The sequence below is a fragment of the Amphiprion ocellaris genome, chromosome 4 (genome assembly GCF_022539595.1).
Source record: "Amphiprion ocellaris isolate individual 3 ecotype Okinawa chromosome 4, ASM2253959v1, whole genome shotgun sequence".
Taxonomy (NCBI): Eukaryota; Metazoa; Chordata; class Actinopteri; family Pomacentridae; genus Amphiprion; species Amphiprion ocellaris.
Genome location: NC_072769.1, coordinates 7,149,088 through 7,201,236, shown reverse-complemented (window position 1 = coordinate 7,201,236; position 52,149 = coordinate 7,149,088). Strand labels below are relative to the sequence as shown.

The 52,149-nt window shown below is 40.2% G+C and overlaps 7 protein-coding genes across 8 annotated transcripts in view; 4 read left to right on the top strand and 3 right to left on the bottom strand.

Annotated features, from left to right (window-relative positions):
- Nucleotides 1-554, top strand: part of LOC111571892 (GTPase IMAP family member 4-like) — a 790-nt gene extending 236 nt beyond the window's left edge. The window contains 2 exon segments of the mRNA XM_023275290.3: nt 1-316; nt 318-554. The exon segment at nt 1-316 is cut by the window's left edge and continues 43 nt beyond it. Of these exon segments, the coding sequence (XP_023131058.2) occupies nt 1-316; nt 318-413 (412 nt within the window). The 3' untranslated portion in view covers nt 414-554.
- A 1,952-nt stretch (nt 555-2,506) lies between these two features.
- On the bottom strand, nt 2,507-5,699 carry LOC111571875 (GTPase IMAP family member 4-like). Its single transcript, XM_023275263.3, has 3 exons — nt 5,363-5,699; nt 5,101-5,172; nt 2,507-3,826 (listed from the first exon to the last, which is right to left on the bottom strand). The coding sequence occupies exons 1-3, from the start codon at nt 5,370-5,372 to the stop codon at nt 2,895-2,897; spliced, it is 1,014 nt and encodes a 337-aa protein (XP_023131031.2). The 5' UTR covers nt 5,373-5,699; the 3' UTR covers nt 2,507-2,894.
- A 2,900-nt stretch (nt 5,700-8,599) lies between these two features.
- Nucleotides 8,600-11,525, bottom strand: LOC118470666 (GTPase IMAP family member 9-like). The gene is made up of 2 exons (XM_035950528.2): nt 11,387-11,525; nt 8,600-9,743 (listed from the first exon to the last, which is right to left on the bottom strand). The coding sequence occupies exons 1-2, from the start codon at nt 11,493-11,495 to the stop codon at nt 8,974-8,976; spliced, it is 879 nt and encodes a 292-aa protein (XP_035806421.2). The 5' UTR covers nt 11,496-11,525; the 3' UTR covers nt 8,600-8,973.
- A 2,790-nt stretch (nt 11,526-14,315) lies between these two features.
- Nucleotides 14,316-19,458, bottom strand: rasd2b (RASD family member 2b). The gene is made up of 2 exons (XM_023275277.3): nt 18,685-19,458; nt 14,316-18,503 (listed from the first exon to the last, which is right to left on the bottom strand). The coding sequence occupies exons 1-2, from the start codon at nt 19,298-19,300 to the stop codon at nt 17,959-17,961; spliced, it is 1,161 nt and encodes a 386-aa protein (XP_023131045.2). The 5' UTR covers nt 19,301-19,458; the 3' UTR covers nt 14,316-17,958.
- Nucleotides 19,459-20,410: 952 nt separating this feature from the next.
- Nucleotides 20,411-28,622, top strand: mycbpap (mycbp associated protein). Its single transcript, XM_055010083.1, has 10 exons — nt 20,411-20,558; nt 22,152-22,300; nt 22,446-22,552; nt 22,677-22,854; nt 23,000-23,115; nt 23,204-23,354; nt 23,721-23,833; nt 26,546-26,667; nt 27,279-27,384; nt 28,104-28,622. The coding sequence occupies exons 1-10, from the start codon at nt 20,512-20,514 to the stop codon at nt 28,332-28,334; spliced, it is 1,320 nt and encodes a 439-aa protein (XP_054866058.1). The 5' UTR covers nt 20,411-20,511; the 3' UTR covers nt 28,335-28,622.
- LOC111571899 (mycbp associated protein) lies at nt 28,420-34,551 on the top strand. Its single transcript, XM_023275297.3, has 8 exons — nt 28,420-28,622; nt 28,744-28,890; nt 29,857-29,955; nt 30,851-30,993; nt 31,081-31,208; nt 31,297-31,436; nt 32,753-32,917; nt 34,429-34,551. Exons 1-8 carry the CDS (start codon nt 28,554-28,556, stop codon nt 34,510-34,512), a joined length of 975 nt encoding a protein of 324 aa, XP_023131065.2. The 5' UTR covers nt 28,420-28,553; the 3' UTR covers nt 34,513-34,551.
- Nucleotides 34,552-34,679: 128 nt separating this feature from the next.
- On the top strand, nt 34,680-50,900 carry epn3b (epsin 3b). 2 transcript variants are annotated; one of them, XM_055010082.1, is made up of 12 exons: nt 34,680-35,113; nt 38,984-39,060; nt 39,327-39,485; nt 39,723-39,806; nt 41,297-41,606; nt 42,588-42,706; nt 43,380-43,466; nt 47,441-47,564; nt 47,690-47,854; nt 48,003-48,098; nt 48,840-49,133; nt 49,226-50,900. In XM_055010082.1, the coding sequence occupies exons 1-12, from the start codon at nt 35,098-35,100 to the stop codon at nt 49,522-49,524; spliced, it is 1,830 nt and encodes a 609-aa protein (XP_054866057.1). In that variant the 5' UTR covers nt 34,680-35,097; the 3' UTR covers nt 49,525-50,900. The 2 variants fall into 2 exon arrangements, with proteins under 2 accessions (XP_054866057.1, XP_023131025.2); XM_023275257.3 differs by having other exon boundaries at nt 38,822-39,060.
- The last annotated feature ends 1,249 nt before the right edge of the window (nt 50,901-52,149 follow it).

The window sequence follows — 52,149 nt, the reverse complement described above, 5'->3', positions numbered from 1 at the left end:
GGGAAAGACTGGATCAGGAAAGAGCGCCACAGGGAACACCATCCTGAGAAAGAATGCTTTTGCCACAAGCAAGTTTTCATCCTCCGAGACAAAGATCTGTAAGAAAGAAATCAGCCACTTTGATGAAAGAACCGTGACTGTCATTGACACTCCTGGGATCTTTGACACATCAATTGAGGAAAAGGATTTGAAAAGTGAAATCGAGAAATGTATCGTGCTGTCTCTCCCAGGACCCCATATATTCCTGCTGGTGATCAGACTGGGTGTACGCTTCACAAATGAGGAGAAGAATGCTGTAAAGTGGATCAAGAAAAACTTTGGTGAAGAAGCCTCCCAGTACACAGCAGTGCTTTTCACTCGAGGTGACGAGCTCAAAGAAACTTCTATTGAGGACTATTTACACCAGAGTCTAGAGCTGAGAAAGCTCATCAATGAGTGTAAAGCTGGGTACGCTGTGTTTGACAACACATGTAAGAATGATCGCACACAGGTAGCTGATCTGTTTGAAAAGATAGACAACACTGTGCAGTTAAATGAGGGCTGTTATACCAGCAGTAAATACGAAGAGTTCCAGAAACAAATGAGTCGGAATCAATTTTGGCAAAAGTGTGGCGACACCCTGAACTCTACAAGTTCTTTCTTGATGGGGGCAGCTTTGTATGCTGCTGCTCCTGCTGCAGCTGGTGCTGCTGCAACCATGGAGGGAGCAGCAGCTGCAGCTGCACGGTCAGTGGTGATGGTTGCGGCTGCAGGGGTCACTGGAGTTGTTGGCAGGTGGCTCAAACCAAAAACAAACACTGACTAAGTCGGGTCATGACCCTTATGAAGTCAGCCATGTTTTCTCTGTCATAATTGTACATGAGCACAAATTCATGTTTGGCTTTTAATGTTTTTGCATTTATTATTTCATTAGTGAATGATCATATGTATAAGTTGCACCTTGCCTGCTTTGACAAATCTTTCAAACGTTAATCCTGTATATGATGATTTGCTGAAAGTCTAATGTAATTTTATCTCTGAGAATAAAATAACACGTGTTAAATGTGTTGTTGTTGAAAATGAAATCAAATATTCACACAAAATCTGCCAGGGCACCATGTAAGAATAATACTCATTTGGCAAAACGACAAAATGCAAAACTCATGTGGGACAATGTGGGGCCTAGTAGTGCTGCCACACCATGACAACTTGAAACTGCTGTCACTGTTTGGTTAATTTCTAGTCTTTTAGTCAGTCTGGCTTTTCCTTGTTTCTCTTCTTTCCCCCACCAGAAGCCCTCAGTAACTGTCTGTGTGAACTTGCTCATAGTTTGTGGAATTATTTCCTCATCCGTTGTCTCTTTTTGGACCCTCATCATACCTCACTGTTGGCAACCACAGAATTATTTAAAATACTTAATTAATTAGGACAGATATTTAAAGAGAGATGCAGTAAAAGAGACAAACTGGACAATGGAAACCTAGTTAAAAAGCCCTTATTTAGATATTACATGTTTAATTAAGAGAGCTTTTCCACATTCAGCTGTCGGATAGCACTGGGGGTGATAGATTGCTTGAGACCAGAGTGGTGCTGGCAGGTGCAGAGAGGTGGCTGCATCAGAACCAAAGTAGTCCATTTGAAAAATTGATTCATTTTATCAAGCATTGAACAAAGCTGAGTGTTAGCTTTAATAATCAGTTGGCCCCTAAACAATCTCATAAGTCCTTGTGCATTGCATTGCAGGTTCTAACTATTTTTCATTATTTATATAAAGTAGAGTATATAAGTAATTTTACATTATAAATAAATGTACATGATCTATATACTCTACCTTTTTTTTATTCGTATATAGATAGATATATATCCTGTCATCACTGCATTTTAAATGCTACACTCACATCTCGCTTTACAGTCTTTTGACATGAACCAGCTGATGGAAGTCTGATTTTTTTATTGCACTGTTTTGCGCTGACAACACTCAGGATGTTTTAAACATTGCTACTAAAGTTCCTGAACCTTGTACGGACATACGGGTTCCCTATTAGAAGCAGGCTTCTCTGTGCTTCTTCCTTTAAAATCCAGATGAAACAGGTGCTTCTCAGCTCCTCACAACAAATTTTCAAAAAGGGAGGCTGGAGCACACGGCTTAATTTGCAGTGTTTGGTTGTTCAAATGGATGATGTGTCCTTCTCTGAGTCAAAAAGGGAGATGCATGTAGTCAACCTAAACCTAGTTCATTGGAGATTTGATTGTACAGGGATTTTAAAACTCTTGGATGGCAGATCCAAAGGTGGGAGTTGTACGTGTTACCATTTTCAGCCCTTACTTGGTCATTTTGTCAGAGATGGTATGTGCTGACAATGTCACAGTGGCAGGAGAGTTAAGGGGTTGCTCTGTTTCCGCAAATGTCATCAGTCAATGGATGTTTCCCATTGTTTCTCATTTCCTTTAGGGAAATGAGCCTGTAATGTTACTAATAATAAACAAAAGGAAATGGTGACATTATGGTTTGAATAAGGAGCAGTAATTCATCGGCGTAGTTGTTTTATTTGAGAAATTATCACATAAGTTAATAAAGTATAAACTGTTGGGGAAAAAATTTATTTACAAATTTTATGCTCTAAATATTATTTATTAGGACTCAATTCAAAATATCTGTTCAAGTATAACTCATATCCATATATAGGTTTCACACAAAAAGCGAGTGAAAAGAAAACAAAAAGAACACTGAATTTCATACCGTTTACTATTAATTTCACATACTTCTGTTATGGCAATGTTGGGTCAAAATTTCAGAAGCAGAATGCAAAAAATAAAGGCCAAAACACGTCATTCACTGATTTGTTCTAAACAGTATAGTAACATGTTGTGTTAATGCTGTATTTGGAATATTTCTACTGTACATTCGGTTATAGTTATACAGGAACACTAGCTTTGGGTTTGCATTTTATGCCTTTCCATATCAAAATGGCAGCTAAGCCACATAACACTCCCAGGAGGAGTGCAGGAGCTCCTAGAGCCAAAGCCACTGTGGTTTCAGCTCCGACCGCTATAATGGCCCCAGCTAACACCAGCACAACAGCAGCAGCCGAGGCCACACGTATGTTCTTCCTTCTGACCTTTTTCACCTTTTCTCGCTCTTTCTCTTGCTTTTCCCTCTCTGCATCCCATATTTTCCTCTCCTCCTCTTTCTTCTCTTCCTCCTCCTGCTTCTTCCTCTCCTCCTCCTCCCTCAGCTTCCTCTGGGCCTTCTCATACATCTCGTTCGTGTAGTGCTTGCCCCCGTTATCCTGTACCATTTCTTTGATCATGGTGATCAGCTCCGTGACCTGCACGCGGTCATCGGCGTCGTTGTTGTTGAAGGCGTGGTATCTGCGTCCGAATGTGATCGAGAGTCTCCGCAACTCCTTGCACTCTTTCAAAGCGTTGTCAGCTTTGGCTTGATCCTTACACGTAAACAGCATGATAGTGTACATGGAGGCGTCGTCTCCAAAGTTATCCTGGATCCACTTCACAGCGTTTCTTTCCTCCTCCGTGAACCTCACGCCGAGTCTGATCACCAGTAGGAAGGCGTGAGGGCCGGGCACTGACATCTTGACGCACTCCTCTATTCTGGTTTTTAATTCTTCCTCTGAGATGGCTGTATCAAACAGACCTGGAGTGTCAATCACCTGGACCTCAGTCCCATCCACCTCCCCACGTTCTGTCTCACAGTGCTTGGTAACAGATACGGGGCTCGGGTCTTCTTTGAAGGCAGCTCTGCCAAGGATTGTGTTTCCTGTCGCGCTCTTTCCTGATCCAGTCTTGCCCACCAGGACTATCCTCAAACCTCCAGACAAGTCCAGAGCTGTGGGAGACACATTTTAGTTTGCAGTGAGTGTTTTAATTAGTGTTTGTGGATCATGGTCTCCTGAAAAATCTCTTTTGGATGGTGTATAACTTCACTACCAATGTTTTCCTTTATCTTTTTAGCAATGAATTTAGCAGCATCCTGTCACCATTGCCCCTGTCATGCACAGATGAGCTAGCAAATATCTTAACAAATCTGAGATCAGAGCAGCTACTCAGCTTTAATCCAACCAGGATAAAGAAAAACATCACAGAGGAAGATGGCAAAACTGTTTAGAGGGAAGACAAGGTAAATTATTATTAATTCGTGTTTTTACACCATCTAGTTTTAATATTTGCAAAACCTTCCCAAAGCCTAGAAAATGTATTTTTACAGTTGTGACATTAGCCTGCAACTTTTTGGCATGTACCTGAGACTATTTCTCATTCAAATGAATAGATGCCACTCCGTTATTACAAATATCTGCGTTGGGAATGTACTAAATAACTAAGTATATTCAGCTTGTCTGCTACACCCTTAAATTATTATTTTTTAAAATTTTTTTTTTGGTGAGAAACATAACTTAGGAAGGCTGCACAGTGGCGTAGTGGTTAGCACTTTCGCCTTGCAGCAAGAAGGTCCCTGGTTCGCGTCCCGGCTTTCCTGGGATCTTTCTGCATGGAGTTTGCATGTTCTCCCTGTGCATGCGTGGGTTTTCTCCGGGTACTCCGGCTTCCTCCCACAGTCCAAAAATATGCTGAGGTTAATTGATTATTCTAAATTGCCCGTAGGTGTGAATGTGAGAGTGCTTGTTTGTCTTTGTATGTGGCCCTGTGACAGACTGGCGACCTGTCCAGGGTGTCCCCTGCCTTCGCCCGAGTCAGCTGGGATAGACTCCAGCACCCCCATGACCCTAGTGAGGATTAAGCGATGTATAGATAATGGATGGACATAACTTAGGAAGAACATTCATCCATCTGGAAGAAGGTTTCAGAGCAACTGAAGCCAAAATCCAAGTTTACAAACCTGGCATGAACATTTAGAACCACAGATTCTTATGTGTTTTTCTGTTTTTTCGCTACAAAGACAGAATTACTAGAGAAGAGTTAACACCAGAGAAAGAGATGTTTCACAACCATGCAACCCAAAAGTTAGCACTATTCCTAAAGCAATAATATACCATATATTTTACAATAACAATGAACACAGTTTCGCGTGTATTCATATCAGACAGTGTCAACTATTATGTCTAATTACTGAGATTTCTTGAGAAATGAGAAAATGGAGCCTACCGTCAAAGTTATTCAGACCACACCCATCAGACCGAGGTAGAGTTCTCTGCTTCTTCTCTCGGAGTGGTATTGCTGTGACAATAAAATAATACCATTGAGACACACAAAAAATAGACTATTAGTCACTGACATCATTAACAAGGTCTACATATTTCCTATTTCCTTCTCTTTTCAATGTCATCGCATCACATGAACATCTCACAGTGATCAAAGGCTCAGCCCAGTTTTTGCATTCAACATTAAGTCAGATAGATTATCTTACCTTCAGCCATTACTTAAGATTTTTCCAGGTCCCAGGTGACCAAATCTCTTCTTTCAGACCTGAGCTGTGAGCTCTGTCGCTCAACTTTCACATGAGTTTTCTGGGAAACTTCTGGACGCCTGTGCTATGAACAGGGGGCTTCCTATTTCCTTGTATTGTCTCTGTTTACATCTGAAAATGTGAATCCCTACAGGCTGTCCACGGCTCTCAAGTTTTCTGAACAGATCTGTATATGGCCGGTATGCTTTAGAAAGGGTGACGAAAACATAAGATCAACAATAAAGCTCTTTAACCGATCACTTTAGGTATTCTTATCATTACTTTGTTTTGTTTGTTTTTAAGGGGGGGTATGAGAAAACTGCTGGAGCCACATCACGTCCTTCCATTGTTGAAGTCTCCTCCCATTAAAGTCAAGTAACTTTACATATGAAAAACAAAGACAGGCCCATCTGACAGCAGTATGGATGACGATGGTTCTACTTTTGGTTGAGATTTAATGTACTGAGAGGTAAAAATATGAATGTAAAATCAAATTCCTAGGACCTGGTTTCTCTCACATGTTGAAGGCATTGAAAAAAAGAAAAATCTATAGAGGTTGCAGCACAAACAGGTAGATTCAAATAAAGAGAAGCCAGGAGAAGTAAACTGCACTTCAGACTGAACAGATTTTAAAACTGTATCTATTTTTTTGTATGTACCAATTAACATAGGGAAACTGATGCATCAAGCCCATTCCTAATCCCCAACAACAAAATAAACATGTACAATCATTTTAAAAAAAAAAAAAAAAGATTAGGGTTACAGGCTTCTTATTACAAACTATTGAAAGCTATTATTTGTCTCATTCTTTGCGATTTATCGTCGCCGTCGCTCTTTTCTTCATGTCACAGATCCCAGTCCTCCTCAAACCTTTATTTCACACAACTCTGTCCTGATCCATTTTTTTCCGACCAGAATGAGTCTCAGCTCTTTTGAGCCTGTGAAAAAATGAAAAACAAAACATTGTTTTCAGTCGTGATAAACTCTTCAGTCTGTTGGTTGTCGGGGTGGGGAGGAAGGGACTGAGATGTTATTTTGCATAGAAAATCCATCACATTAATTATTAATTATGCAGAGGACTGCCTGTTCCACTTCAGAGATGGTTCTTCACCTACATAAATAGAGGCATTTGAGGGTATTTGATAGGAAAAAGCTTCTTATTTGACTTCTAATGCTTACTACCTACTGACGGGCAACGCTTTAATCTAGATGTTACTGTTTATTGATATGCACAAAAACACATAGTCAAAGTCCTTGTAAGTGAAAACAACTTGGCAATAACACTTTCTGCTTCTAAAAAATGGTAAACTGACCTTTTAAATAGATCAGTAGGAGGAGGCCCAAAGTTCACCCTATAACTCCAGTGCCACAACACAACAGAAGAACTGATATTTATTTGTGTATAAATATTAACACTTAAGCAATCAATATAAATTAAAATCAGAATATATCAAATTTCTAGATTAATTTAGTTACATGTGTGTGAAGTTCTGCTACACTGTTTGTTTGCTCTTCTCACAAGACAAACCAGCTGTGCCAGTGACGTTACTTAACCCCTTCTTAATCAAACACTTTTGCTCCGATTTTGCCAGTCAGTGCATGAAGTGACCAGCAGAGAAAGGATGCAGCCACACATCCAAACTTTCCCTTGCAACATCTCTGTAACTGCTGTTGTTGTCAAAAACTTTAAAAACAAAAAAGAGAAAGTCTTTCATAGCAGATAGTAATAAACATCATAGGTGGGAGAAGTAGATGCTTTATTTAAAAGTTCCAATACAGCAATGTAGAAATACAACTCTGCACGTGAAGGTCCCACATGAAAAATCTACTTAAGTAAATGTACATGTTTATTGAGCACTGGGGTAAATGTAAAGGTTTGGTCTCTCTGATTGGTATATTATTATGTATGACATCATTAATAAAACACATTTAAACTCATCTCTATGTTTTAAAGATACACATTTAGAAGTCTTTTTTTCCATGAACATAATCCCTTCATACCTTAACACAGCTTAGATGTAACTGCATAGATCTATGAAGTCTCGTTCTCCACCCACCCCTCTTCATTTGCTGCAGCTCAGCACACCAGCTCACCTATGACTCTGCTCAGACACTGTAAAACTGCTTTATGCTGCAACATGACAAATTGTAATATTGGAGTAATTCAGCCAAACATGTTCAAACCATATTGGCTCCTTAGGTGGTTAGGTTACATATAATTGTTATGCTGGCTTCTGACTCTAAGGCTAAAACAGTTTATTCAGCTTCCTAAATAATGAAATATGATTGGAAAAACTCTGTTTACACCAAACACAACACTGCAGTAGAAGACAGGATCAGTCAGGATCTGTTGGTAAATGTCACTGTACTTTATTTCATTACACAAACACAGTCAGTTCAGCAGCAGGTAAATCATTAGTTACACGATTAAACCCTGAGTTCTGTCACAGCTGGATGTTTTGTTACTGTAAAAGTCTGATCCGTTTCCAAAGGCGAAAAATATTTTTCAAAAGATGTTTTCATTTCACAGCAGGAACATTATTATATGCGTGGATGTGTTACAGAACATCCATCTATTATCTGTACACCACTTTATCCTCTGTACCGTCGTGGTGAGGCTGGAGTCTATCCCAGCTGACTTAGGGCTAAGGCAGGGTTTATCATGGACAGCTCACCAGTCTGTCACAATGCTACACATAGAGACAAACAATCACTCTCACATTCACACCTACGGACAATTTAGAGTTATCAATTAACCTCAGCATGTTTTTGGACTGTGGGAGGAAGTACCAGGTTGGAACCTATGCAAGCACAGGAGAAAATGCAAACCCCACACAGTAAGACTTCAGGCCGAGATTCAAACCCAGAACCTTCTATGAGGCGATGGTGCTAACCACTACACTATAACAGGTAGCCCAGTAACAATGAAAAAACATTGTACTGTACCATCATCAGCTGTAGTTAGATAAATTATTATCACATGGGCAAAATTTCTCCTGTCAAAATCATATAAACTATGAATGTCTTGCCTAAGGAGAACTTTTTCTTTCTCCTGGGCTGTTTTGAATCATGGTTGCCCTAATATCTTATTAGGACAAGCAGCATTCAAGAGCACATCAGGTTTTCTTAATGAGGCCTGTTTGTTTAAAAAGACATAGATGAACTCCTCTTATTAAAATCAAGTAATTTTACATATAAAATATAAAAACCTGTCAGACAGCAGTATAAATGAGGATGGTTCTATGTTGGTTGATATTTAATGTCCTGAATCTGCAGCATAAACATGCAGACAAATAGGTAGATACATAAAATTGGAAATAAAAGTCAGAAGAATGAATCTGCATTTCAGACTTTGTTGTGAAAAATATTTTTTATTGTCAGCCAATACCACACAGAGAAAATGATGCATGAAGCACATGTCTAATAAACGGAAAGCATGCATAATCATTTTTTTTATTATTTTAAGATGAAACTGACAGGCCTTTTATTATAGACTAATTAAATCTATTATTTGGCTTATTCGTAGACATTATTTATAGCTTCTTCCACCTTTCTCTTTTCGTCACAAGGTTTTAACAAAAAGCTAATTCAGCAGCTTTGACTGCTCCTGCCATTATGAATCCTACAGGTGGCATAAACCACGTTGTTCCAACAGCAGCTATTGTGGAAACAATATTTGATACTTTACACCAAGGAATCTTTCTGTGTGCGCCTTCTTCCTCCCATAATTTCCTCTGGGCCTCCTCATACATCTCGTTAGTGTAGTGACTTCCTCCATTGTCTTTCACCATTTTGTCTATCTTATCTAAAAGTTCTCTGACTTGGCATCTGCTTGCTCTCTGGTCGTTGATGAGCGAATGGTATCTTCCTCCACACTGGTTTTTCAGTCGTTTTAGATGGAGACTCTCTGCCACGTAGTCGTCCACAGATTTGCTTCCCAGTAAGTCAGCATGAGTAAACAGGACTATGGTGTACATTAAAGCATCTGAGCCGAAATTATCCTGGATCCACTTCACGGTGTCCCTCTCCTCTTGTGTGAATCTTGATTTCAGACTGAGCACTAACAGAAAAGCGTGGGGGCCAGGAACTGACTGTCTAACACACTTCTCAATGTGACCTTTCACTTCTGTTTGTGTTTTGCTTGTGTCAAACAGCCCTGGTGTGTCGATCACGACAATCTTTCTGTCACCATCTTCTACCTCTTGTCTGTGACAGCTACCAGTCACAGATTCAGGTGATGCATCGACTTTAAAGGCGTCTGTACGTCCCAGGATGGTGTTTCCAGTGGCACTCTTTCCTGATCCAGTTTTTCCGACCACAATGAGTCTCAGCTCTTTCAAGCCTGTAGAAAATGAGCAAAGCATTGTTTTTATTAACTGAAACAGTCCATTTTGTGGAGTCATTAGGATCACCAGCACTTGGCTTTTAGCAAAACACAGTGAGCACCAGCCTTTTCAGTTAACAATCAAACTGAAACAGATTCAGACTAAGCAGTATGAATTTAATCAAATTGACATTTTCCAAACATAGTTTTATATTTTATTCTCAACCAACCTCATATTTTGCAGAGTAATACAGTAATATTTACACATTATAATGTCTATCATTATGTTTTTAGATTACAGACTTTCATTTTAAGTATCGGAAGAGTACAAATATATTCAAAAACAAAAAGTAACATCAGATTCTTGCTTTAAGTCTTCAATATTAACATTACTGTGATTAGTTTAGGGTCACACTGGCTTATATAATGATGGACCAAAAAATAAATCTGTTTAATTAGTCAGTTGAACCTTGATCCATTTCTGGTGGGATCTTTTTGGACGGTTTGGGCTTTCAGGCCAGTTGCAAGGCTATTGTCAGAGGAGGAGATGACAATTTTAAGTGATCTATTGTTTGCTTTGGCCAATGAGAAGGACAAATGCCCTTTATGGTGACCTGGATAGCATTCTCAGCATTTCTCTGCAAACCAATCAGTGTCAGATGTAAGAAATCAGGCCAACGTAGGTGACGATGACGGGTATTTTATGTAAAATTCTTAAGTGAGCGTAATCGCAATGTGAAACCAAAGCTAATGAACTGTAACAAAAATATGAACCTTCATGATTTTCAGGTGTGAAAAGACCTTCACAGTGAGATGGCACTCGAGGTTAAACACAGTTTGTTGTCTGTGTTCGCTGTAAGAGTATTTTTGCAAAAACATTTTATTAGATAGTGCAAATGTTTTAGTTTGATTTGTTGTTTTTATGACAAATTCTTCACACAGCAAGAATTTGACATTGTGTACAACCCTATGGCGACCATAAGTGCAATTGCGTCTTCATGGTTTCAAGTGTATGTTGTTTTGTTTTGTTTTAATCAGCAACTGCCTAAAAATCCAAAAAAAAAAAAAAGAAAAAAGAAAATTGTACTTATTATATAGAAATAGTTTAATTTTTTGGTCTTTTTCCCCCATTACAAACAAGTGACATCATGTAAGCAAACTGGCATCTAAAGGGTTAAAATCCTGGAACTGAATACATATTTTGTGGTTATGATAAGGACGGATGTAGATTTACAAAATAAATAAATAAATAAGTCATTGAATGTGGAACATAATATGTAAAATTTTCATTGCATTATTTTTTGACATGGACAGGTTTGTCTTCAAGGGCCTTGCCAATAGCCAACTGAATAGACTAATTGAATAGAAAAAAAACATTAATAACAGTTATTGTAGTTAAATCTAAAAGCAGGATCTCGCTTCTCAATTAATAATTTTTACTTCAGAACTATTTGCATGACTGTTGGTGGGAAAATAGATGGACAAAGAACAAAAACCTGCAGGTAGTTCACTAAAACAATGAAAATGTAACCAAAACTAACTGTAAAACTAATTTTGTGTGTGGAAAATCTTTTGTGTTGTTCTTTTAAGGGCTCTTTTTTTTTTCTTCTACTCTCAGGACAAATCTGCTCTTCCAGTGACATTTTTTCTATATCACATACCTTGGTTTTGATTCTGGCAGTCAGCAGTTCGCCCACAAAATGTGACCAGCACAACCAGGATGCAACCTGCGATCCAAGCTTTTCCACGTACCATCTTCATACCCATCATCTCTGTAAAAAAAAAAAAAAAAAAAAAAAAAAAGGGATTTAGCTAGCAAGTAAACATTACCATTGAAACAGAAATTATAAATAACTGCCTATTTTTGGTTGTTATATAAAAAGGGCATTAATTTTGAACTTACCTGTACAAATGTTTCTTCAGGTGTACAGTATTCTGGAAGGTGCACGGATTCTTTTATAGCATAACAAACAGAACACGCCCACTTTCTTATGACACTAAACTATGAACTACTAAACCAGGTTCCGGTGTCTGATTAACCCCTTCCTCCCTGGAGATCACTGCACTGGGACCATGCTGCTTCTAAACACAGCTGGTCCATTTTTCAAAGGTTGGTAAACGTGGCACGTTCACTGAAGAGGCCGTCTGGCACTGCTATGATCACAATGGATGTAGCGTTCATTGTGCTTCATTTCTGTTGCATAAGATTTGTCAACAAAATCAATGTCGCTGGTTGATTATTATAGGGCTATTATTATTGGTCTAATGTGCATTATCGTATCTTAAAATTCTCCTCAGTGTTTCTCATCCATTTTGGCTTTGTTTTTGTTTTTTGTTTTTGCTTGAAATTTTGTTAAATAGCAAAAAGTGGTTAAGTCAAGTGGTTTATACTTCACTTTCATTACCCTGGAAAGCAATTCTTAAAGGAAAGAAACTATGAGCAGGAATGAGGAAGCAAAGTCACTTGTGGCAGGTAGAAAGGTATGAGGATCTAGCATGTGGCAAACCTTTAGGGCTGAAAAATGAAGCTAATGCGGAAGTTTTTAAAAACTAGAGTTCCTCAACTAGCCACTCTGAGACTGGATCTAGAAGTGAGTCAGTCCCCATAGACGCCCATGTTAAAATGTCCAACTTTACAGAAGAAATAAGCATGTTTACAGGCTTGTAATAAATGAAATAAAACAAAAATGAGAAAAACAAAAACATTTTGGTCTCTATTTATGTCACCCTTTTAAATTCTAGAAAGACTTGGATTAAAAAAAGACAAACCATACACACACACACACACACACACACACACACACACACACACACACACACACACACACAAACACACACACACACACTTAATGGGAATAAATAAAACCTTCAAACAAACCTTCGCATTCAATGCTTTTTATTTATTTGTCTTATTTTCTACATTGTAGATTAATACTGAAGATTAACATTTCTTTTGTTCGTAACATAATTCTATATATATTCTTTTATAGTATTGATGTCTTCAGTGTTATTCTACAATGTTTAAATAAAAACCATTGAATGAGAAGGTGTGTCCAAACTTTTGACTGGTAGTGTAAGTACAATACATTACAAAAATTAAGTAAAAATAAGAACACTAAAATAAGACTAGAGTAGAAAAATAACAAATAATACTGTCTTAGTGTGTTTAACAAAGAAAATGTTCTATATACCGACTTCAGTATCTAGAATTTCAGTCGATCTCTGTGTGCACAGTCTGCCCTCTAGTGGCTGCTAGACACCACTGCATATCAATTTACCACAGACACCATGTATATATATATATATATATATATATATATATATATATATATATATATATATATATATATATATATATATATATATATATATATATATATATATATATATATATATATATATATATATATATATTGTGCGCGCTTGTGTATACACACGTATACACACAAACATCTGAAGCAAATTATGCTGTAGCTTCTTTTCTGCTTAAAAGATAAACATTTAGCTGGCAAAAACAATGAAATACTTTCAATAAACATTACAATTGAAAAAGAAATTCAGAAATAAAAATGTGCTCTAAATTGTGCAGTAATGTAGGTAAGGCATTCCTCTCACAATCTCTTCTTGGGAGTAACTATTAGACCTCTGTGACCACCGTTTTCTATTTCTTTCTTTGTGGTTCTTGGTGGAACTTTATTGTGTTTCCATCTTAACGTTTCAGTGAAAAGGTTTTTGTTGATTCCAAACCATTCAACAAAGCCTCTCTCACTGTTTCCCTCTTCATGTTCGTGTTTTAAGCACAGTTTAGTTTGAAATATCTGCTGACTTTACATATACAGCTTATGTACAAAGTAATGGTGATTCACGAACTGTTTTCAGCCACATAGTCTGAATTTTGAAGCATAATTGATTGCTTGTATTACGGTATTGTAGGATTTTCAATGTCTTTTAGAAGAAGCTGTAATGATTTAACCACTATGATGTTGACAGAATGTTAGTTTTGTCAAGAAAACAGCAAGTCGTACAGCATATGCATTTATCCAACCTGATTGGGTCAGTTATGGCAAACGCCCACTGAGCAGCCAAATCAGAGACTAATCAGAAAGAAAAGGGAGCTATCCACTAGCAACAGGTGCCTGGGTGTGTGTTTGTGCTTGTTCCATTGCTCTTCTTTGATTTCTCTGTCATGTAATTGCGTGACAGCCTACCAGCCTCCTCCATCCTTATCTCTGGGACATGATCTCATCCACAGCGGCTTTGAAGTGGTAACTGATTGGACTGTCGACATACACTGGGTTTGAAGTCAGAGAAAGTCAAGAAATGATATGATGACAACAGTTGTGGATATGGCATGTGCTGAAAACATTATAGAGGAGGTGGCAAGGTTGAAAATTAGCAAGAGAAGTTAGATTTTATTTTTATGTTCAAATTTAAATGTAGGTTTTATGGGCTGCTTGTTTTCTACCCCAGGCTAAGGCCTCACAAGAACAAAGAAAGCTCTGTGGGATGGAGAGACACCTTTTATTAAAATTACAAAAATTGCATAGAAAACAGTTGCAGTATCATTTTATCTTCCACCTGACCTGCAAATGATCCAAACTCCAGCTATAGATCAGCTCAAACAGCCCCTATACCAATACAACATCTCCTCAATGTTGAGTTGAATCCTCCTCATTTCTATGTTCAGTTTTGTGTCTTAAACATCCCAGAAAATGAGAGAATAACAGAGTACAAAGCAATGCATCATGTTTGTAAAAATGTAATGATTGTAAGCCACTTCAGCAGAATCTCGATTCTTCCAGTGAAGGACGAGGCTGAGCTGAAAAACAGCATCACGTTTCAGGCTTGGGAGCAAGTCTTTTATGTTCTGTGTATGTGCTTGTATGTGTGTGCCTTAGAAACAGAGGGAACAATGGGAACATATGTGAATCCTCCTCACGTGCAAACAGAGACAGCAGCATCTGTTCTGACAAGTGTTTGGCTGTGCGTGTGTGTTTGTGTGTGAGCAACGATTGCTCTGACAAAGTAAAGTGTTACTGCACGTGCGGTAAAGTTGCTGGGGTCACACAGGAGAAAAAATGGTGGCAGTTTCCTGCAATGTGAAGTCGCCAGCACGCGACAGCATGTACAAAAGGTTCAGACTGCAGTTCGGCATCATATTAATAACAGCAACAACCATAATCACAATCATAATTGACTGTTAAGTTGACCAAATTCGAATGAAACATATTTCCATTTGCAAAATAGACTTTTAGGATTAATACTTTGATGGTGTTTAGTTAACATGTTATTTGAATAAAAATTAAATCTGCTTAATTGTTATGAATCATTTCAAATTTTGCTTGAAGACCAACAATATACAACTACATTGATATCTATATGTCTGTATCTATATCTATCTATCTTTTTTTTTAACACAGTATCTACTGCACTGTGTCTGGCAGGGACATAATTATCAAGAAATAGTACAAATAAACAGTAATTAATAAGAACAATGAGGCTTCTACATACAATAGGTGTCTATTGACCTTAATTATCTGTTTACCTCTTCCATAAAAACAATGATTGTCCAGTCATGTCTTTGCAAACTTAAGGGGCCCAGTTGGTTGTAAATACTTACGAGAAGAAACTTGTCTATCTTTGGATTTGTCTGTAGCTTTTGTACTAGAAATTTGAAGGCTGGTGTCTTTCTATAGTCAAAAACACAAATAAACAGATAGGCTATGTGTATTTGCTATTTTCATGTTTGACTAACAGTTTTTCTTTCCAGCCAAATCATCCAACTTCCAAATGTGAAATTCCATTCGCTTCCTGACACTGTGCAATATTTCCCCGTATGAAAGCTGCTCCAGGATGAAGGTCTGTCAGCTCTGTCTTTTCTTCTCTTTATTGGATTAGGGGACATTTATACTTAAGAAATTGCAGTCATGTTACACATTCTCAAAATGCTTCACCACATCCTCATAAAATCCATTTCTCCAGTGACCTAATGTTAGAAACAAGCAGTTATTGTTTGAAAAATATGTGTGCAGCCATGCAGGCAGGGCTGTCTTAGAATGAAATATTTAATCATAGACTTCTCTTAAACTTATACAGGTGACTGGTTCCACAGTTCAGTATAGCTTTTGGCCTTTAACATCACAAGTACTTGATTAACCTCAGCAGGGACATTGCTTTGTAACAGTTGCTCAAATGTGTAGTAGCTGAAACTCTATACATGAAATACTACAAAATACAAGAATAAAAAATGTAGCTCAAGGCTCAGACTTTTAGCATACTCTACACCTATTTACAAGTTTTCTCATTTTAAAACAAGAATTTTGAGGCACTAAAAAATGTTGGCATTTTTCCACCAGATCGTGGAGCTGTCACCAGTGTGTCTGCCAGTTATAGCTGTCAGTGGAGCTGCAGAGGTGTAAGGTTCCATCGACCTCAGTGAGAGGGAGAAGCCTCTGCCTGAAATCAAGAACCCATTTTTTTCAAAACATACTAAGAATTTCAAGTGGCAAACCTGCTCCTGTTACAACTGGAAGCTGCACAAGATTTATAGAAGGACAGAAAATGTGTCTTAAGTATTGACAGCAGCTAAATAATACTGCTATTAATGTAACAATAGCTGGGAATATATACTTTTCTTGGGGCTTAATAAGCTCTTTGTTCAGGCAGGCAAACCTGTGTTTAAAGACTAAGAACCAATTTCACTGATTATCCCTTGAATGGCACAAAAAAAGGTATCTTTAGGTGACTGTGCATTTTATTATCTCACTGAATATTAAACTTGAATGGATAATAGACTGATTCTTTCCCATGTGCATTATTAGGAGCAGTTCTTTTTGTAAAAAGAATTGGAATTGTATGAGGCCCCCCAAATCTTTCAGAGGGTCTGTCTGACCTTGGATCAGACATTGTTCTGAGGCTTTCAGGTATCGTGACTCACAGCACACACCTTCAACAGAATCCAATTTTCTTTTCAGAGAAACCCACACACGGGACCTTAGTAGTGATGGTAGTGTGATTATCAAGTTTAAAAGAGGCCTCAGAGTTCACACTTTTATCATTATTTTTAGGTGGGAAGAGTGTTAATAATCCCTCTGTTGAGGCATATGAAAAGCAGATGTTTTTTTCCTTTTTGCGAATGATCATGTAGGGGGAAAGGCTAAAAGGTCAGGATCACCTTTGGTCTGTTGTAAATGTGAAGCCTGAGTGGTCTGTTATTTGCTGCTAGGTGAACTTAAAAGCAGTGACCACGGAAACAGAGCAGCAGTAGCTCCAGTATGAGAAGCGAACAGTGAATGCAGCACAAACAGAAAAACACCCAGCTTATTCACAACCAAAAAAAAGAGACAAGTCTGTCCTTTAGAAATGTATCATGGCAACAACTCCCACAGTACAACCTTCTGACTTTTGTTCGTCACTCAGTCTTTTCTCTTGCCTGGTGGAAAGAGTCACATCCTGCTGATTGTGTCTTGGTGTTACCCTGCATCCCTCACATCCCCACAGCCCTCGTGACCTCATCCAACGCCTCTTACAGAGGCTGCTTTAGCTGCACAGGATGAAGGATGACCATGAATTCACAGAGAGGCAGGTCTATCTGAGCGGTCATTTATAGAGCAGTGTAGGATGTGGAAGGTATATGCCAACTGGAAGCCTCGATTTTTTTATCTGGTTGTTTAGGATGTGTGGGATTCAGGCTGTAGACTTGTTGCAATCACGACTCCAGTGTTACACACACACACACACACACACACACACACACACACAATCTCACTCACATTTGCACACAGGAAGAGAAAACAAGAGTGGGCGAGGGAAAAGGAGTTGCCATCTAATAGATTTCTGAATATTAGTTATGCAATAGTCATACAGAAATCAAACAACCAAGTTCCTGACTCAACATCCTCCCACTATCTCCTTCACAGTTGTTTGAATGGGTGGCAAACACACACTCAGACATACACACACACATAAATAGATAGATAGATAGATAGATAGATAGATAGATAGATAGATAGATAGATAGATAGATAGATAGATAGATAGATAGATAGATAGATAGATAGATAGATAGATATTAATGAGATTTTTTTATTTAAAAAATGTATTTCAAAAACATATTCTCAAGTAATCATGTAATTAAACAACCTAGTACATTACTTTTTTAAAATCAATATCAGTGCTTTATGTATTGTTTTATTCGCTCTGTGACGCTTTCTGTCAAAAGTCTGTTTGTATCTCACTGAATATGACATTTCTCCAGTCCTTTGCCGGGCTTTCTTGCTGTGTGTGGCCCAATAACGTGACGGAGATCCGTGCTAAAACTCGGCCGACGGGCCAGTGGGTACAGCGTGCCGCAGGGATCATCTCTCCCCGGTACCTGACCGCCCCGCCCGGCCACGCGGCCCGGCCGCATCGCCTGGTACGACCGGAGCGAAACTTTGCGGTGCTGTGACGGGCCAGTTTCAGTCGGGAGCCCGCCTCGCTTTGCCAAAGTCTCGAAGACTTTTTCGAGGTTGGTGCTGTCCTTTGCAGACGTTTCAAAATAGGCACAGTCATCACCGAGGGCTTGGAGCACCTCTGCCTTCGATATCGCTCGCTCAGATTCCAGCAGGTCCACCTTGTTTGCGCAGACCACCACGGGAACCCGTGGCTGTGCGCAATACTCTGGCACAGAGGATCTGGTGAGCTTGGATTTAGCAGCGAGAATCTCCGTCCGCAGGGCGCATACCTCTTCAAAGGAGCTCCGGTCATCTAGACTGAATACTAGAAGGAAAATGTCTCCTGCAGAAAAAAACATTTTTTTTCTCTGTTAGTTGTATTTCATGCGCTCAAGAGAGACTCTAAAGAATTACGCATGCACTTAACACCCCCAAAAGCGATTCCTTTATCATGAGCAAATAAACATCTGGCAAACACTTTTAAATTTTTGCAGGACGGAGGTTATAATTAAGGCAACACTCACCAGTCAGGATGGACAGTCGCCGCTTGGCTGGGAAGTCCCTCTCCCTCGACGCATCCAGGATGTCAATTTGGTAGGTCTCTCCGCGGATACGAAAGAGTTTCCTGAGGAAATCCTCGGACGTGGGACTGTAGTCCTCCACAAACCCGTCCCGAAGGTATCTTCTGAGGATAGATGTCTTTCCAACCCGTGGGGCACCAAGAACCACGATGCGTTTACAGTTCTGCGGTTTAGTGGAGTGAAGGGGGTCTGGTCGGTGTCCTTGGCCAATCGGTTGGTGCCGGGTTTGACCGTGGAGAACCAGAGCTGCCAGCTGATCCAGTGGGGACCTCTTGCAGGGATGGCTGCTGTTGGTGCTAGCCTGCTGCTTCACAGCCGCCCCAGAGCGCGTCTTCTTCTCCTGTTTCCATTGAGACGTGGCCACTTTAAGTATCCCCAAGCCCGCTTTAATCCCCGAAGAATTCAGGTGCTGCGAGGCGTTCTTGTATGCCAGCAAGACTTTGGAGGACCCGGCGCACTGCGCATCCATAAACTGGGCACCATCCATGGAACATGTGTGCTGGTGCGTAACGGGGATGGTGGTGGTCGGTGCGCCAGTGGAGAGGCTGTCCATTTCCATCCTTTTAAGACGGTTCTGGCCCGCGATTCCACGCAAATGGGAAGTGGGCACAGTCAGCTATCTGACGTTTTATAGGATTGTTCGAACTGGTGTTTAGCGAGCTGGCTGATGTCAGTTGTCTTTATATAGCCTCGACTATCCTCAACCCCGTGGTTTGTCCGCGTCATGCTGATTGACAGAGGAGCTTGATGTCCTTCAGGAGAACACTGTGCTGAGGAAACATAATGCAGGACAGAGCTGAGCAGAATGTTTTACTTGCTGCATGATTTCACTTCAGTCCCTTGATGATATTATTATTAGGCTATTTTTATTATCAATCCATAGGTTATGCTGATATTTTTAAAAGTAAGCTTGAAACCTGGATTGTTAGTCTGTCTTTTTATTGGTTTTATATATTTCATTTGTTATCACGATTATTATTAATTTGTCATTTAAATTTACTTCTATGTATTTGTACTTCTTAGTCAATTTTATCGACCTTCGTTTTCCTTGGAGTTTTAGTATAAAATCAACTGGGCTTCTCTTTTTTACTCTTTTCACTGAAGCTCCTCAGATTACCACGACCTGGATGAGTGAAAATCTGCACAGACACTTTACATTATTATATTAAATTCTTATTCTGTTATTCTGATATTTGACTTACCCTGCCTCTAGTGTTTCCTCATTGATGAATTTATTTGGTCATGGCAGTGTTTCCTCAGTTCCGCAGTCCTTGTTTGTTTATTATTGTAGCATCACGTTCTGGTATAATAACGCCTATTGGTTTTAGATAAAACGCGCCATGCAAATGAAGTCTGACTGACTGATAATTATCAGAAAGAAAGAAAGAAAGTTTTTAAACAGTCACTTAGTCAGATACAGTTGTTCTACATTCACAATAGATTACAACAGCCAAACACTACATGGAACAAAAAGCAAATAAATTATTTCGTATTTAAAAATAGTTTTCCCTTTCAGGAAAAACATTCCCTTCATAATCTCACACCTTTAGAAAAGTCCAAATTCTCAATTTGAACATAGTGCTTATGTTCTACAAGAAAGAAAGAAAGAAAGAAAGAAAGAAAGCTTCTTCCTCCTCAGCCGAGTTGTTCGTTGCCATGGTTACGATTAGAGGGGAAAACAGTTTAGCCACGTTAGCTTAGCTCCATTAACGGTGCTAACGCTACATCAGCGATTGAACTACCGAATTAACGGCAGTCTGGTCGGAACAAATGAATCCGGATGAAACACCGAAGAATGAGTTAAGACTTCGAAGTGCCTCAGGCCAGTTACAGCCCTCTGTGTCTCTTTTTCCTCTGTGTAGCTTCAACTGTTTTGACTGCTGCTAATGGCAATGGATAGTTTGCCTCTGCCTGTAGCTGTAAGAAACTTTATCTCTTTCTATCAGATGGGAAAAGAGGTACTCAGACTTCTTACTTTGGTTAAAAAACAAAACAACCTACTCTACCAATACACAGGATAGAAATACTGTGTTGCAAAAGTCCTGTATTGCTGTAGTTCAGTCCTTAAGGCACCATAAAACCACAAAAATATTAGCTGGTATCACACTATAGCTGCTTAAAGAAGCACGGGTAAAAGTAGTAGTCTAGAATACTATACATTTATACGTTGTGATTACTGATGCCTGAATGTAAGCTATACCACAATTTCTTCATATACTCCTGGATAGGTGGTAAATTATGACAGGGGAACCGTAAAGTTTTATCAGATGGTAACCTATTAAAATACATCTCAGTGTATTTCAGTATTTTGATTAGCTAAATTCAGACAGAAAAAAGTCAGATACATGATTCAAATGCCAAGAAAAATCAGTTATAAATTCAATGATTTTTAAAATTCTAAATATAAGAAGTCTGATTTACTTCCAAAATTTCTTTGTTATTTATTGTGTCTGTATATTTATTCATAATCAATAATTTGTACATATGTTGCACATAAGTTATCTTTTAAATGTAGTGGAGCAAAAATGTCAAGATTTATATGTGAGATGCAGGGAATTTGGAGAAAATGGAAATACTCAAGTAAAGTCCAGGTGCTTCAGAAGTGTTTTTACTGTCAGTGTAAGTCTACATTTGCTTATATAGAGACTCTGAGTGGGAAGCAATGTATCTGTGCGGATGTGATGCCTTAAATGGGAAGAAAAAACGCAGAACATCACAGCAAGAAAATGGGTCACTATCAATGGTTTTTTTGAGAAATCAATTTGCAAACATATAATAAAGTGCTGCAGCGGTTTCTTTGCTCAAAGGCCAAGTCTTGCCTCAGGTAAATTGGAGCGCTTTTGTAACAAATTGGACTGAATCCTTGATGGGAAACATACAGGAAAAGAAGAGAAAAATGCTTATAAAAGCCAAGGACTAATTATTGCTGTTGTGACCATGGAAACTATAATCACGCACAGTTGGATAAAGAGAAATTAACAGAATTGCATTACCATACTGTTCAAGGGTAATCTCTTTGTTTCTCTTTGCATGTGTGTGTGAGCTTTGATGCACATTGTGTGAAATGTAGTACAGTCTCTCTTTCACTTTAAAAACATTCAGATCATTAGACCTCCAACAAAAGCAATGCATCATGACTCATATCCAATGTGTGTACAAAGAGAGAAAAAAAAAAACAGTTACTCTTTTGCAGCATCCACTTTCTCTCTTCTGCTTCAGTGACCCCTCTCAGAATGGCATTCTTAAAAATCTCCAGGCTTGGGCAGTTCACCTACAGGCCCTCAAGACAGCAAACTCACCTAATCCATATACAGTATTTGTTAGAAAAACACTTTGGTACAAAAATACAAGTTGCTTGTGTGGCACTTGCATTTTAGAACAGTTAAATGTTTAACTATGTATATTATGACTACAGCTCTATATACCAAAGACACCATAGCATCAAACACCAGAGCTCATGGCATGTGTGCACCAGCTGATGAAGGTAGAAAAGCTGTGCAAGTGACCATGACTCATCCATTGGATCTGGACTCTGACTCTCAGCTTCTGGACTACACAGGTTGGTTGCATCAATTTGCCCACACAAACAGAATCCAACTGAAAATGTGGTCCTGCAGCCTAAAAGAGATATTTTTCTTTTCATAATATGCTTCCCCTGGGGTTTAAAGTTTCGTCACTTTCTGTCACCGTATTTCTCCTTTCAGGACCAAAGGGGCTTCGGTTCGATGACCAAGGGATGGTTCTTCCACACAGTATCCTGGGTAGCTTGGGGGATTTCAGAAGTTATCTGGAGGCCAAAGGGGAGACAGACGTAAATTCATTCCATATTCCTCAAATGCAATCCGTAAAATTAACAAATGCAGCAGAAATGCTTTGCAGCATTAGTAACTTTCTGTTTTGTTTTTGTTTTTTTTATTGCTCTCTCCCTCAACCAGTTGGTGAAGCGAATACCCAGGTCTTTCAGAGATCCCCCATCTATGGCCACCGAGAAGCATCACTCAGATGCTGTGGAAAAGAGAATCCCTTCAGGTGACAGAAACATCCAGAGCAATGCCCTGCAGCACTGGGATGCACATATGAGACTTCGCAGACGGCAGCAGGACGTCTTATCTGGTGAGCTTCGTAGAGAGCACAGCTGCCTGCGCCAGGAATTAGCATCATTATTATTTATCTGTACACAACTGCAGATTTTTTCAAAGAATGACAATGATTTTCTGTGTCTACATTAATGTGTTATCTCTGTCTATTTTATGCCAAGACTTGCTCGACAGGCCAGTCGAAAACTTACTGATGAACCAAGCCAACCATTTCAGAGAAACTCAAGAGCAGAGAGAATTTCTAAACCATGTCCTGCCGCTCATCCACTCTGGATATGTAATGGCTTTCTCTGGTCTTTATTTGTCAGAGTATCTCATATTTCTTGTAGTTTTTCTGAAGGCTCATCACTCATGTGTGTCTTTAGGGTTATCGTGTGGGCAGTGAGTTTTGGAGCCTCCCACAGCGTTATGGAGATGAAATGAGTGGCATCACAGCCACTCTGACTCAGTCTGAACAGGGCAGATGGGAACCTGTCACACATGTAGGACTACCCAACAGCATACGCCAGGAAACAGGTTCACACAGACATCTGCACATACATTATCCCAATTATTCCCCTTTTTACCCTTGTTCTTGACCCCGTCCCTTTGGATTGTGCATTCACCTGAAATGTCATGTTACAAACAATTGCTCCATGAAGTAACAAACTCGTCAAAGAACGTGAATTGTAAAAAGAGATAATGAAACATAAACTGGATGTGACTAGTTGTATCACAGTGAATTAGAAGATGGCACAGTGGCACTCTTTCTATAGGACTGCTCTAAATATAGTTTAATGGGGAGAAATGTGAGCCCTAAATGCACATTCATATACATATACACATGCAGTCTCTCTGTAAGACTAACTATATTCTTTCTTTTGGAAATTTCTCATCTTTTAGGAATAGTTTGTCCTGAGACTCTGCGTCCAGCTTCTCAGACTTGGGACCAGAGTGTATACCTGCAACACCAGTTGCAGGAGCTCGCAGGGGTTTTACCGAGCATCAAAAAGCCGGTAACACTCCTTTTGTTCATTTTTTTTGAAACCTCCAAATATCGACATCAGTATCGCCTCAAAAGTCCAGTACCTATGACTTTATTTTTAGGTAACACCTACATTTATTGCTTGGATGTGTCATGTATTATACAATAGACAACACATTTTTATGACTAAGCTTTCTGACAGAAAGTTAAAGCTTTTACAGCCAAACAGCTAGCATGCCAAAGTTAGAAATGTTCATTGCTTTTGGATCATTGTCTGATGCAACACTAACCTATCTTTTTGGGGTAATTATCAAATCCAGCTGGGCCACTATTGACACATAATCAGACATATGATTAGACATATAATAGTTTTTGAGCAAACTTATCAGTTTTTTGTTGGCAATGGGCATCAATATTATCCCCAGAATCTAAATATAATCTAATATCTAATATGCATCTAAGACATACATCAGCATAGCATTAAAACCACCTGCCTAATATGGTGTAGGTTCGCCTCATGTTGCCAAAACAGATCAGGGATACGGGACCTCTGGAGTTGTCCTGTTGTGCCCAGCAATGGAACAAACAATGTTTAGGTTTGTGGCGCATGTCAAAGTAACATTCATATGAATTCCAGGACCCAAGGTTTTCCAGCAGAACATTGCACTGGTTTTCAGGTTGTGGCTGATCATATATGTGCTCAGTTTTAAGTCCTAATTCAAAGAGGGAGTTCTGCTTCTGACTCCAGTTGTGTAATTCGGCTACAGAGGGATTTTATGTAGTTCAAACGATCACTGTGTAGCTTTTAGTGCCATCTAGTCATGAGCTTGCAGATTGCAACCAAGCAGAACCTATGGTGGCTGTCAGGGTAACGTAAAAACACAAAAGGACCTCACTAGAGCTAGTGTTTGGTTTGTTCATTCCAGGCTGCTGTACAAACATGACAATGCAACATTGCGGGCTCTATGGAAGAGAACCCGCCCCCTCTGTAGATATGAAGGGTCTCATTCCTATCTAATGACACCACAAAAATTACAGGTGATTATGCAATACAATATTCCATTTGTGCTAATTGATTACTCTAAATCCTTCACCTGCTTCGCTGACCTTGTGTGTCATTTCTAATGCTGCAACTTCCATTACTAAAAAAAACTCTGGATTGTTCTGAAAAATGCAAAACCGCAGTCCAAGTCACCGTATTCCCTTCACACAGTGTACAGGATACTTGATACTTGTGTAATATGTACAACACAGATCTACCGTGTATGTGCATATTGTTTTAACAGAAACGGCTTCGTTATTGGACCACTCAGCCCACTGAAGCTGCTCTCACTCCCAGGACACTCTGTCTCACGGTGCTGAACCTGCAAACTGTTCATAATCAGTCTGTATCTTCAAAAACAGCCTGTGATCAAGCAGTCTTGGGCACACTGTTCTGGGTTTTCTGTGAAGAGAACACACCACAGTACATGGGCAAGGCACATGTGCACGTACATCCATGCAAGGACACATCTGCTTGCAGGCTCACGAGCGTAAACACACACCTACACACACACACATACGCACACAAAACTGTTCACGTACTGTTATGCCAAATGTGATTACACATGATATGTTATTGCCTGTAAAATGTACATTCTGTACACGCATGTCTGATGAGATTAATTAAGCGGTGCAGCTGTCCTATAAACACCAATGGCCTCTAGCATGCATGCAAATACAGGAAAAGGTACAGTTATGAAATCTGGAGCGTGTCCAGTCATAGAGAAACACTGCAGACATATGTGGGGTAACAGAGCCCGAGAAAAGAAGCAGAACCGTCGTTACTGCTCGGTCTGCATTACAATGACTCCATCAGCAGGGGCAGCAGGTTGTGGGGTAAACACTCAAACAGAAATGTACTTCTTTCACAGCCAGTTCCCATCATTTAATCTTATTAACACCCAAAGCAACAGGTGCTGATTATGAGAGTCTATTCAAATTGCATCTTGTTTTTTTGTGGCCTCAGCTGGTATCTTCCACCCTTGTTTTCCTTTCGTATTCTGTCTGTCACACACACACATTTGTGCAACAGCGAAATTAGAGAAAATGGTCGTGGTGTGTGTTCTGCTGTGCTGGTGGCTAATGTGATGCTGAGGCGATTCTGGGTCTGAAGTACGTCCTGACAAATGGAGACAGAGACAGATTGTCCTGTCAGCGGCTGAATTGTCCATGGCTTCGTGACATACGTGCAAAGAGAGTGAGAGATGTTGAGGACAGTGAGGGATTGTTAGGCGGAAAAAGAAAGAGAAAAAAGCAGAGTAAGTTGGAACAGAAGAAGAAGAAACTGACAGAAACTTTTGGTCGGAATTTTAAAAATGTGGAAATTTAAATAACAGGAGGAGGAGAAGAGTAAATAGGTTTTGCATTTTTTCACTCTGCCTATCGCATGTGGAGTGGAGAGCAAAAAAATTACAGAACAGTATTACTGTATATGTTCGCTCAAACAGTTGAGCTGGAACAGGCTGAAGGGCAGCATTTGTACATCTTGATAAACTTTCATTTTGCCATTGATAACTGGACAGTGTGTTCCTCCTCCTATTCTCATACTGCAGGTTTTATTACCACCTAATCTAGTCCTCTCTGGCTGATGGAACAGTCTCATCCATTGATGTTACTTTCAGTAATAAGACCCAAAATGTTAAATGGACATATTAGGCTCAGTTCATCCTTCAAAACCACCATTCTTTGTTACTGATTACAGGACATCAGTGGACTGGAGGTGATTGGCTCTGGTAAACCGTTCAATGTTGTCACAGTGTGTTGTAGTCCCCTACTGGAGAAGGAAGACAAAGAGAGGGAGCACAAAGCGATGAAGAAGGACATGTAAGAAATTCTGATTTACTGATTCATCAAATATTCGTCATAAACTTACAGAGCTCCAACTTTTTCTCAATTGAATGTCAAAATCTAGCTGACAATGCTGTCCCAGTTTCAAAAGCGTCAAGAAATGCATTCTGCACATCTTAGTCATTAATTCAGTGGTGCATTCAAAGTCCTAACTGAGTCAGATAGTTGGTTAAGGTGGTCCTCAGTCACTGTCAAACCTTTACAACAGCTCAAAGGGTGACCAAAGTGCTTCACAGTAAAAAGCAAGAAAATAACTTAAAAGCAATACAGTAACTTGTCACCTCTATCCGTCTCTGTGGTAACTTATTTAAAATGTGAACATAGCAGACCATATGGAACAGCTGTTCTCAATCTGGATTTATGCTGACCACATCGCAACCATAAAATAATGGTTTGGGTCCCAAATGTTGGCTGTGATGTACTTTTGTCTTTTATCAGCTGATAAAACAAAGAAGAGATCTAGTTTGAAGGGGAAAAAACTGCTAGAGTGGAAGTGAGCTATTTTCACACAAAATAATGTTTTAGAAATGTTATGGCTTAGTGTAGATATGGTCTGAGTGATATTTCGGTCTCATTGTCCTCCACAGTGATCCACTGGCACAGTATGATGATGTTCAAGTCGATGTTCTCATTCCCTGCTTGAGGTTCTGTGGTCAGCTTGCTAGCTGGACTGGAAACTCAAACAAGAACCAGGTACAGAGAAGCTTTACACCTTTCCACTAGGTTTGTCAGCAAGTATAAATGCTTTTATTGTGATGAGCATTTCTCATTTCTCCTGCTCTCCAGATTACGCAAACTAAACACTTCATCCTTCGTCTTGATAAATTCAGCACCTCTGAAGCACAAACTCCATCAGTAGCGCATTAAAGTATTGTCATTCATTTCAGTTTGCCTTTTTACCATAATAATGTTACCATGGAACTCAACATTTCCTCCAGAATATTGACATTTAAAGTAACCTTCTTCATGCAGGTTGTCTTTTCATGAGGAAAATCATTAGGATCATTGATCAGGAGTATGTCAAAGAAAAAAACTACTGCGTTTAAATTAGGAAAACAGTTTTTGTGAAGCTAAAAGCCACAAAATGCTGATGATATTACTCTACTGGTGTACTGATGGAAATACTGCTGTGCAAATGAACATTATGCTAAGGTTACATTGTGATTCACATCTTTTTGTACTCAGCTTTTGTTGCTGTTGTGGGCTCTTTTTGTGACCTCAAAATACATTGAAAAATAGCTTTTACATGAGGATTCATGGTGAACATGTAGCCAAACGAAGACATAGAATCTGTGTTTTAAAGGTGACATTTGACCTGATTTGTGAGTGTATCTTCAGGACAGGCACCATATCTTATTTTTTATGTGCTGCACTTGACTACTGCTTCTCATTCTCCAACCCTCCTGTATCAGGGAGAAGTAGGAATCAGTGCCACTATACTCTTTGAGGCCCTGACTGGAGAAATAGCCTCATCCAGCCTGGAAATACACAATGAGGGCAGCGCAGCCATCTTCTACAGCTGGCAGCAGCTTTGTGTGCCACACAGCTTCCCTCACCTGCGTTCGCAAACAAATAAGCCGCACTTCTACTTCAATTCCTCCTCTGGTACACACACACAAACACAATCAAGCACCTGCTGCTAAACATTTGTACGTCACACTCTGTTTGGCCATGTGTCACCACGTCGTATCATTCGACCAGTCGGCCTTTTTTGCTCTCCATTTTGTTTCCCCTCCCATCTAGGTGTGATCCGTCCCAGTGAAACCCAGCAGGTTGAGTTTTTGTTTAAATCAGATGAGCCAGGTATCATCACTGAACTTTGGCAGCTCAACACTCATCCTGTGCTGCTGCAAGGAGCCTCCATGCGGGTCACGCTGAGGGGGGTTTCTCTGTACCAAGACAAAACTGCAGACCAGAGGCTTTACATAGCGGTAGTTTGAACATTTAAACTGTGTGTCTGAAAGTGAGACAGAAACACCAATGGACTGCGAACATTTTCATTAACAGGAATCCATATTTTTTTTCTTTTCTCCTCTTTGTGCCTGCGAGCAGACAAAACTGGAAAAGATCGTGTCAGTAAAAATATGTCGATCGATCGTGTATGAGGTGCTGCAGGCGTTGCACACCCCAGAAAGACCCAGCTCCCCCCCAGAGCTCTACATCACTAAAGAGCAACAGTTTCTGCGCAAAAACCCCCAGGTAAATACCAACTGATGGCAGCAAAAATTTTCTCAAAGAATCTTACTTAAACTTTTCTTGGTGATAAGTTTATGCTGTTGTTCAAATCCTGCTGAGGACCCGAGCAGCACCCACAAAGAAAGGTCCTTTGAAATTTGTTTCATGTCTTGTTTGAAATGCATCACTCATCATGCATCACTGAGTAGCCCAGTTTCATGCAGCACTGATTTATCATACCTTTTTTTTCGAGAGTGTTAATGTTTATTCCAGTCAGAATCTTAGTCACATCTCCTGCTACAGAGAGAGAGATAGCCCGTTAATGGACCCATTCATCGTGTTATTCTTCTTGACATTTTACTGGCTGTAAACAAAAGTGTGATCAGCCTCTTCTAGCTTTCCTCTCCAAACCTGGATTTCATATTAGTCCAATTACATTTAGCACTCTACTGTTGTAGTGTTGCAATCACAATCCATTGTAACAAAGAAACTAGTAAGACATAACTGCTATTATCTGCAATCGGAGGCACTATACAGTAAAGGTATAGAAGAGGATAGCAGTGCAAGAGGAACATGGCTTTAACTGGGTTAATTGGGTTATTGGGAGGCTGTCTAGAAAAAAAATCCTGAGCTAACTGAATAGATGTGGCAGAGTATAATTATCTGTTATAAGGGGTCATCTAAGCTGTAATTTGAAAAATGCAACACTTTTCCTTCTAATTTCACAGTTGTCGTGACCAGATATTAGGATGATTACAGCTTTCTAGGCCTCCCACATGGTCACATTTTACTATCACAAAGAGGGGCACTCTTATTTCTTCACTTCTCTGTACAAGTGAAGAAAAAATGATGACATGCATGAACTGAGGATAACTGTCAATGGCAATGGGATGATAGTAATTTCTGCTCGTGAGTCTTGTGTTCACATGGTCATACACCTCACAAAAACTGCTACTTCTGTATACTGTCAAACTCTATCCGTGGTTGTAGTTGCAGTATCTTGATCAGCCAGTGGAGGAACTAAAGAGTCTGTGGCAAGAAGTGAATCGAGGACACCCCTGGGACTTCTCTGTTGATACGCTCCGACAGGTAGAGGGATTATTTAGCAGTTTTATAGCACTTGGTTTTTGCAAGCAAACTACATATAACGGACAATTTAGCAAGGTTAGTCAAAGTTATACTCTCAAAAAGCTTATATACATACACTCACTGGTCCCTCTCTTTTGGTACACCTGTGAATTATGAATTATTTTTCACTACAGCACTTTCAGTGTTTGTTGTCTTAAAGTTGATAATTCTATTTAAAGTGTATTATCAAGGTAATTTTGTGAATTACATTTAAAAGAGTCATTACATCTCAGATCATAAGGGACTGCTCGACAGTCACTGAATTGCTTGAAACTTTTTGATCACAAAGTATGGCTCTTTAAAATAATATCTGGGGAATTTTAGACCTATATATGAAGTACTTTCCCAGATTTTTTTTTCCTTTTTATTGCCAATCGACCCAATTTCATCACATTTTTTCCACACTCTAAAATTTAAGGCTATGTTTGGATCACAATATTTCAGGAGGTAATGATCAGCTATCAGTGGTTTTGTAAGTGTGTGCTTGAAGACGGGACCCAGAAAATGTGTTCACAGACAATTTTAAAAGCAATGTTATCCTGGAAAATGTTTGATATATTAAGTCTAACTTTCAGACATATCTTTATAAATATGCATATGTTTTGCTATGAAGGTTTTAGGCAATTCAAAAATGGTCATGCAAAAACTGTTCTAAAAATTTGACAGTTTGAGATGGAATGACCCGAAAGTGTGATATTTTTTGCACTCCAGTAACATACATGAGAGGGGTAGAATTTAGAATAGCCGTTGTATTGGATTGAATAAGATGCACGTGTGACCAGTTAATGTATGTACAACTTTATAAAGTGATGACTGATGTAATGTATTTGTGCACTCCTTTTTCCCTATACCTAAGGTTCTGTTGTCGCTGCCTGATGAAGAGCCAACTCAAGACTCTCTTAGCAAAGAAGAGAAGCTGGCTCAGCTCAACTCTGCGTTTCTGCAGCTTTCTGAACCTACTGATCTGAAACACAACCATCTAACAGCTGCCACTATAGGGTGAGGCATGAACACGAGTCACTCAGTTACAGTATGTTCTACACCTGCTCACTCCTGTCTTATGGTGGTGTGTGGCGCCCTCTGCAGGCAGCAGCTGTGGGTGAAACTGCTGGATGAGATGACTGGGGAGGCGCACTGGCTCAGGAGCCTGCTAGGCCTCCCAGAGAGAGAAATGTGTGTTATAAAAGACGATGAATCCATAGTATCTGATGCTGGTGAGACTTACACAGTTTGGCTCAGACTTACCTGTAGTTTTGTGACAGTATTGAACTTGTGCTACTTATTACTTCTTTGTATACACAGATTTGGCTGATAGCAAATCCAAAAATGAGAAAAAGGAAGGACTAGTGGCTGAAGTGGAGAATAATGGGGGGAGATCCACACCTAAAGATGACAACAAAAGAGAGTCCAAGTCACCAGCACTAACTGAAAAATCAGCCAAGGTGAGAAGAAAATGTGCTTGAGTGGGAGAGAGAAAAAGTGAGGAAGACAATAAATGTGAGTGTGGCTGACTAACCTTCATCAGCACTGAGATGAAGAATTATACAAATGTTTTGTTGCAGGGAGGCAATCAAGGATATTTTAATCATGAACATGAATAAACTATCATGTTTGGTAAGACATGACTCATCACTTCAGCTGACGTTCAACTGGTCCAAACATGAGTCACCTTCACCTCTTCCAACAAGCTGTCAGTTCATTACTCATTTTTGTGCCATTCAACAGGCTCCTGTCTTGTTACTACTGACTGCCTTCACACAACTTGGCCACGTACTGGCTTGCAAACACCTGGAATATTATCTCCTAAATGCCAGTTTCCCAAAAAATGGTCTTATACATATCACAGTGTGTTTTTGCTTCATTGTGAATCTTACTTTGGCTAACGTTTTAACCATCTATGTGATTGTCTAATTCAAGCCTCTGTTTGTGGGATCTGTGTGTTTACATGATGCATTAATCGTCCATAGTATTAAAACAGCCATTTTACATTGAGTTTTCTCAATAAATGCGGAAAGCTAATGGTCTATATTTGGTGTTTTGTCCTCCAGAGAGATTATTATTATTGTAGTTAAGCAAGACAATGACAGTGGTGGCTATTTATTTTTTGGTGAAAAGTGACTGGTTGGGTGCGATAATGAGCAAAAAAGTGTCGCTCTGTACCCATTTATTTTAATGCGCATGATTGCTTTCCTGTTCCCATCCACCATGCACCCATTCTCATTGTACCAAATCCTATTCACAGATGGGAATTTAAGGGATTGACTGAAAGCTGATGAGCTGCTGTGGTGTTCTGTGTGTGAATGCAGCCTGGGACCTGTTACATCTCCATCCTAATGGTCCTCCACTCTGTTATCCACCATCACATGCACTTAGAATTAGACCAGAGGCCCAGTTTTGTGTGCATGACTACATATTTTGCTGAGTGATTTTCTCCCCTGTGTGATGGTTGAGTCATAGGTAAGGTACAGCCTATTACTCACAGGGTACCATGGCAACAGAACACTGTGTGAAAATGTGCACCTGCTCTCCGACTGTGTGCCCAAAGTGTGAATTAATAGCACCTGGACCGGTCCAAGCCATCTGTGGCAGATGCACACACGGCTATATGTTAACTCAGCCAGTACGGGACATCCAATATATCGCATACCGTGAAATTACAATGCAGCACTGTGCTGTCGTCCTGCATGCTCAGTAAATCATATTTACGTGTCTCGCAATAATTACAACTTTGTCTTTCTGTTATGTATGCAAAAAAAAGGGAAAAAGACGGGATGAAGTAGAGAAGGCCTCTCGGGGAAAGCTAGGGAAGAAGTCTTCCTCGCTGACTGACACCCAACCACAGAGAATCATTCAACAACCACCTGATGCCCAAAGTGAAGATCCAGAAGTGATGCTCATTTACACAAGACTTCTGCACAAAAAGGCAAGTTGTTTAGTTATCTTTTAAATGCAATGCATTGATGTGAAATTCCGTTTATTTGTCATACAACCATGACCCTGGAGGAGCTTTCCAAGGTTTAATAAAATGACCCTGATGGTGTCATTGGGGTCATCTCAGATCATTGTAGAGACTTTACATTTTAGCAGAAAGCCTCCATTACAACACGGAGGTGTTTGAGAGAAGTTGACATTTTAGGAGACAGTGTTTTATGCACTGAAGACTCAATGCAGCTATGAAAAAAAAAGTAGCATTGTGTATTTTTAAATAGTTTTTGACTGATAACAAGGTAGTAAAACTTATATTTTAACCATAGTGCAGCTCAAGGTGCAGTATTGAATCAATGTGTTCATCTAAATCTTGTTGTATATACTGACAAAAAAAATACAAACGCACAATATAATATTGTGTAAAGTGTTGTGTTGATATTTTTAAAAGCAAATGTAAGACCTACATTTTTTGTCAGGATTTTGATTAATTTCTTACATGTATTAATTACTCTTCTCAGGACCAAGTTCATTTATTTATTTCTCTATTGATTTACTTTGAAACATTTTCTAGCCTATTTAATGTACAGTTTATAACTTTATTTTATCAGTTCTAATTCTGTTTTATCATTTTGCTTCTGTCTCAATTTCTGTTTTAATTTATCTTATTTTATTTCATTTCATGTCATTTAGTATTTCCTCATTGCATGTTTTATATAGAATAGCGTGTCCTCAGTTCCGCAATCGCTATGTTTTAGAGTCCTTTATTGATAACTTGACTGTGGATGTGGACTGTTGGATGGTTGTTTGTACTGTTTTGTGGCTTTTTTTTGTTGCTGGGAAGCACTGCTATGTAAATAAAATCTGACTGATTGGTTGATAAAACTCAAAACAACCAAGTATATATTATGTTTGAAGTGATAATACCCAGATTGAAAGTGGGGCCATGGACCAGAAATCACAAGTCAGTTACAAGTCACACATCAGCGAGTTCATGAGGTTATCTATGGTGCTTGTGGAATGTGGTCCGGCTCTTCCTGAAGGACTCGATGAAGTTGACAGACACCTTATCATGCTGTCGACATCATACCATGCTGTCTGAAATGATTTCTTAGATGACAAATGGTGGAGTTGTGGACATTCAGGTGTCAAGCTCCAGCCCTATCTGACATGCCAGCATCCAGCATGACATCAGTCTGTTCACATCTCTCTCTTGTCATTTGTGGCATCAGCTTTATTTGAATAAAGCTGCATTTTAAGGTCCACTTTCATAGTCACTGATCAGAGTTTGTGAACTGGTCATACTGTCTGATTATTGTCCTTTGAAGCCACACCTGACTGGAATGTGGATCACTTGCAGTTGAACAGCTCAAACACTTGGCTAATTTTAACCCTTTTCTAATCACAACAAGAGAAATAAGATGTTTAACTTTTTCTTTAGGTCAGACAACACCACTTCCATGCTGGGTTTGTACTTCTGCTCAGCGTTTTTCTTTATCTGTCTGGCAGGTTTATGCTCTGATGGAGGATCTAGTGGACAACCTGTGTGACCTGATGGATGAGCTCAGTGTGGGAGATGAACAACACAAATGAGTCAGGCACATATAACGCAATAAAACTTGTCAAATTGGATTCATGCCTTGTTTTCCTGTCAAACTTTTTTTTTTTTAGTATTTTTTCTGTCACAGTGGATCTGGAGAGATATTTGCTCTGTGTCATGCACATGGATGATAGTAGGTCCCGCTGACTAGGTGCCGAGGACGCGCCCCCGTCCACGCCTCCCCTTTACGCGCCCCGCTGTGATTGCTGTGTGCGCTCTGCGTGCCTGGCCTGCCGGTGCTGCATGCGTGTGTGGACGGAGAGAGAGAGAGAGGAGGTGAGGGAGCCGTGTTCGGTGGCTTATCCTCGTCCTATGCGGATTTCAGCGCAGACTGTCGGCCCGAGCGGCTCGCATCATCCGGGGCAGGCCGAGGATGTAAGACATCCCCGTTTAGAGGATTCCTAAAAGCGGCACTCTTCAAGTCACGCTTGCCGGAGGAAGAGGAGGAGAAGGAGGAGGAAGAGGAGGAGGGGATAATTGTGGTTGCCCTGCTTAGCACATCCCAGCGGACTGGATATTATCGACGCTGGAGAGGGAAAGAGCAGAGAGGCGAGGATGGTCCGTGGACAAGGCGAGAGATGAGCAGTGGGCATGGTAAGGACGAAGGGATGGAGTTCCTGTATTTTGAAATATAATTTCCCTTTTTTATTATTTTGGAGGAGGGGGTTTATTCCCTGCTTAGAAAGCCTATATATTAAAGCAATGGCAGCTGTGTTGCAAATGTGTAAGACAACTCCAGCATTACTTGGCCTTGCACAGGAATCTGCTACACATGGCAGCCCGCACAGGGAATCCACCGCAGGAGGGGGCGTGTGTGTGTGTGTGTGTGTGTGTGTGTGTGTGTGTGTGTGTGTGTGTGTGCTGGGTGAGGAGGGGGGATGCATTATGCAGACCCACTACGGGCGCCCTCCCCCTCTCCACCTCCATCCCTCCACCTGATCGTGCTATCAGATTCCAGACTTCAGTGTCCCTTTTCTGTACGTTTGAATCAAACGTTTCCGTAATCCAAACCAATGCAGCTTAATCTGACTCCAGTTCTAGCCTGATTTTTAATTTTTTTTTTTTGCTACTCCTTAACCATAGAATCTGATATCTACCCTGAAAAGACACTTTCCACCTGCTTCCGCAGCACGCATGCGTGTGAAAACCAACGTGGACGACGGAGTGACGTAAATTCGGTGCAATTTGACGCATCAGACCTTCAAACTCAAACATCCTCTGTGATGGTGTGTTTTTAATGTAGCTCATTCAAACTGATTCACATCCAACACACAGCTGTCTCCCTGGAGAGCTGAGCGTGGCAACTTGAGCTGATGAATAGAGCAGGTGATTCTGCTTGGAATAAATTTAGTCACTGTGGCTTCGAGGTTTTATTTGAGCAATTACACTCAGATGAGTCATTTAGATGTAATGTATATGGCTGTGAATCATACAATAGGCCCAGTCACATCTCAGTGGGGATGTCGGAGTTGTTCTTGTATTCACAGAGCGCCTCCTCAATTTGTCCCTGTGCTGGTTTATCAAATACAGTCCAGATGATCTGAATGAGCTGTCGTTTTAATTATAGTTTGGGGTGAATTTTACATAGAGTTTCTGGATTCATGTGTAGCTATAATCATTCACATTCACCATAATGTTTTTGTGTTTGATGGAATGGGTCCTGCACTGTCTGGATTTCTACGAGCAACAACAGATAGCACATGTGGTCCTTTAATCACAACAATGCACAAATTCATTTGTACAAAAAAAAAGGCTTGCATCTGGGATTTCTAAAGCCACACACTTCTCTTTCAGCTCATCTCATTGCCTTGGATTCCTGCCCTCCCGTCTTCTCGGCTTTTGGGAATCGTTGTGCACACAGAGAGATCATATTTCTTCCACAATGTGAAATATCTGTTGTGGTGTGAGGCTCAGCTGAAGCGATACAAAGAGCAGTAGAGCAGACAACACCGGCCTGTAATAACCTCTGTGCGGTGGGGAATATGCATGTGTGTCCGAGCTGAAGATGATGGTGCAGAAAGGTGATCCTGGTCGAAGCTGCTGAGCGTTACTTTCTTCTTGGTGCCCTTCGCTCTCCCTCACTGTCTCTCTTGCCCATACACAGACTCTCTCAGACTCGCCGTCCTCGCAGAGTTTTCTGTCTGTGTCCCTGCTGGGTGCATGTCTGTGCTTCTGCTGATGTTTGCTTTTCGCCAGGACGAGGCATCCTGCGACTTGTTTAAGTGTGGTGGAGCAGCAGCAGAAAATCAACACTGTTAGACAGGATGAATGGAGGATTTTAAAAAGACATGAATTTGGCAACAGCAGTCAGTTATGAGCACATATTAAGGGGTGAATGCATGGATGGATTACTGCATTGTCCTACCAGGTGCAGGCTTTGGGGTCCAATGGATCAGGGGCCCTTAGGCATCTTTATCCTAGACCGATTTTGCTATAATTATATGCTTAATGCCTAATTAGTAAAGCTGTTTAATTATGTTTGACAGAAGTATTGCTGTGCTAACGCTCTGCTATAAAATCTACATCATAGACTTCCATTCATGATTTTCTACAGTTTCACATTTTGTAATGTGTGCTGTATTTTCAGGATGTAGGAAAATAGAAAAATAAACCTGTAAGAAAAGTGAGGGACATCTCCAGGGGGCCTTTTGTCTCATAATCTGAATAAACAAATATGTAAATAAAGTGCAATAAATCTGTGAAAAGGGACTTTAGTGCAAATGTAGTTAGTCCTACAATGTGTTACTTTCCTAGTTTTATTTTATTTATTCTGGTGCTGCTCTTAGCTAGTCTGTTTATTTGTAAACCTTCTGTTGCTTTGGTTATGTTGTTTTTTCTTCTACTAATTGTTAATTTGAATTTCCAGAGATGATCCAAACAGAGTTTCATTGTAACTGAGTGTAAAATTACTTCAAGTGCAGTTTATTTTTGTTTCGTTCAGATCAGGCTGTTGCATTATTGCATTTCCATTACTCCACAATTATAATTCTACATAATTCGACTTGTGCATCTTTATTAATATTATTACATCCTCAGTCTGCAGCATTCTGTATGAATTATTGATTTACATAACAAAGCTTGATGTTATTATACTGTCCAGCAGTTTGCTGTAAAAATGAGTTTCCTCACAGTTTCAACTACTTTAATGATATTTCTTAGCCTTTGTCTGGTAGATGGTATAGGTCAAAAGATGCTGTTTTTTTTTCCCACTATTTTACATAAGTAATCATACAAATATTAACATGTGAGGCTTTAATAACTATGACAGCATTGATTGTTATGAATCCTGAATTTGACTCTAGTAATTGTTTAGTTTAAACATGTGTCTACATATGATTAGCCCGAATCGAAAAATATGCAATATAATACATAATGTCCCTTTTTGGCATTAAAAAATATAATTTCCTTTAATGTAGCCACATATTTGTTCAAGTAAAGCCAGGTGAACTTTGGTTTTCTGCTATATTTCATTCAGAAATTGGTCATAAACACAGAAATAGGTGAGACTGTGTGCGATTTACAGATAAAGCAAGAGACCTCAGCTTTCCCTCAAGCTTTCTTTAAAAAAGGACAAGAACAAGACCAGAGGGATAGCTGATTTGAAAAGCGTCAGTATGTTTTAATCATCTGCCAGCTTAGTGAGCCGATGACTGACGACAGAAGGTTTAGTTTGGTGGGGTCACCCTAGTTCAGCTTCGGTTTAGTGGGTTAATTACGTTCTGTGTCGGTGAGGGTTTATAGTCGCGGGCAGAGTGAGACGCATCACAGGAACCCTTAATGATCAATTCCCTTGTGTCCTCTCTGAAATATGAATTTGGAGGACAAAAATGGTTGCACGTGTACGTCTGTGCACACACAAGCACGCTGGCCTGAATTAAATAAGCTACCAAGAAGCTTCATCAGACACCTGAGTGCCAGAGCCTTTGAACGACCTACTTCTGTGCGATTGGGCACCCATTATGAGCCGCTCAGTCATTCGCTATCATCAGTCATTGTTCATAACGCTCAGAGTGTTCTTTTGCAAGGAAATAAATCAAAATTTGCAGCCTTTATGACATGTAGCACGTTGTTTTTAGCCTTGCTGGCTTTGAGAGATGGCAGCATCAGTCCGCCACTTGGGTCCAGATCGAAATGTTTCAGTAACTACTGGATGAAATCTTAATAACTCCAAGTAATCCCCAAGGATTTCTGGTTTCTGGGTAATTGGAACAACAAATGCAGATTTAGATAGATAAAGAGCTACCTCTAGAGGCTTTTCATACCCATTTATGGTCATTCACAATCTTTATCTCTTTCTCACAGGGGCATCCTGTAACTCCTGACAGAGAAGAGGAGCCGTCACTGGCATAGCTACCTCTCCTCTGTCCATCCACGTTTCATCTTTTCTCCTCCCCCTTTTCTTAATCTGTTGAGCGTTTGTTTTTGTTTTTGTGCTCTCTCTCTCCCCTCCACATCCTCCATCAGCTGTCACCATGACAACCTCAGCGCTGCGCCGGCAGGTGAAGAATATTGTGCACAACTATTCAGAAGCGGAGATCAAGGTATTGTAAATAAACTGCATTCTGCTCAAGTTTCGTGAATGTGCAGCAGCTCTCACTTTGAGAAAGAGTAAACTCCTTTAAATGAATGCAGAGTCACATCACAACAAAGCACGTCGCCACTACCTCTGTTTGTGTCGATGCTCTCTATTATAAATGCTTTGATACTTGAACGCGTTCACTTTTTTATGATACTAATACTCCTGAATAGAGAGCATGACTGTCCGTGCATTAAATATAAATGGGCATCATGGTTGCTCTTGTTTTAGGTTCGTGAGGCCACCTCCAATGATCCATGGGGTCCTTCGTCGTCTCTCATGTCAGAGATCGCTGACTTGACCTTCAACGTGGTGGCATTTGCTGAGGTGATGGGCATGGTGTGGAAACGCCTCAATGATAGCGGCAAGAACTGGAGACATGTCTACAAGGTGACCTCACCAAAGACACAAGCTGGCTAACTTCACATTTAACTGAGTTAACTTCAGCTTCCCTCTGACTGCTGGCCAACCACTACGTCAACAGTTCCATTTATTTATGTGTTTCTTGTTTTGTTCCTCACAGAAGCCCTGAATAGAAGTGTCAGTTGTGATGTGTAGAATAGAGATGTGGCAAAATGCTCAGCTGGGAGCATCAGTGTGATCATCACAGTAATGGTTTGTTTCCAGGCCCTGACTCTGCTGGATTACCTGCTGAAGACGGGATCAGAGAGAGTAGCCCAGCAGTGCCGTGAGAACGCCTTCACCATTCAGGTACTGAAATGTAAAGTACGATTCAGCAATCTGAATGGTTAGAGTTTATTGTTTAATGGGATCATCATTTGATGTTACCTTGGCAACCGCTCATGTTGCTTTTACACCATGTATCACTACATTTAGTAAAACAAAAAATCACTTTGCAAACAACATAACAAAATTACATTCAAACTCTGTCTAGAATAATTAACCAGTAACAACTTGCCAATTTAAACTGATTTATTTTTGCAAGTATGCCCTAATTTTGACTTGATGTTTTCAGATTAAATTGCACAGTCAAGTTAAAATAGCCGGGGCGGCTGTGGCTCAGGTGGTAGAGCGGGTCGTCCAATGATCGAAGGGTCGGCGGTTCGATTCCCGCTCTGTCCTAGTCATGTGCTGTTGTGTCCTTGGGCAAGACACTTTACCCACCTTGCCTCCAGTGCTGCTACTCACACTGGAGTATGAATGCGTGTGAATGTTGGTGGTGGTCGGAGGGGCCGTAGGCGCAGATTGTCAGCCACGCTTCCGTCAGTCTGCCCCAGGGCAGCTGTGGCTACAAATGTAGTTTACTACCACCGAGTGAGAATATATGAGTGAATGAATAATGGATTCATTGTGAAGCGCTTTGAATGCCTTGAAAAGCGCTATATAAATCTAATCCATTATTATTATTAAAATAGTTTTTTATGAAGTCTGAGAATAGGGATAGGCAGATTGTCAGCCTGGTCAATTATCGCGGCTGATAGTTGGCATTTTTCCGTCATTATTGTTATTGACTGATTATCAATAAATTAAAAGCATTACTTCTAGTCTGACACAGCCGTCTCTCTCTGTCTGTAGTAACTCAGAAACGTCTCAAGAAGAGACACTACCAGCAAAAACTGAACAAAGAACACAAGCCATTACCACAAATCAGGAAACTAGCTATTAACATAGTGGCTAAGGCTATGGTAACAGCTAGCGACTAAGTTAGAAGGCAGTTTAGCCTGAAACAGAGTTTAGAAAACTATAACTAATGATCTAAGATGCGGGCCTTGGATGGCAATACAAGTGATTGAACAGAGAATGGTTAAAGAAACAAAGAAGAACAGGCAAAACTGCAGTAGACAAACTGGTCAATCTCAATCAATCGACACATAATGCTTTGATTTTATCACCCCTGTTTTGATTGTACATATTCAATTACAGTAATCCTTATAAATGAAGAAGCCTAGTTACGAATGACATGCTCCCTGCTATCACATGCTGTGAACATATGTATAATTTTATGTATATCAGTCCCAAATATCAGTTATAGGTCTTTCTCAATTACCAATAATCATCACCGGTATCAGTCGATTCCTTGCTGAGAAACATAAAAATGACCCAACATGTACTCAGAATTTCTGTTGGAGCCTCACGTTATTGAGGTTTTCCTGCATCTTCTTTGCCACAACTTCAATTGCACATCATTTTAAAACCTCGTGTTGATCTCCAAAAGATGCTGCCTGTGCGTGTGGTTTCAGACGCTCCGCGACTTCCAGTACGTGGACCGCGACGGCCGAGACCAGGGGGCGAACGTGAGGGAAAAAGCTCGCCAGCTGGTGTGTCTCCTCCGGGACGAGGAGCGACTCCGCCAGGAGAGGAGTCAGGCCCTGAAGACCAAGGAGCGAATGGCTGGTGGAGGCAGCGGAGGTGGCAGCGGTGGAGGCGGAGGAGTGTACGGAGGCATACCGCCATCTTACCACCCGGGTAGACGGACGAGTCAGCCGAGCATGGCGGTGCTGTACGGGGAGGAATTCAGCCGCTCCAGAGGCTCCCCGTCCTCCTTCAACTGTGAGTATTGCGGGTATTTAAACTTCCATTAAACTGCTTACTGTTTTTACCGTACTTGAACTACTGTGCAGAAGTCCTGCGTGACAGATAATACTACATCATATCCAGTAAAAATATTACAAAAGCATCAATTATGATATCATAGATGTGGGACATAACACCAATATATTGTTTTCTTAAACAAATACTTTGAAATACATTGATTTACTTTATGTCAGGACTGCAAATAATATTTAAAACAAATAATAAGTTACTCCCAGATAACATACAAATGTTCTAAAGCAACACTGGAAACTATGACTTAAGAGGGAAAAAAAATGTATTCATAATTTCAGTTTCTGGGATAAACTTGTGGAATAGTTTGGACAACGATCTCCAAATTTCTTAAAGACAAAACAATTTAAGTAAATATACAAAAAAGACTGCTTAAAAGATATAATAATGTGAAACAGTAAAGGTGTTTTTGGGGTTTCTTAAGAGGTATACAAGTATAAGGTTTAAAACAAACAGGAAACCGTAAGATATTAGATGTACAGACACGTAGCAGGTTACAAGTTATACTTCATCCTACTTGCTTTTAGACTTTTTTTGAAGGTTTTGTTGCTTTATTTCATTTTGTGTGATTTATTTCCCTTGTTATATTTCATGGTATCGTGGTAAGTCTGAAATACATCGAATAAATCTAATTAAATGGAGCACCGAATGGCTTCTTCTGTATGCTGGCAATTTGTGAATAAATGGATCAAGAGTTAAAAATACACATTTGTATTCGGGCTTATCGCCAAATCCCTAATGAAACGCTTTTGGTGCTGTAGCCCAGCACTTTGGACGGTCCACCACATAGATTACCAATACTGCAGTGTAGGCCTGAAAATACTCAAATCAGCCCCACGCCTTCCTGTGCTCTTTGTCTCTGTGCGTCTGTGCATGCGTCCTCACATCGCAACCTCATTCCTTCCTCCCTAAAAACTCCCTCTGCAGCCTCGTCCTCGTCTCCTCGTGCCGCCTCAGACCTGGAGCAAGCTCGGCCTCAGACCAGCGGGGAGGAAGAGCTGCAGCTCCAGCTGGCCTTAGCCATGAGCAGGGAGGAGAGTCAGAAGGTAAAAACAACAATACACGTGCTCTGAAAATGCACAGTCTCTTGTGAGGTAGCATAGCGTCTCTCCACACGATCATAGTTTCTGTGTGTCAGAGCAACGTATGTCTAATTGCCTCCTGATGATTCCACTAATGAAAATGTTACCAACATTTTGAACATTCGCCCAGCCTCATCTAGCCAGCCCTTCCTTTCCCTGTTACCATAGAGATGGATGAAGACACACAACTACAGATTGCTTAAAGCCTTAGCCAAAAGGAGCAGGAGCAGGTATACACAGAAAACCCACCTTTCTGCTCAGTTTAAACATCTATTTACTCTCTATCTGTGTGTCTTTTTGTGTATTTGATGATAAGGTTCATACATCTTCACTAAAGTCACTCCTTCCTTCCTTTTTCTTCCTTTTTAGCCAGCTGTTGTTCTTATGATCTCCCTTGCACCAATATTAATGTCCCAAACAAGTAATATTCAAACTTTTTGATGTCACTTATTTTCTCTCTGCTTTGCCCTAAACCACTTTCTGCTCTTTGTCGACTAAATATTCCAACAGCGTAAAAAGCTGCAAGTGCTGGTATTGGCTGAGCTACAGAAAAGTGTTTTGTGTTTGTTTCTCGGTGTGTGTCCGCACTCATCGTCGTGGCAGCAATGCTGATGATGTCACAATGCCGCCCCTGCAGGAGCAGCGCTGTCGCCAAGGAGACGAGTCGCTGCTACAGAAGGCCCTGGATGAGAGCCGGAGAGAGAGCCAGTCAGGGACATGCGAGGTGAGTTTAAAAACATGAGTGTGTGTTTGCTCAGAAAGGTGGGCGAGTACATTTGTAGGAGGCTGTCGGCGAGCATTTAGAGAATGGAGTTGAGGGCACGGTGTGGACTGTGAGATAGGGAGGGAAAATGAGACACACATCAGCGTAATGAAGAAGGTGTAAGAGAGAAACAGTGTTGAGCAGCAAGAGTTTCCTGCTGAATGATAATGACTCCGTCTCATCTAACCTTGAGCTCAGCATGACATTTCCCTGAGAGCATACTCCTTATCTTGTAGCACATCAGCTCCGTTACTCATTGGCCTGTCAACAAGCCAATCAGAGTCACCATCTGTCTTATGCAAAGGTCCCCGAGGCTTGTAATTGGTCGTGTTATATTGTTATCGTAGAAAGACAGGCACTTTCAGCTGTGTCACAGAAAAGCCATGGAAATTAGATCAAATGGAAACGTTTGCTTCAAAATTATTCCGACATACTCACAAAGCCCGACTCATGCCATAGACCGCCATGTCCTGTAACATCACACATTTTATAAATAACTTTTTTGTTTGTTTGTTTGTGGTCTTTTATCTGATTTTTTTTTTTTAAATCTAGTACGATTTAAAAAAGATGCAGTAAAATTAGGTCCCTGTCGATCCTTATTGAGACGTGGTGTTTATCCAGACATTAAAAAAATAACAAATACAAAATAATTGTACTTTTAATACAGTTAAAGTTTTAACTGCTGTGTTAAAAATGCATCTATTAAGTCAGCATAAGTAAATATTCTTTAAGACGTTTACAGTTCTTATGAGCAGTATTCCCCTCTTGGAAAGTTCTTCTTTTTATTGCTTTTCAGCAGTGTATCATAGTCAATTTATTTGTCTTTTTATACAAGAATTTAATGATGGATTTAAATGTACTCCAAGGGATATTCACTTCAGACACGTTCACTGCACTCAGATGATCTTCAGTTCACTAATTGTGTGACTTTTTCCACCAAATGGCTACACTGAATTAGCTGAAACACTTCAAAGGGGATGAATATTTATGGGATCTTTTTTTGGCAATATTTTGTAAAAATCCGTTTACACTCATGAAATGGTCCTGTTTATTGTAAATTCTTGTCAAAAAAGCCATATTAAATTGACCATGATTAAATATTGAAAAGCAATAAAAGGTTAAGCTTCCAAGGTGGGTGGTACTTTTAATAGGCACTGGAGATTGCAGACACAAGATGTCCCCAGTTCACTGAAAAATCCATTCTCAGTGTATTTTCACTGGAGGTTTTAAGTTTCCACTCTTCACTCTAGTGTAAGATGAACATCAGGCCTTTCGGTTTCAAACATTCAACAGCATATACAATAAACAAAACACATGTTTGAGTTGAGGGGGAATTTAATGGCAAACATTGAACTGAATATTGACATTAAACAGATCATTTACTATAAAATGGGCATTTTTTTTTTGCAAACTTTCAGGTTTCACATGAGAAAATCCAATATGAACACATTTGGACTGTCCAGGTTAATGTATTTAGGATTGAGGAGTTGTATTCAGAATAAATCCTTAAGAACATTGTTTGACAACATAACTGCCAGGTTCTCCGTAGAATGAAAATGCCATTTGGTAAAATTTACCCACAGTATGCATTGATTTTCAAGGTACAAGGTTTAGTTATGTATCACTCTACAACACTAAATACTCAAAGTTGTTTTAGGCTACTTTCAAAAAGACAATATGACAATAAAATAATGTAATAAACTGTAAAGAGGTAGCACTTGGGACAGCCTCACATTTTGCTGAGGGTTTGGATCCAGAATCTTCCCCATGATCACACTCTTCTTCACTGAGAAAGTCTAACATCCTATTAACATTTGTAACATCTTCTCAACTCTCATCCATATTAAAGGCTAATCTGTGATTTATGGTGCAACTCTATCACACATAGTAGTAAACAAAAGGCATTGCTATAGAAACACATAGAATCTTTTTTTAAGGCATCAGAATAAAAGCCTAAAAATGTTGCTGCTGCTTTTAGGTGTAAATAAAATTTTGGAAAATCTGGCTTCATTATTGTCATTGAGGGTTCTGATGTTCAGAGTGGTAGTAAGACGATCCAGGCTACATTTCCAACCCCAGACATCACTGTTGAAAAGCATTCCTGAGATCACTGTTTCCTTTGAAATGACAGTAGTTATTTGTGTCATGATGTTGCTGCTGAGATGTCATGTTTGCAAATTTAAAATATCATTTCAATTCTTTATTCTCTACAGCAATATTAGATGCCTGCTTTTCATGTGCTGATATGAAATCCCTTGATTATATTACTAATACATATACATTATTTTTTTACTGTAATATCACATTTCCATATACCCATTTAATTATAATGTAGATTTAGTACCATGCGTGTGGGATTGTTGTACTATGAGAGAAAGTTTTAAAACATCACCTCATAAATGTATGCATTTATATTTTGATTATGCCCTCATGTGTGATGACAGTAAAGCTATTCTGAATTTGCATTATTTAGCGTGTACAAAAATAAAGATTCTTCAAATTTGGAGGTCAGCATGTTTTTGCAAAGGGCTCATATGTGCAGGGTATTTAAAAAGCTAAACTTTCTAATCAGGCAGCACTCCTGTCTGCTCTGCAGTAAAATGCTGCACTGCAAACTGAGGCGCTGCAGCATAATATCTAAACAGATGCAGCCTTACAAACTCATGAAATGATGCCACTGTTTCTGAATTACCTCAAGCACTTTTCGCTACATTATGCAATGTAATCTCGTCGCTGACATCCACACAAAACAAATAGCAGACACGAGATGCACAATACCAAGCAGTCTGTATGCAGCAGCTCTTTGACACGTAAATCAGACTCTGCAATGACAGATTGCTGAACTGTAAAACACACAAGGCTGCTTAAAAAAAATTGTGATTTCAGTTGAGTGACAGTAAAATATAACTGAAAGAAACCAGTGAGCTAAGCTTTTTCTTGGTAAATAAAAAAACAGCACTGTCAGAGTTTGTTTAGTGAGTTGCATTGTTTCGTAAAAAACACATATCTCTTCTTTTTATGAGGTACAGAAGCATGTCTGTTTCCAGCTTATTGCATTTTGTTTATGTTTACATGCACAAAATATTCATTTTTTTGCCCTTATTACAAAATAAAAGACAATATTCCTTCTCTGCTGTTTGCATCACTAATGAAAGGGAATATTTGTAATGTTCCTGTTTACATCCAGTCGTACATACTGGGTTCTTTTTTTCTAAGTTTTTCACCAGTGCTTGTTTCTGTTTCATTCCTTCAAATGCCTTCTCAAAATGTTTGCCATGCAATATAAGCATGTATCTAAGTCATTCGTAATGTTAAAATGGAGATGTGTTTCTCCCTCTGACTAGAAATGTGGCCTTTTCTTTGACATGCACATATCTCCACCTGAGCATTGCAAACTGTTGGTTTGTGTACAGAACTGATCGTAGACAGGCCAGAGTTTTTGTGAACTGCAGGAAAAACACCTGTTCCGATGCAAATACGCTGTGCATATTTTCAAAGGTTGCTCCCAACACCTGAACAATCTCAGCATATCCCACATCTCAATCAGAAAATGCTACACTTGAAATAATTCAGAATAGCCTAATGGAATAGGCTGTTCACATGAGCTGCATTCAATGCAGTCATATTTAGAATAACAGTGGAAAATAATTGTGTGTGTAAATATAGTCAGCCTCTGAAACAATGGACAGTGAGAATTTTAAATGTTGTAGTAAAGCATTTCAGTTCTTGCAACATTAGTTTGTAATTCTGATCAATTCACAGACATTCACACCACCAGACATTCTGCCTACTTAGTATTACTACAATATGCCCGGCTACTCTCCGTAGATCACAGCAGGGTTGCATAAGATTTCTTTCTTGCTCTTATTAAGTCACATAAGCCTGGAAGCATGTAAGGGAATATTTGGTTGTAAGACTTTTTGCTCCCTCTACAGTCCGCCATGTTGGACCTGGTGGACATATTTGGTCCCTCGTCCGAGCCCCCTCCTGCCCCCAGTGACCCTTGGAGCTCTTCTCAGCCCACGTCTAACATCGCCTCCGACCCCTGGGACTCTGTAGGTGGGTGACTCATCACAGACACGTTAAGATGCAGCCTGGTGTGATGCTACAGTCTCTGTATTCGAAACAGCAGCCGTGTCCTGCACCGCTACACTCAAAGCGAATTTCCTCCTTCGTCTTCGCAGCAGTCCACTCCAGCACTCCTGTGATTGGAAGCCCCTGGGCGGCCCCTCCCTCCTCCTCCTCCAACACGTCCAACCCTTGGGCTCCATGTGCCAACTCACGTACGGGCCCCTGGGAAGCGGCACCCAGTCCTGTTAATAATGCGTGGGACAGCCCAACAGATGGAGGTGCAGTGCCTTTTTTTAGAAACACCGGCCAGCATCACAAGCTTTTATGAGCGCACGCACGCTGCCTGTAGCTTTCAGTGCATGTCCAAAAACTCAAACACTCCACTGAACTTTTGCTGCTCTCATCAGTTTGTGTTTTCATGTGCAGACGGTGGCGGAACAGATCCATTCGTTGAACAGGAAGAGGAGAAGCCAAAAGAGGAGATTCCCCGAGTGTCTTCCCCTCAACCTGCCAGTCCCACAGGTAATACAAGAAGTAGCCAGAAGGACTGTGGGTTTTACTGGACCTTGCAGAAGCAATCAGGAAAGCACTACATCAAAACACATTGAGTGTGAAAGATATAATATTACATTATGTGAAAAAATGTTGGTGAGTTGTTGATCCAACTCTGTTGTAAATTTTGAGGCCATTGATTTTTGTGTAGTATTAAAGAGACTGAATACAATAAGAACAATATGAAGGTGTTTCAAAAAGTTCTCAACCACACCAGAAAACATCACAGGAGTTGTTCCTCCGATCCTCAAGCTTCGTTATCCCTGAGGAAGGTGGGTTTCAGTTTGGAGAAAATATAGGAGTCAGACAGTACCGGTTATGTGAGTGAGGTGCATGGAGTAAAAGCTACCTGTGCTGTGTGGATGGACGTGTTGTCCTGGAGTAGCCAGCTCAAAGCTTTCCTCTTCTTTTTCTTTGGTTGATTCAAATACTTGAGTTTTTGTGGACATTGGTATAAGGCTTAATAGTACAGATGGCCTAAGATGGGAGTTATGCCCCTTGTTTGTGTTGTGAGGACTTTTTGAAGTACCCTCATATACGGTGGTCCATCACACAACCTCACAAACTGTTCTAAAGGCTCATGGTGAGCTCACAGCTAACTAAAAACACTATTTTGGTCTTTTAATTTGTCCTCCATGCAGCATGTGACATTGTATTGCATCATGTTTCCTCAAGAACTATTTTTTAAGTTAATTTCTCTTCTTGGTGCAGATGCAGAGTTGTTTGGAGGAAAGCCAGAGTCTGACCTCTTTTCGGGACTAGACTCCAAGCCAGATCCATTTGGAACGGAGCCACCAGTAAAATCCCTGGTAAACGGACGGGAGTCGGCCAGCCCGGAGATGTTTGACTTGTCCCGACTGGCACCCCCACTCAGCGCCCCAGCCACACGCGTGTGTCGGACTCCAGAGGCTTTCCTGGGACCTACGGGGGCCTCGCTGGTCAATTTAGACACTCTAATTCCCTCCAACCCCCCTAGCAAGACGCACAATAACCCCTTCCTCTCAGGTACCAAACAACGGTTCAATAATTCACTTTCATACTTGCAAAACTATGAATGTGATTACTACCCTTTTAAACACCAAATTATATCTTCACAGGTCTGAGTGCACCATCTCCCACCAATCCCTTCCACTGCGACCAGCCTCGTCTCACCCTCAACCAAATGCGTCCAGCCTCCACCTCCCCGCTGCCCCCTCATATGTTGTCCTACAGCCCGTCGCTGCCCCTTCCTCTGCTCCACCAGCCACCCATCATCCCCTCTTCCCTCACGCAGCCTCCTGCTGGACTCCTGGACCTTCCCTCGAACCTCCCACAGCCCCTGCTGCCCCTCTCCCCACGACCAGCGCCCCGCACTCAGTCACAGACCCAGACACACAGCCACAACCCCTTTCTCTGAGACTCCTGCATCCTTCAAGCACTGGTCTGCAGAGGGAGACGACAGAACGGACTCTTTTATTGGATCAATCTATGCTAACTACAGTGAGACTAGTTTTAAATGAGCCTGAATCGGATCCAGGTCTGATGTCATCGTGCACACTTGAAGGGGATAAAAGTCGGACAGGATGTATTTGTGTCTGTCTAAAGACACATCAGCTGCTATATAACCTGAACTCGTGAAGAAAAGCTCACTCACGCACACACACTCAAACATGCACTCAGGCGCACTTCAGGGTGCATAGACAAATATGTACACACCAAACTAACAGGGTGAATCTCAACAGTCCCTCCAAAGCCTTTTCCCCATCAACAGTGACAACTCAGAGCACCCTTTGACTTTTCCTTTAGAAGATTGGGATGAAGCCACACACCTTGATTGTCCACCAAGATTCACCAGGATCCTTACTGCTGCTGCTGCACCGACCAAAGCATGAATGCATCCCAACCCCAGGACTCCAAACTATTCTAGTCTGCTGAACACCTGATATGAGTTCCTCAAATATTTCCTCTTTTTATGATGAGTCAAACAGTATTTTGAGCTTTCTCTGTCACGGGAGAAGGTCCAACATTGTGTTACTGTAAGATTCCAGAAATCATACAGCTCTGTTCAAGAACTAATCGACTCCTTCCTACATATACATGATGATATCTATTTTGCAATGCCTTGTTGCCTTGCAAAGCTCAATAGCATCTGGTCCGAAGTTAGCTCAGTTATTTGTCTTTCAAGGCAAGTAGCCCCAAAAGGATCCAGGTGGATTCAAAACTGGACTAAACCAGCCTAAGCTAGACGTCACTGTCTCAATCTGGACCTAAACTGAATGATTGTACCCTATCGGACGCCCGTGCCTGTCTCTTCAGCTGACCCACAATGCATTCGTGGCTGGTTTTTGTTGGCACCGTTTAGGAGGACCTCAGGGAGACCGCTCTGTCCCTCCTCCAATCAGATTAAACTTTAGTGGATGGAAAGGCATTTATGGACAGAAAAAAAATCACAGGGAGATCAGCGACTTTGAAAATGTGGTATGAAGAGAACAGGTAAGAGGAGGAGGGAGGTTTGGAGGAAATCTGAATAGAAATGAGGTGAAATGATTCCAGATGATAAACTGATGTTCTGCGCAGTAGCTCCTCTTCTCTGCTCCTTGTTCATTGCTGAATTAGGAAAGAAAAAATCTGAGAAGAACCAGAGAAGATGTTTGGTCATCACTGCACTGAACCTGGACTTGAATGTGAAATGCCTGCCTATAGATACACACAGGCTTAGTACATATGTATTTAATAGAATGATATCGCTGTATTACAAAGTATTATATCAATAAATGGATGGTGTTTACATTATCATTTTTAAAGTCTTGATTGATTGATGAGTAATTTATTTGTTGATTCGTTATGATGAAGGCTTTTTCACCTGACCAGTGTTTCTAAAATGTCAACAATCTCATCAGAGTTTTATGCTTTGCAGCTACGCAGTGTGAAAAAACTGACAGAAAAAAAGCAATGCAGGGTAAAGTTAGTCTTTATCGATGTGCATACATGGAGAAGATCATTATTATTGTATTTCTGTCCCACTTCTTCTCTAATTCCTCAGCATCTAGGATTACCAACAAATTACAGTGCAAGTAATACCCCACACAACGTCACATACAGTTGTGAGCAAAGGTTTACATAAATTTGTAAAGATTATTATATCATGGCAGTCTACAGTTACTCCTATAACTGAATTTTCTATGATGGATTCGTTGAAATGTGTCTGTGTCCCAAAACCAATCATGCATTTTGGTTCTTTCAGAGAGTTGTTATGAGTCTTACAGCAATCTGACAAAATCTGCTGGGTCAAAAATATGCATACAGCAATACTAATTTTTGGTTCAATGGCCCCTTGGCTATTTTCACCTCAACAAGGCACCTTTGGTAGCCGCACACAGGCTTCTGGTTGTATGTTTGTCCATTCCTTTTGACAGAAGTGGTATTGTTAAAATAAACTTACTGGTTTTGTGATATACATGAATATGCACTGCTAAATATGGTCTTAACAAGTGTATAGAATCTTTTATTCACAAATGTAAACTAATAGAGAAAGTAAAGGCTGTTTTACACAATGTTTGCCACAAAACAAGCTACAAGCCCACAGAGGTAAGCACTAAGTGGCAGAGTGGATTTTTGTCTTCCAGTGTGGGTCTTGGTTGGGCCTCTGTTGCTGAATGTTTCAACAATTTATTGTTGGTGAAACTGCTGGATATATTTTTGCATAAGTTTGTAATCTATAAAATGTCTGAACATAGCAAAAATGAAAAACAACAAAGACCATCAGAAATATCACTGTGCCAAGAAGATAAACCTCCCGGCTTTTCAAATTAGTGCCATAATTAGGTCAGAATTTACCTTTAAAGTCCTTCTCTGGTCATGGATTAAACCCTCTGTGTCAGAGTTATATATTTAGTTTTTTTCCCCCATGAAATCTGTTCTTTCCTTCCTTAAAATGTTTTGGATGTAACTCTACACTGTTACTGTTTGTAGAATGTGGAGATCTGAGATCCCTGTCTGCCATTTGCAGCAGCTTGAGTCCCCCGGCTTCCCTATAACTCTA

What these genes read in the sequence shown, in the direction of transcription:
- LOC111571875 (XM_023275263.3), bottom strand. An exon ending in TGGTCTGAATAACTTTGACG is followed by an intron (nt 3,827 to 5,100) that starts GTAGGCTCCATT and finishes TGTCTCCCACAG; the next exon opens with CTCTGGACTTGTCTGGAGGT.
- LOC118470666 (XM_035950528.2), bottom strand. Translation starts at nt 11,495, where the DNA reads ATGATGGGTATGAAGATGGTACGTGGAAAAGCTTGGATCGCAGGTTGC. An exon ending in CTGCCAGAATCAAAACCAAG is followed by an intron (nt 9,744 to 11,386) that starts GTATGTGATATA and finishes CATTTTCTACAG; the next exon opens with GCTTGAAAGAGCTGAGACTC.
- rasd2b (XM_023275277.3), bottom strand. Translation starts at nt 19,300, where the DNA reads ATGGAAATGGACAGCCTCTCCACTGGCGCACCGACCACCACCATCCCC. An exon ending in GCGACTGTCCATCCTGACTG is followed by an intron (nt 18,504 to 18,684) that starts GTGAGTGTTGCC and finishes TTTTTTCTGCAG; the next exon opens with GAGACATTTTCCTTCTAGTA.
- mycbpap (XM_055010083.1), top strand. Translation starts at nt 20,512, where the DNA reads ATGAATCCGGATGAAACACCGAAGAATGAGTTAAGACTTCGAAGTGC. An exon ending in GCAGCAGGACGTCTTATCTG is followed by an intron (nt 22,855 to 22,999) that starts GTGAGCTTCGTA and finishes TTTTATGCCAAG; the next exon opens with ACTTGCTCGACAGGCCAGTC. An exon ending in CGCTCATCCACTCTGGATAT is followed by an intron (nt 23,116 to 23,203) that starts GTAATGGCTTTC and finishes GTGTGTCTTTAG; the next exon opens with GGTTATCGTGTGGGCAGTGA.
- LOC111571899 (XM_023275297.3), top strand. Translation starts at nt 28,554, where the DNA reads ATGCGGGTCACGCTGAGGGGGGTTTCTCTGTACCAAGACAAAACTGCA. An exon ending in TTCTGCGCAAAAACCCCCAG is followed by an intron (nt 28,891 to 29,856) that starts GTAAATACCAAC and finishes CCGTGGTTGTAG; the next exon opens with TTGCAGTATCTTGATCAGCC. An exon ending in CTAACAGCTGCCACTATAGG is followed by an intron (nt 30,994 to 31,080) that starts GTGAGGCATGAA and finishes CGCCCTCTGCAG; the next exon opens with GCAGCAGCTGTGGGTGAAAC.
- epn3b (XM_055010082.1), top strand. An exon ending in GCAGGGAGGAGAGTCAGAAG is followed by an intron (nt 42,707 to 43,379) that starts GTAAAAACAACA and finishes CCGCCCCTGCAG; the next exon opens with GAGCAGCGCTGTCGCCAAGG. An exon ending in CAATAACCCCTTCCTCTCAG is followed by an intron (nt 49,134 to 49,225) that starts GTACCAAACAAC and finishes ATATCTTCACAG; the next exon opens with GTCTGAGTGCACCATCTCCC.